Raw genomic sequence first — 71,062 nt, forward strand, 5'->3', positions numbered from 1 at the left:
GTAATGGTTATGATCGGTTCTTGGGTGCTGATGAAGTGGTGGGTTTCCACAGGTATTTCGTGGCAATGCTCTTAGGTTTTGATGGCTTGTGTAGCTTGGTTGAGTTAGAAGGAGTCAGTCCTGATGGTTCAATTTTGTGCAAAGGGGATTCGTAGAGTTCTTAATAATTTCTACCACGGTTAGAGATGTATATTTTCTACTGGCACGAGGAGCATAGGATGTATAGTGATTTTCTCCTAGATGGGATCAAATGGAAAAGTTCTTGGCTGGTTGAGTACGTAGTTGCTTGTAGCTCGGAGTGGATTATGAAGTTCTCATATTTATCATAGGGTGGTATGGTATATGAGGTATGTTGTGTAGGATTGAGATTTGCATGTGTAAGGTCACGGTTCAGTTCTGAGGGGAAGGTCATAAATTCTTGAGCAGCATGGACAGTTTCTGATGACTAGATAAATGATATTACTAACTGGTATGGATTGGTGAGAGTATAAATTTTAGAAAGGGCGATGGGTTTGAGTTGAGAATACTTCATTAGTATTGCGGCGCTCTCTTGTTGGATCGACTGCTGATATTCGAGTCGCTTGGTGGCACAGAAGGATTTTAAGGGTACCTCTCGTGGGATGATTGTGTATTAGAGGTGTGTTGTACATTCGGACGGTGGAGTTAGGATCGCATATGGTGATTCGCGTGCTTTATGGATTTGGAGATTGGGGGTTCTCGTAAACAGGTTAGGTCGTGGTTGTGGACCGCGTATATCGGTCTTGTGTGGTAACTAATGGAGTTTGGAGACCCGAGTTGTGACGACCCGGCCAGTTGTCTCATGAGTTACCGCTCTGTTTCCCCCATTTCTGCTTCTTTATGTTTTGTTATCCGTGTTTCATGTGATCAAGTTGAATAGTTTGCGTTCGGAGTGGTTTTGGCAAGAAATGAGACACTTAGTCTCTTTTAAGAAGGTTTAAGTTGGAAAAGACAACCGTATGTTGACTTATGTGTTAGAGGGCTCGGATGTGAATTCCAATGGTTCGGTTAGCTTCGAGAGGTGATTTGTGACTTAGGAGTGTGATCGGAACTGGTTTTGGAGGTCCGGTGTAGAATTAGGCTTGAATTGGCGAAGTTAGTATTTTGGGGAATTCCGGTTGATAGGTGAGAATTTGATCCGAGGTAGGAATGGAATTCCGAGAGTTGTTGTAGCTTCGTTATGTCATTTGGGATGTGTGTGCAAAATTTCAGGTCATTCGAACATGGTTTGGTTGGGTTTTTGATCGAAAGTGTATTTTGGAAGTTTTTAGAAAACTTAGGCTTGAATTCGATGAATTTTGAGTAATTTGATGTTGTTTAAGGTGTTTTGATGATTGGAGCAAGTTTGAATGAGGTTTTAGGATGTGTTGGTGCTTTTGGTTGAGGTCCCGGGGGCCTCGGGTGAGTTTCGGGCGGTCAATCGGACCATTTTCTAAGTTTAAAAGTTGCAGATTTTTCATTTAGGTGTTGCAGAGAAGTTACTCTTCGCGTTCGTGTAAAGAGCCTCGCGTTCGCGAAGGAGGAATTGGGAGGCAGGTGATTTGCTCTTCGTGTTCGCGTCTGAGGGTCCGCGTTCGCGGAAGGCCATATGGTTGTGCTTCGCGTTCGCACAAGGCCTCTCACGTTCGCGTATAAGGAATAGGGGTCCAGTCTATATTGGTATTCGCGTTCGCATGAGTGATGTCGCGTTCGCGAAGGAGAGGAAGGCTGAAGCATCGCGTTTGCGAGTTGAGTCTCGCGTTCGCATAGGGTTAATTTTGGAAACTTAAAAGATGTGCTTCGCGTTCGCGAGGCAGTGGTCGCGAGGCAGTGGTCGCGAACGCGATGAAGGAATTCCAGAACTGGGCAGAAAGTTTATAAACATTTCATCCGCGATTTTTAGTCATTTTTCCTCCATAGCTGAGCATTTTGAGATCTTTTTGAAGGTGATTAAAGAGGTATTCAAGGAGAATTGATTGGAGGTAAGATTTTTGAACCTAAAACGTGATTTTATTGTGAAATCTACCTAGAAATTCATGGAACTTAAGCTAAAATGGAAGAAACTAGGGCTTGGGATTTTGAAATTTGATTTAGGGATTTGAAGAACCATTTGAGGTCGGATTTGAGAGCTTTTGGTATGTATGAACTCGTGAGGAGATAAGGAACCCGTTGATGTAAAAATTTCTGAGTTTCAAAAAGTGGGCCCGGGGCTCGGGTTTTGCTAATTTCGGGATTTTCGATATTTTTCGATTGTTTTCGCTTGGGCTTTGTTCCCTTAGCATATTGTGACGTATTCGTTCTGATTTTGGATAGATTTGATGCGCGTGGAGGCCGATTTGAGGGGCAAGGGCATCCCGAGCTAGAGATTTAGCCGGTTCGAGGTGAGTAATGATTGTAAATGACGTCCTGAGGGTTTGAAACTCCGGATTGCACATTGTAGTGTTATATTGAGGTGACTTGCACGCCGGATAGCGAGCGTGGGGTAGAGCACCGTTGGGGATTTTTGACTTGGTCCGTCCTGATTGATAAATTTACCGCGTATTTGACTGAAACTTACTTATTATTATCATGATTTGGATTGATCGTCATATTTGGGCTTCTTGCCAATTATCTGAATCCTTCGGGGATTTTTATCACTATTTCCTCACTGTTTGACTTATTACTTAAACTCAGTCGTGATGTTTTTGACTGTTTTACTACTCAGCCATTTTTACTCGATTTTGAGACTTAAATGATATTTTAAATGATGTTTGGGCTGAGAACTACTGTTTTACTGATGCCCGAGGGGCTTATGTGATCTTTGGACTGAGTATGGCCGAGGGCCAGATGTGAGGATACATTGATACTGTTATGAGGCCGAGGGCCTAGATTTGATACCACGAGATGGATTGATATAGCGCTTGGGCCGTAAGGGGCCCCTCCGGAGTCTGCACACCCCCAGTGAGCGCGGGTACCCATTGTGATCTGAGAGTGAGCCCGAGGGGCTGATATTGTTCTGAGAGAGAGAGCCCGAGGGGTTGGTACTATTCTATGTGTTTACTTTCTTTATCTGTCTGTGCATTAATTGCTTAACTGTTGTAGAGGTATTTCATTATGTTTTCATTGGGTTACTGCTTTATATTACTTGTTTAACTGTTGCAATATAGATTACCTTGTGTTCACGTGATTTCTTATTCTCAACCATTATTTATGCTTATTACTCACTGGGTCGGAGTACTCACATTACTCCCTGCACCATGTGTGCAGATTCAGGCATAGCAGGTCCCGCTCCCGAGTGTTGACTCATCCCAGCTCAGGCGGATCTTCGAGGAGACTTTAGGTAGCTACTGGCATTCGCAGCCTGGAGCTCCTCTCTATCTATATCTTTGCTTTCCATTTCCGTACTGAGACTCTGTAGTTATTTTTGAGAGATTTGTTATCTTAGACGCTCGTGACTTGTGACACCCCGGTTTGGGCTGTGTCGGGATGGTTTTCCCTTATTGTTATTTATGTTTCCGCGAATTTATTACTATTTAATCATACTTTAAACTGTTTTACGATCATTAATGGTATTAAAAGGTGTATTGTATTGGTCTGGCTGGCCTTGTCTTCACGAGAGGCGCCATCACGACCGGGTTCGGGGTTAGGGTAGTGACAAGTTGGTATCAAAGCCTAGGTTACTAGGTCTCACGAGTCATGAGTGGGTTTAGTAGAGTCTCGTGGATCGGTACGGAGACGTCTGTACTTATCCTTGAGAGGCTGCAGAACCTTTTAGGAAAAACTTCATATTCTTGAAATTCTTGTCATGCGAACTTGTTGATCCAAAACTAAACTTCTGTTATTCTACTCTCTCACAGATGGTGAGGACGCGAGCTACCGGACGAGGTGGACGACCACCAATGCCACCCACTGAGGCCACCAGAGGCCGTGGACGCGGTCATGGTCGTGGCAGAGGCAGAGTAGCGAGGGCAGCACTTGTTGATCTACCAGTTGCCCCAGCTCCGGATCAGACCCCAGCAGCACCAGTACAGGCACCAGTTGTGCCCATCGTGATTCCGGGCCTTCAGGAGGCCTTGGCACAGATCTTATCAGTTTGCACTGGCCTAGCTCAAGCAGTTTCAGCCACCACAGCAGCAGCTACTTCACAGGCCGGGGGAGGCAATCAGACCCATGTTGCTCGCACCCCTGAGCAAGTAGTGCAGGGACTACAGACGCTGGGGGCACCTCCAACCCAGCCGGTTGCACCAGCACAGGAGTTCATGGTCCCAGTTATGCCGGATGATGAGCAGCGTTGTCTTGAAAGGTCTGGTAGACTCCAACCTCCGTCATTCAGTGGTGCTGAGGGCGAGGATGCCCAGGGTTTTCTGGATAAGTGTCAACGGATGCTCCGTACAACAGGGATTCTTGAGTCTAGTGGTGTGGCATTCACCACCTTTCAGTTCTCGGGGCCTGCCTTCACTTGGTGGGAGGATTTTAAGAGGCGTAGGCCTATCGGTGCAGCACCCCTTTCCTGGCAGCAGTTCTCCGCTCTCTTCTTGGAGAAGTACATGCCACAGTCCCGCAGAGAAGAGCTGCGTAGATAGTTCGAGTGGTTGAGACGGGGGGATATGATAGTGTCCCAGTATGAGAGGAGGTTTTCTGAGTTGGCTCGTCATGCCATCTGGATGGTTCTGTCAGACCGTGAGAGGATCAGGAGATCTGTTGATGGCCTTAATTATCATCTCCGTATTCTTATGACTAGAGAAAGAGTGACGGGTGCTACGTTCGAGGAGGTGGTTGATATAGCTCGTGAGATTGAGACGGTTCGTCGTCAGGAGCGAGAGGAGAGGGAGGCCTAGAGGCCTCGAGGATCCGGCAGTTTTAGTGGTGCTCCTTCGAGGGGCCAGTTCCAGCATGGTAGAGGCCATTCTTTCAGGCCCGCTCAGTCAGCCCGCCCAGAGTATCGCGGGGCATCTTCAGGTCGTGGTCATCATGGGGCTCAGCAGGGCCAGCCATCACTCAGCGCCCTCCCAGCTTAGAGTTCATCTCGTGCCCCATCAGTTCAGGGTTCTTCTGCGCCGAGTGCATCTTCTAGTCACTCCGGTGCGAGAGGTTCCCTTCAGTCCCTTTCTCCAGCACCTGGGAGTTGTTTTTAGTGCGGAGAGTTTGGGTATATGTGGAGGCAGTGTCCTCGCCGTGTTGCTAGCTTATCTCAGCAGAGGGGTTAGCCCTCGACTTCTGCTCTAGTTACTTCACCACCCGCCCAGTCAGATAGGGGTAGAGGTCAGGGAGCCAGGGGCCGCCCCAGAGGGGGAGGTCGATCAGGCGGTGGACAGGCTCGCTTCTATGCTATTCCAGGCAGGCCAGATGCTATTGCTTCGGATGCTGTCATTACAAGTATTGTTTCAGTCTTCCATAGAGATGCCTCTGTATTATTTGACCACGGTTCCACCTTTTCTTATATGTCCTCGTATTTTGCTCATTATTTGGGTACACCCCGGGAGTCTCTTGCTTCACATGTTTATGTATCTACCTCGGTGGTGATACTGTTGTTGTAGACCGTGTGTACCGGTCATGTGTAGTGACTATTAGGGGTCTGGAGACCCGAGTAGATCTATTGCTATTGAGTATGGTGGATTTTGATGTCATTTTGGGCATGGACTGGTTATCTCCGTGTCATGCTATTCTAGACTGTCATGCTAAGACAGTCACTTTGTCTATGCCGGGTGTACCGCGGATCGAGTGGCGTGGTGTGACTGATTATGTTCCTAGTAGAGTGATCTCTTTCTTGAAGGCCCAGCATATGGTTGGGAAGGGTTGCCTTTCATATCTAGCGTTTGTGGGGGATATTGGAGCTGAGACTCCTAGCATTGATTCTGTGCCAGTTGTGAAGGATTTTCCCGATGTATTTCCTGCAGACCTGCCGGGTATGCCACCGAACAGGGATATTGATTTTGGTATTGACCTGGTGCCGGGCACTTAGCCCATCTCTATTCCGCCGTATCGTATGGCACCAGCAGAGTTGAAGGGGTTGAAGGAGCAGCTTCAGGAGCTCCAAGATAAGGGGTTCATTCGGCCGAGTGTGTCACCTTGGGGTGCGCCGGTTCTGTTTGTGAAGAAGAAGGATGGCACAAAGAGAATGTGCATTGATTATATACAATTGAACAAATTAACAATTAAGAACAAGTATCCTCTGCCTCGCATTGATGATTTATTCGACCAGCTTCAGGGAGCGAGGGTGTTCTCCAAGATTGACCTCCGTTCGAGTTATCGCCAGCTGAAGATCAGAGATTCAGATATTCTTAAGATAGCCTTCAGGACCAGATATGGTCATTATGAGTTCCTGGTTATGTCTTTTGGGCTGACCAATGCTCCAGCAGTGTTCATGCATTTGATGAATAGTGTATTTCGACCTTATCTGGATTCCTTCGTTATAGTATTCATTGATGATATTCTGGTGTACTCGTGTAGTCACGAGGAGCATGCGGAGCATTTGCGAGTTGTATTGCAGAGATTGAGAGAGGAGAAGCTTTATGCAAAATTCTCCAAGTGTGAGTTTTGGCTCAGTTCAGTGGCTTTCTCGGGGCATATGGTGTCCAGCGAGGGTATTAAGGTTGATCCAAAGAAGATAGAGGCGGTTCAGAGTTGGCCTAGACCGTCCTCAGCCACAAAGATTCGTAGTTTTCTTGGTTTGGCAGGCTATTATCGCCGGTTTATTCAGGGATTCTCATCTATCGCATCGCCCTTGACCAAGTTGACTCAGAAGGGTGATTCATTTGTATGGTCGGACGAGTGTAAGGAGAGCTTTCAGAAGCTCAAGACAGCTTTGACCATAGCTCCAGTATTGGTTTTGCCATCAGCTTCAGGTTCATATACCGTGTATTGTCATGCTTTGAGAGTTGGGATTGGTTGTATTTTGATGCAGGAGGGTAGAGTTATTGCTTATGCTTCTCGTCAGTTAAAGCCCCATGAGAAGAACTACCATGTTCATGATATGGAGTTGGCTGCTATAGTTCATGCATTGAAGATTTGGAGGCATTACTTGTATGGTGTATCTTGTGAGGTATTCACTGATCATCGTAGTCTTTAGCATTTGTTCAAGCAAAAGGATCTTAATTTGAGGCAGCGGAGATGGTTGGAGTTGCTTAAGGATGATGATATCACTATATTGTACCATCCGGGAAAGGCCAATGTAGTGGCTGATGCTTTGAGCCAAAAGGTAGTGAGTATGGGGAGTTTGGCGTATATTCCAGTTGGCGAGAGGCCTCTTGCGGTTGATGTTCAGTCTTTGGCCAATCGGTTTGTGAGGTTGGATATTTCTGAGCCAGTCGGGTATTGGCTTGTATAGTATCTCGGTCTTCTTTATATGACTGCATCAGAGAGCGCCAGTATGATGATCCGCATTTGCTTGTCCTTAGGGACAGAGTTCAGCATGATGATGCTAGAGATGTGACCGTTGGTAATGATGGAGTGTTGAGGATGCAGGGCCGGATTTGTGTGCCCAATATGGATGGGCTTCGGGAGCTGATATTGGAGGAGGCCCATAGTTCGCGGTATTCCATTCATCCGGGTGTCGCGAAGATGTATCAGGATCTTAGACAGCATTATTGGTGGCGGAGAATGAAGAAAGATATTGTGGTTTTGTAGCTCGGTGTCTCAATTGTCAGCAGGTGAAATATGAGCATCAGAGACCGGGTGGCTTATTTCAGCGGATGGTTATTCCTGAGTGGAAGTGGGAGAGGATCGCTATGGATTTTGTTGTTGGACTTCCTCGAACTTTGAAGAAGTTCGATGTTGTTTGGGTGATTGTAGACAGGCTGACAAAGTCCGCGCACTTCATTCCTGTGTGTACTACCTATTCTTCAGAGCGGTTGGCAGGGATTTATATCCAGGAGATTGTTCGGTTGCATGGTGTTCCAATTTCTATCATTTTAGATAGAGGTACTCAGTTTACTTTGCAGTTTTGGAGAGCCGTGCAGAGAGAGTTGGGTACTCAGGTGGAGTTGAGCACAGCATTTCATCCTCAGATGGACGGGCAGTCCGAGCGTACTATTCAGATATTGGAGGACATGTTGCATGCTTGTGTTATTGATTTCGAAGGTTTATGGGATGAGTTCCTACCGCTTGCAGAGTTTGCTTACAACAATAGCTACCAGTCGAGTATTCAGATGGCTCCATATAAGGAATGGGGAGGTGGCTTATATGCTTGCTTTGCCACCCAGCTTATCGAGTGTGCATCTGGTATTTCATGTTTCTATGCTCCGGAAGTATATTGGGGATCCGTCTCATGTTTTAGACTTCAGCACGGTTCAGTTGGATGAAGATTTGACCTATGATGTGGAGCTAGTGGCTAATTTGGGTCGTCAGGTTCGAAAGTTGAGATCAAAGGATATAGCTTCACTGAAAGTGCAGTGGAGAGGTCGGCCCATGGAGGAGGCTACTTGGGAGACCGAGCGGGAGATGCGGAGCAGATATCCTCACCTATTTGAGGATTCAGGTATGTTTCTTAACTCGTTCGAGGACGAACGTTTATTTAAGTTGGGGAGGATGTGACGACCCGGCCAGTCGTCTCATGAGTTACTGCTCCGTTTCCCCCATTTTTGCTTCTTTATGTTTTGCTATCCGTGTTTCATGTGATCAAGTTGAATAGTTTGCATTCGGAGTGGTTTTGGCAAGAAATGAGACACTTAGTCTCTTTTAAGAAGGTTTAAGTTGGAAAAGTCAGTCGGATGTTGACTTATGTATTAGAGGGCTCGGATGTGAATTCCAATGGTTCGTTTAGCTTCGGGAGGTGATTTGTGACTTAGGAGTGTGATCGGAACTGGTTTTGGAGGTCCGGTGTAGAATTAGGCTTGAATTGGCGAAGTTAGTATTTTGGCGAATTCCGGTTGATAGGTGAGAATTTGGTCCGAGGGTCGGAATGGAATTTCGAGAGTTGTTATAGCTTCGTTATGTCATTTGGAATGTGTGTGCAAAATTTCAGGTCATTCGGACGTGGTTTGGTTGGGTATTTTATCGAAAGCGTATTTCGGAAGTTTTTAGAAAACTTAGGCTTGAATTCGATGGATTTTGGGTAATTTGATGTTGTTTGAGGTGTTTTGATGATTGGAGCAAGTTTGAATGAGGTTTTAGGATGTGTTGGTGCTTTTGGTTAAGGTCCCGGGGGCCTCGAGTGACTTTCGGATGGTCAATCGGACCATTTTCTAAGTTTAAAAGTTGTAGATTTTTCATTTCAGGTGTTGCGGAGAAGTTACTCTTCGCGTTCGCGTAAAGAGCCTCGCGTTCGCGAAGGAGGAATTGGGAGGCAGGTGATTTTCTCTTCGCGTTCGCGGAAGGCCAGATGGTTGTGCTTCGCGTTCGCACAAGGCCTCTCGCGTTCGCGTATAAGGAATAGGGGTCCAGTCTATATTGGTCTTCGCGTTCGCATGAGTGATGTCGCGTTCGCGTAGGAGAGGAAGGCTGAAGCATCGCGTTCGCGGGTTGAGTCTCGCGTTCGCATGAGTGATGTCGCGTTCGCGTAGGAGAGGAAGGCTGAAGCATCGCGTTCGCGAGTTGAGTCTCACGTTCGCATAGGGTTAATTTTGGAAACTTAAAAGATGTGCTTCGCGTTCACGAGGCAGTGGTCGCGAACGCGATGAAGGAATTCCAGAACTGGGCAGAAAGTTTATAAACATTTCATCCGCGATTTTTAGTCATTTTTCCTCCATATCTGAGCATTTTGAGAGCTTTTTGAAAGTGATTAAAGAGGGATTCAAGGAGAATTGATTAGAGGTAAGATTTTTGAACCTAAAACGTGATTTTATTGTGAAATCTACCTAGAAATTCAAGGAACTTAAGCTAAAATGGAAGAAACTAGGGCTTGGGATTTTGAATTTTGATTTAGGGATTTGAAGGACCATTTGAGGTCGGATTTGAGAGCTTTTGGTATGTATGAACTCGTGAGGAGATAAGAAACCCGTTGATGTAAAAAATTTTGAGTTTCGAGAAGTGGGTCCGGGGCTCGGGTTTTGCTAATTTCGGGATTTTTGATATTTTTCTATTATTTTCGCTTGTGCTTTGTTCCCTTAGCATATTGTGACGTATTCATTCTGATTTTGGATAGATTCGACGCGCGTGGAGGCCGATTCGAGGGGCAAGGGTGTCGCGAGCTAGAGATTTAGCCGGTTCGAGGTGAGTAATGATTGTAAATGACGTTCTGAGGGTTTGAAACCCCGGATTGCACATCGTAGTGCTATATTGAGGTGACTTGCACACCAGATAGCGAGCGTGGGGTAGAGCACCGTTGGGGATTTGTGACTTGGTCCATCCCGATTGATAAATTTACCGCGTATTTAACTGAAACTTACTTGTTATTATCATGATTTGGATTGATCGTCATATTTTGGCTTCTTGCCAATTATCTGAACCCTTCGGGGATTTTTATCACTATTTCCTTACTGTTTTGACTTATTACTTAAACTCAGTCGTGATGTTTTTCACTGTTTTACTACTCAGCCATTTTTACTCGATTTTAAGACTTAAATGATGTTTGGGCTGAGAACTATTGTTTTACTGATGCCCGAGGGGCTTATGTGATTTTTGGACTGAGTATGGTCGAGGGCCAGATGTGAGGATACATTGATACTGTTATGAGGCCGAGGGCTTGGATTTGATGCCACGAGATGGCTTGATATATCGCTTGGGCCGTAAGGGGTCCCTCCGGAGTCTGCATACCCCCAGTGAGCGCGGGTACCCATTTTGATCTGAGAGTGAGCCCGAGGGGCTGATATTGTTCTGAGAGAGAGAGCCCGAGGGGCTGATACTGTTCTATGTGTTTACTTTCTTTATCTGTCTGTGCATTAATTGCTTAACTGTTGTGGAGGTATTTCATTCTGTTTTTATTGGGTTACTGCTTTATATTACTTGTTTAACTGTTGCAATATAGATTACCTTGTGTTCACGTGATTTCTTATTCTCAGCCATTATTTATGCTTATTACTCACTGGGTCGGAGTACTCACATTACTCCATGCACCGTGTGTGCAGATTCAGGCATAGCAGGTCCCGCTCCCGAGTGTTGACTCGTCCCAGCTCAGGCGGATCTTCGAGGAGACTTTAGGTAGCTACTGGCGTTCGCAGCCTGGAGCACCTCTCTATCTATATCTTTACTTTCCATTTCAGTACTAAGACTCTGTAGTTATTTTTGAGAGATTTGTTATCTTAGACGCTCGTGACTTGTGACACCCCGGTTTGGGCTGTGTTGGGATGGTTTCCCCTTATTGTTATTTATGTTTCCGTAAATTTATTACTATTTAATCATACTTTAAACTGTTTGACGATCATTAATGGTATTAAAAGGTGTATTGTATTGGTCATGCTGGCTTTGTCTTCACGAGAGGCGCCATCACGACCGGGTTCAGGGTTAGGGTCGTGACATGAGTGGATCCTTGTTGCTTGGTGTGTTAAATTTTTTGATGTGATATTGGGTATAGACTGGTTGTCTCAGTGTCGTGTTATTCTGGACTGTTGCGCTAAGACGGAGGCGTTGGCTATGCCCGGATGCCACGGATTGAGTGGCAAGGCTCGACGGATTATGTTTCCAGTAGGGTGATTTCATTTTTCGAAGACCTAGCGGATGGCTGGGAAGGGTTGTCTTTCTTATTTGGCCTTCGTGATGGATTTCAGTGCAGAGACTCCTACCATTGATTCAGTTCCGGTGGTGAGGGATTTTCCATATGTGTTTCCTATTGTCGGGCATGTTGCCGGACAGGGTTGTTGATTTCGGTATGGATTTGGTGCCGGGCACCGTATCGTATGGCACCGACGGAGTTAAAAAAGTTGAATGAGCAGCTTCAGGAACTCCTTGATAATGGGTTCATTGGTAGGCCAATATGGATGTGTGTTCTACATCGAGTCGGCTTGGTTGACTCCGAGTTGTATTGTTGAGGGATGTGTTGACTCGATTGTTGGTGAGCTTATTAGTGATCTGGGGAAATCTATGAGTTACCTTTCCGTGTCGCGAGGCGTTATTGGTTGGTTATAGGCACATGTGGTGCGGTTTTATTGGGGTCTCTCAGTGGAATTCGAGCGGGAAGAGAATTGGGTATTACTCGGCGGATGGCGTTTCGGTTGTGTCCTTTCGGGTCTGTTTAATGTTATGTCAATTGCTTCGTCGTGGTTATGATGATTTGCTTTGGTTCTAGACATCAAATTGTGCGTGGTTATCGATTTTGAGCATAATGGCTTGAGGTGTTTCATGTGGACCAGTGTTTGGATAGGGTCGCGCATTGCAGCAAAGTTTGTGGAGGTATGACCCTTCGAGTTAGATTCATGTATTCTGTTTCTACTATGTGTGACAGATTCCTAACATTGTGTGTGGTGGTACTGGTGAGCTTGCGGTACAACTCTCTCATTTGAGTCATTTTTTATGATTTGAGTACGTTCGGATTGTTGCTTGTTGGTGCGCGGATTGCACGAGTTGTGGCTGTAGATTGTATTGATGTGTCTTGTCCCCAGAGTAGTTGTGTTGGATAAGATGAGATCGTTGGGATCTAGAATAAATACAAACGGATTCAGTTTCAGCGTGTTGGAGGGATAATATTGATGTTCGGCTTAGAAATTGGCTATGGTCCTTGCTAAAGGAGAAGTGGCTTCACGAATGGCTGATATGAAGAGTGGTTATGACTTCTTATGTGTTTCATTTATCAATGGCAGTATACGGAAGTTTTGGAATGAGGCTCTATTTGACAAAAGGCTTATTATCGAAATTCGGATGTTTTGAGTAATTGCTGTGATTAGAAGTTATCGCTACAAGTGTTTGAGTTATGCGGTATGTCATGTAATTACACCTGAGGTTGCAGGTATGGGTTATTACAGCTTGTTCGGGCTTATTCAGAGCATAAATGTGAGATTCTAATCTTGTAAATGATTTCAAAAGTGGAAATGTGGTTCTAAGGTTTATGGGCTAGGTTAATTATGAAATTTCAGTTACATTGTGTTATCGGACCTATATGAGATAGGGTGACGTGGGATCACCCCCGGGTATCTTCATAGTAAGGTTATACAGCGACTTGTTGGCTTTTGGAACAACTATGGGCACGTTCGAGGACGAATGTATGTTTAAGTGGGAGAGGATGTAACGACCCGACCGGTCATTTTGAGCTTTTGCACTTCGCTCGCCAGTTCTCGGGCATGTCTAGCCCAGTATTATGCATTATGACTTATGTAAATCGTTGGTTTTGGTTTCAGGGTAATCGGAATAAATTTGGAAGAACAGTTCTCAGTTTGAAGCTTGAAATTTGAAAGGTTTGACCAAGTTTCGACTTGTTGGTATATGATCTCGGATCGGGATTTTTATAATTTGGTTAGCTCCGTTAGGTGATTTGGGACTTAGGAGTGTGATCGAAATGTGTTTTGGAGGTCCGGAGTAGATTTAGGCTTGAATTGGCGAAATTGAGTTTTTGGCGTTTCCCGGTTGATGGGTGAGATTTTGATATAGGGGTCGGAATGGAATTCCGGAAGTTGCAGTAGCTTCGTTATGTCATTTGGGATGTGCGTGCAAAATTTCAGATCATTTGGACGTGGTTTGGTTGGGTTTTTGATCAAAAGCGAAATGCAGAAGAATTTAGAACCTTAGGCTTGAATTCGATGAGTTTTGGTGATTTTGATGTTATTTGAGGTGTTTTGAAGATTGGTACAAGTTTGAATAAGGTTATGGGATATGTTTGTGCTTCTGGTTGAGGTCCCGGGGGCCTCGAGGTGATTTCGGATGGTTGACGGGGAGTTTGAGGAATTGTTGCAGCTGCAGATTGTGCTGCTTCTGGTATTTCCGCACCAGCGGATTGGGGACCGTAGGTGCGGCGCCGCATATGCGAAAGATGGGCCGCAGAAGTGGCAAGAGGTGCATTTGTCAGGAAACCGCAGAAGCGGCTAGGACGGCCGCATCTGCGATGTCGCAGATGCGGGTGTGGAACCGCAGATGCGGATAATGGGAAGCTTAAGTGTTTCCGCAGAAGCGGATCAAGAACCGCAAATGCGGTACCGCAGATGCGGAAATGTCTGAACAGAACATATAAGTTATTTCCTTCGCGATTTTCAGAGGGTTTCTTCACTTTTAACATGAATTTTGGAGCTTTGGGCGATTTTGAAGAGAGAAATCAAGGAGACATCATTGAGGTAAGGTTTTGGATTATGAAAACTCGTTTTTATGGTGTTAATGCATGGATTAGAGCTGTAATTAAAGGTAAAGCTGAGAACTAGGGCTTAGAACCTAGGCCTTGATTGAGTTTTGAAGTACCATTTGTGTCGGATTTTGGAACTTTTTATATGTATGAACTTGTGGGGAGATAAGGAATCTAATGATGTTAATTTTATCGAATTCCGAGACGTGGGCCCGGGGGCCGAGTTTTGGATAATTTCGGATTTTGTGATATTTTTCGATTATTTTCGAGTGGGATTCGTCCCTTTAGCATAAATTAATGGTTACGTTCTGATTTTGGTAGATTCGGAGCATCCGAAGATCTATTCGAAGGGCAAAGGCATTGCGAGCTAAACTTCGGGCCGGATTGAGGTGAGTAATGATTTTAAATGTCGTCCTGAGGGTATGAAACCCCGGATTACACAGCGTTAGGCTATGTTGAGGTGACGCACACGCTAGATGATGAGCGTGGGGTTGTGCACCGTTGGGGATTGTGACTTAGTCCATCCCGAATGACTATTTTACTGCGTATTTGACAGTTAATTGTTTAATATTATTATATTTTGGGCTAAATGCCATATGTGAGCTTCATGTCAACTGTTTGAACCCTTAAGGGATTTTAAATGATATTTTCCTCACTGTTTGATTTCATACTGGTGCCCAGTCATGCTATATTTTCACTATTTTCAAAACTCAGCTATGTTATTCTGTTTTAAAAACATTAAATGATATTTTTAAAGATATTTTGAGCTGAGCTTCATGTTTTACTAATGCCCGAGGGGCTTATGAGATTCTGACTGAGTAAGGCCGAGGGCCTGTGTTGTGAGGATACTTTGGGTCGGGCTGCACGCCGCAGCAGTGATATATTGATTATACTAATGAGGCCAAGGGCCTGAGATTGTACGCCACGAGGTGGCTTGAGATTGATATGAGGCCGAGAGCCTATTTATGACGCCACGAGATGGCTTGATATTGCGCTTGGGCCGTAAGGGGCCCCTCCCGGACTCTGTACACCCCCAATGAGCGTGGGTACCCACTGTGATATGAGATATAGCCCGAGGAGCTGGTATTGTTCTATGATATTGCCCGAGGGGCTGATTCTGTTGTTACTGTGCCCGAGGGGCAGTTATTACCTGTTTACCTTTTAGTTGTTTTCCTGTATATTTTTTAACTGTTTAAAGGATGTTTATGAGTTTTCCCTGCTTAATTATACCTACTGATTTTTGTTATGCCTCTTTTAGCTTAATGTTGTGCCTTACGTGATTTTATATCGCTCAGTCTTTATTTATTTTTATTACTCACTGAGTTGGAGTACTCACTTTACTCCCTGCACCCCTGTGTGCAGATTCGGGCGCTACAGGTCCTGCTCCTGAGGGTTGATAGTTCCAGCAGGTCTTCGGAGATTTACTAGCTGCTTGGCGATTCGCAGCCAGTGCATTCTCCCTCTATCTTAGTTCTTTTTGATTCAGTTATGTAGTAGCGGATTAGACTTCAGACTTCTAGTATTGTTTTAGATGCTCATGACTGGTGACACCCCGATGTCGGGCTGTGTTGGTTTTTAATTCCGCAACTTATACTGTTATTTTGGGATTTTATTTCTATTAAAGACTTGGTATTTATTATTTTAACTGCTTAAAGTGAATTGGAAGTGTGTCGGCTGGCCTTGTCTTCACGAGAGGCGACATCAAGACCGGGCTTGGGTTTAGGGTCGTGACATAAAGATAATCATTATTGAGATATAATAAAATCTAAGATGTTGAAATTTTAAAAAGAAATATTTTTTGAAAGATAACAACATACCAAATAAGAGTTCATGTCGTAGTAAAAGTGTCACGTCGTAACCAAAGAATCGTTTATATTGTGTCAACCTTTATGCTTTGCCATAAATACGAGTTATTATTTCGGTTTGTGGCTATTTTTAGGTTCCAATGACACCAATGAGAATGATGCAAAAATAAAATTATTACTACGAGATTTGAGAAAATTGTTAGTCTTTTTTCATGTAGTGTGTCTTAATTAATATCTAAAGAATATCCATAATTATCTAGAAGGTTTAAATTTTAAGGTTATTTACATATAATTCAAATAACTTAGATATTTAACATTGTTAATGTCAAATATCAAAATAGAGTCATATGAAGAAAAAAAGTCACTGGCTAAAGAATTTTTAGATAGCCGACTAAAATGAATTTTGAATTAAGGATAATATTATTATAAAAGTAATAATTAATGAAAAATAAAATTTTAGAAACTGACATTTTAAAATAAAATTATTTTTGAAAGAAATCAACACACCAAATAAGAGTTCAAGTAATAGTAAAAGAGTCAAGTCGTATCCAAAGAGTCCTTCATAGTCTCAACCTTTGATTGTTTGCTTCCTGACTATTTTTAGGATCCAATAACACCAGCGAGAATGGTACCAAAAAAGAAAAATTGAATTATAACTAGGAGATTTGAGAAATGGTTAATCTTTTTCATGTAGTATTTCTTAATTAATATCCAATTATTATCTATATTTATCGAGAAGGTTTAAATTTTAAGATTATTTATATATAATCCAATTAACGCAAATATTAACATGATTAGTGTCCGCACATCAGCGCGGGTGCTAATATTAGTTTTGATAAAGAAAAACAAGTTGACTTTGCAATTCAAATTTCTTTTCCTTTAATGATAAGATGCAATTGATTTGATTTTCTATTTCCATTTTGATATATGCAAATAGAATATTTTTGACATAAAAGTCTCGTAAAGAGCATTTATTTTGGTTAGTGGGAAATTTCTCAAATGGTTAATTATTCGAACTAAGGTTGATTATTTGAAGGGTAACATAGTTTTTTGCTGTGTGATCACTCCATATATAGGTCGAACATGAATTAAATGTAGATTCTTGTAATAGGTATAATGTCACGATCCAAAATCCACTAAGGGTCGTGATGGCGCCGGGCATCACTGTCAGATAAGCCAACACCAAGAAGTTAATTAAATTTCCATTTTAGTATTTATTGAAATCATTTCTTTTATGCATTAAACAATAAATAATAAAATTCACTGAAATAAAATGATGTCTTTAACAAACTTAATATTGAATAATCCCATAATCATCCCAGAACCCGGTGTCACAAGTGCATGAGCTAATTCTAGGAAATCAAATGAAGTACAATAATTGTCCGGAATACAAATTGGATAAAAGGTAAATACTATATACTGAAATAGACTATGCCGGCTGCGGGTCGCCTCGAGAGATGCAGCTCACCTAAGTCTCTGTATCATCCCTGCTACTACGCTCATTAGGCCGCTAGAGGTACATGTGCCTGTGCAACAAAAATGCACAGCAAGTGTAGCATGAGTACAAAACAATGTGTACTCAGTAAGTATCCCGTCTAATCTCGAAGAAGTAGAGACGAGAGATCGACTTCGACACTTACTAGTGGTCCAATAATAGTATACCAATAATATAGTAAATCGAGGATTTTCATAAAAAGGGCTGTAAGTCAATAGCATGAGGCAAATAAATAATTCTTTCGATTATAGGAAATTCCCAAATCGAGGAGAAAGAAGATGAGGTTTCCAAGTATTTAACTTGCAATATGTGGAAATCACTTACCTTGACATGGATGATGAAGATGGAGCTCCAAAATCGCTCATAGGCCATCTCCCATGGAGGAAATGAGATGAAATGAGCTAAACGCATTTTTGCAAACTTATGGATTGTGATGACCCAAAGGGTCATCTTTTGTTTTAGAACCCGAATTCGGGTTCTGAGGCTTTGGAAACCTCATCTTCTTTCTCCTCGATTTGCTTGTGCAGTCCGGGTGCGTATCCGGAATGCTTTTATGTGAAATTTAAGAAAAATATTGAATTTGGCCTTTAAAATTGGTTAAAGTTGACTTCGGTCAATATTTTTGGTAAACGGACCCGGACCCGTAATTTGACGGTCCCGCAGGGTCCGTAGTAAAATATGGGACTTGGGCGTATGCCCGGAATCGAATTCCGAGGTCCTTAGCCCGAGAAAAGAATTTTTAAAGAAAATTATTTGCTGGAAAATATAAGGACTTTTGGAAATGAAATGGTGTGTGATCTTGATGGTATCGGGCCCGTATTTTGGTTCCAGAGCCCGGTACAGGTTTAAAAAAGTCGAATCTTTGAAATTTGGTAAGAATCGGAGTTGATTTGATATAAATCGGACCCTAGATTGAGAAAATAGAAATTTTGAACTATCTTATGAATTTCATGAATTTGAGGTTAAATTCGTAGTTGTTGATGTTATTTTGATGATTGGATAGGCCACGGAGTGAGTTTGGACTTAGAAAATTCCTGTTGCAGCTGGTATTTTTGTTGCAGGCTCTGATTTCGCAATTGCGAGGTCAGGCTTCGCAAATGCGAGCCTAACAGGCTTGGCAATTGCGAGGGCTTTATCGCAATTGCGAAGAAGCCCAGGCCAGCACTTGTTCACATTTGCGAACACCTCTTCGCAATTGCGAAGTCATCAGGGAGGGGCCAGTCATCGCAATTGTGAAGCTCCTGTCGCAATTACGACATCTGCACCTGAACAAAACATCATTTAGACGGGATTTTCACTTCATTCTTCAAAATTTTGAACCCTAAGCATCCCTAGGCGATTTTTCAAAGACTCAAGCTTCTCCAAATCATAGGTAAGTGATTTATAACTCATCTTCTTCAATCTAATTCATCTTTTTATATGATTTCACTTTAAAATCTAGGATTTTTCATGGGAAATTGGGTGTTCTTGGGTAGAAATTAGGATTTTCGAATTTTAGGGATTTGGACCTCAAATTGAGGTCGGATTTCAAAACCAATTGCATATTTGAGTTCGTGGGTGAATGGGTAATCGAGTTTTGGTTCGAACTTCGAGTTTTGACCAAGCGAGCCCGGGGTCGGTTTTTGATTTTTTGGGAAAATCTATATTCATGCATTAGAATTGGTTTATTTAGCATTTATTGATGTTATTAAGTACATTATGATTAGATACAAGCGGATTGGAAGTGGAACCGTGAGGTAAACTGGTAATTGAGGCTTGATTTTGCCCGTGGAATTGAGGTAAGTGCTTGGTCTAACCTTAGCTTGAGGGAATAGGTGTTGTTGTCTTATCTGCTACGTGTTAGTATTGAGTCCGACGTATAGGCATGGTGACGAGTATCTATACGTTGATGTTGAGCATGGAAGTGAGTCTTATATGGTGACCGTTATGTCTCTTATCATGTATTGTTCATGCTTAAAATGAGGTTTCTCTATGTTGAGCAAGTTTTATGATATTGTTGAGTATTTGATCATTGATGAGTATTGACTCAAGTTGAGACTTATTTCATAGAATTAACTGTTGAAACGAGATTGGTTATAGTTGATTCCCTTGCCGGGATATTATTGTTTCTATTATTGATTCCCTTGCCGGGATGTTATTGTTTCTATTCTTGATTCCTTTGCCGGGATGTATTGTTTCTATTGTTTGGGTGAGGAAGAGTATAAAGCACGAAGGGTGATGTCATGCCGATATTGTGAGTGAGTGTTAATGCACGAAGGGTGATGTCGTGCCGATATTGAGTGTTAATGCACGAAGGGTGATTCCATGCCATGATTTGAGAGTTAATGCACGAAGGGTGATGTCGTGCCATGATTGTGAGAGTTAATGCACGAAGGGTGATGCCGTGCCGTTTCTGTTATTTCTTATGGTGAGGATGAGAGTAAGAGCACGAAGGGTGATGTCGTGCACGTTTTACTGTTTCATTATCCCTGTTGATACAAATATGGTGTTCATATTGCTTCTCTGTTGAATTACTATTAGAATTTGACATCCCCCGCAGCATGTTTCCCCTTCCCATCTTTATCTGTTATTTTATGTTATTATTGTTCTGATCGTATATGATTTAACTGCACAGGTTATATGGTTGTCGTGTCCTAGCCTCGTCATTACTTCGCCGAGGTTAGGCTCGACACTTACCAGTACATGGGGTCGGTTGTACTGATACTGCACTCTGCACTTTTTGTGCAGATTTCGGTGCCGGACCTTGTGAGTAGATTCGAGGTTGCTGCCTTCAGTCCAGGGAGACCAAGGTAGATCTATTGGCGTTCGCAGAGCCTGAAGTCCCCTTCCCTGTTTTAGTTTCTTATGTCTCTTCTATTTCGAGAACAGTTATACTTCTTTCAGACTTGTATTTGTAGTAAATCTTAGCCGTTCGTGAATTGTGACACCAGATCAGTTGGGGTAGTTATGTATTAGAATTTTTGGATTGCTATATCACTTCCGCATTTCCTAATTATTTTATTTTAGTTATTATCTGTTCCTGTTTGCGTTAATAATAATAATGGTAAAACTATAACTGTTGGCTTGCCTAGCTTTCACGAGTAGGGGCCATCACGACTCCCGAAGGTGGAAAATCTGGGTCGTGACATACACTGCCCAGGCGATCCTTCTTCGCGTTCGCGAGCCCCCCATCGCGTTCGCGATGAACAAAATTCTCAAAAGTCATTTCCAAACTCTTCTCAGACAGCCTCTAGTATAATGGCCATAATTTTTTGTATGAAACTCCAAATGACAAATGGTTTAATGTTCAGAAAACTAGACACCAAGTTCTACAACTTTCATGTTTTGGTCATCTCCCAATTCCTTATAGATTTTGAGATATAAGCTGCCAAAGTCAGCCCTGTGCAACACAAATTTCTTCTTCATCTTCCCGGATACCCTGTAGTGTACCAGCCATAACATTTTGTACACAAATCCAAATGCTAAATGGTTTACCTTTATGAAAACTAGACACAAAGAGATCCAACTTTCATTTTTGGATCATCTCCAAATTCCTTATACATTGTGAGATATGAGCCTCCGAAGTCAGACCTGCGTAACAGAGATTTTCTTCTTCGCGAACACGAGAACATCTTCGCAAACGCGAAGAACAAAATCCTTGAAGCCAAATCCTTCTTCGCGAACGCGAGAAGATCCTCGCGAACGCAAAGAACAACACCAGACACCAGCATCAGCTATAGCAAAACAGCCCGAAATGATCCGAAACCACCTCGAAACACACTCGAGTCCCCCGGGACCCCATCTAATCACACCAACCAGTCTCATAACATAACACGGACCTGCTCGAGGCCTCAAATCACATCAAACAACGCTAAAATCATGAATCGCACTCCAATTCAAGCTTAATGAACTTTAGAATTTCAAACTTCTACATTCAATGCCGAAACCTATGAAATCACGTCCGATTGACCTCAAATTTTGCACACAAGCCATATTCGACATTGCGGACCTACTCCAACTTCCGGAATCAGAATCCGACCCCGATATCAAAAAGTCCACTTCCGGTCAAACTTCTCAAAAACCTTCAAATTTTTAACTTTCGCCAAATGACTCCAAAATGACCTACGGACCTCCAAATCCAGTTCCGATCGCGCTCCCAATACCAAAATCACCATACGGAGCTACTCCCAGACTCGGAATCCCAAACGGACATCGATAACACTGAAATGCGCTTCAACCCAAACTTATGAAATTCTTCCAAAATGCTAACTTCCATAATAGGCGCCGAAACGTTCCCGGATCATCCAAAACCCGATCCGGACATACGCCCAAGTCCAAAATCATCATACGAACCTGCAGGAACCTTCAAATCCCGATTCCGAGGTCGTTTACTTAAAAATCCGATCCTTGTCAATTCCTCCAACTTAAAGCTTCTGAAATGCGAATTCTCTTTCCAAATCAGCTCCGAACTTCCCGGAATTCAATTCCGACCATGCGTAAAAGTCATAATACCTGATGTGAAGCTGCTCATGGCCTCAAACCACCGAACGACGAGCTAGAGCTCAAAACGACCGATCGGGTCGTTACATAAAATTGAGGATTTATGCGCTACATGAGTAGTCTTTACTTAGGGTGTGTTTGGTATGATGGAAAATATTTTCCGAAAAATGTTTTCCCATTTTTTACTGTTTGGTAGCACAAAATAGTTTGGAAATTATTTTCGTATATATCACATTTTCCTAAAATTAGAGGAAAATGATTTCCCTAGAAAAAGTTAGGAAAACATTTTCCAAAAACTCTACCTACTCTCACATCTAACCCCAACCCCATCCCCCAACTTCAATTTTCTATTTTTTTTTTCGTTTTTCTGCGCAACCCACTCACCCAACCCCGTTAACACCCCCCTCCCCCTAATTTTTTTTTTTACTTTTTCTTTTTGTATTTTCAATTTTCTTTTTTTTGTTTTCTCCTGCAAAAGATATTATTTTTATTTATATCTTCAGTTCTGATTTTTTTATTTTTCAATTTACAAGTTCGAAATTTTACGAGTTCCAAAGTTATGAGTTCAGATTATGTGTTTGAAAGTTTGCGGGTTTAGAAATTATAGAGTTTATGGGTTCGAAAGTTTAGCGGTTCAGAAGTTAATGAAATTTATGGGTTCGGAAGGTTGTTGGTTCGAAAATTTGTGGCTTCATGTTTATTGTGTCAAAATTATTTATGAATACTCTTGAGAAGTTATTTTCCTTAATTTGCGTGCCAAACACCGAAAAATGAGTAAGATTACTACTTGTTTTCCAAAAAAAATATTTTCTTGGAAAATATTTTTCACGGAAAATATTTTCCGTTATACCAAACACACCCTTAGATGAATAATTAATGATCATAAACAACAAGAACAATAACATAATATCCAGTATAATTCTGAAAGTGGGATTTGTGAGGTAGTGTATGCTAACGTTACGCCTACTTTATTGATGCAGAGAAGTTATTTGAAGACCATTGGCTCAAGGAATTAATGATCATATGTATTCTTCAATAATAACAATGGAATTAGAACGAAATAATAAATGATACAAATATTTTAGACCAAATTTATTTAGCTAAAGTGGTAGATAGAAATCAATTATTACCATTTTAACACTTAATCCTATCCATGTGTGACTTACTTATAATATCAATTTCATTATTATTTTATCAGCTATTTTTGATCAATTAAGTCAAAATGAGATTGATGTCACAAAACTCAATCTATGCAAAGAACATTTTGTCACGAATATTTTTGGAAAGAAAAATAAAAAAATTGTTGCAAACACAAATCTATGCTAAAATTAGAAAAGATCCCTTTTTCACTTTTGATTGATGTAAACTTTTGAAAGCTCTATATATGTGAAAAGAAGATCCCAATATCTTAATCAAAAGAAGTTAGTTTCTCAATGAACTCCTATCATCGGCTATGATTATCCCACGTAGCAACAATAAACGGTTCAGATCAAAGACCCCACCAATTTGAATTCAAATTTGGTAACGTTACATTACCGGAACCTTAGGTTCGGATCCCAACCTAAAGCATATGTAAATTATATTATAACTCCCCTTAAAATTTTTACTAACTTTAATCTTCTACATTTCTCTTAGCTCCAAAAAAAGCAAAAATTCTAACTTTAATTTCCAAAAAAATTCACTCTCATTTCTCCTTAAATTGTGACAATTTGTGGGGTACGTTAAATGTTGTAGCTACTGTTTAGTAATTTTTTTTGGAATTATATCCATTTGGGTGTGAAGGTTTTTAGAAGTCATACTACTCTTTAGGTAAATTTTTCTTGAATTTTTGTAAAGCTCAAAAATCTGAAGGGATCTAATATTTTAATCTTCTTTGTTATGTATAATCTTAATTTTCTTGAATTTTGTATGAAATTGTTTGTAGACAGAATCTTCTTGTGATTATATTCATTTGGACTAGAGGGTTTTAGGATTGATATATTTTTATGGGTAAAATGATTTCCTTGAAATGTGTTTAGACTTACTATTACATTTGATTTACATTTAAGGGGTTTGAATGATATGTGCTATTTTAACCTTATTTTTTTTTTTTTTTCTTCTGGATGATAGAGTTAAGGTTAGATCTTTAATGGAGGATTCAAGAAGAGGAAGGGGACATGAATACAACTTGGCTTGGAGGAAAGCTGAAGAAGCAGGTTTCATTTATTTCCTTTATTATATTCACTATCCATATAAAAAACTTCTAGCACTTTTAATTTTCTTTAATTATTCTTATTTTGTATAATATTGGCACGAGATGAGCTTATATCAGCAGCCACTGATGCTTGCATCAGGTAGGCTACCTACAACACACCCTCTTGGGGTGCGGCCCTTCCCCGGACCCTGCGTGAACGCGGGATGCTTTGCACGACGGGCTGCCCTTTTTTTATTAGCATGAGATAAGCTTATATGTAGTAACATGGTTAGTGAGGATTCATATAACCGACCCTAACTTGGTCGGAGTTGAAGCGTAGTTGTTGTAGTATTATATTCACTAACCATAGTGCTAATTGTTTGATTGATGTAGTAATATGACCCAAGAAAAATGGATTATAAGTACTATAATGAGGTTTAGTTTTGTGTATTATTTTCCCTTTTGGGGTAAATGAAGTTCATGCGGGGTTTCATTGTATATGTAGATTTGAGGCGATATCAAGCGACCCATTGGTTAGAATGTTTCGTCGGACCATTAGGTATATCAAGCCAGCCTTCTGAGAAAGAGTTTGTTTCTTGCTTGAGAAATGGTTTGGTTCTTTGCAATTTAATTAACAAAGTTCAACCAGGATCAGTTCCAAAGGTACATTACTATCTAGTATGCAAAAAAAGCAGCTCCTTATGCAACATTTGTTATTCGTTCGTTGTTGTTTTTTATGCTGGTGGTACTTGTTTTTAGGTTGTAGAAAACCACACGGCTTCGCATTCAATCATGTGGGATTCTCAGCCATTGCCAGCATATCAATTTTTTGAGAACATTAGGAACTTTTTGGTAGCTGTGGAAGATTTAAAGCTACCAGCATTTGAGGCATCGGTATTTGAAAGGGTAAAATTATAGCTAATTTCGTCTTCTTTTTAAGCTTTATAATGAAATGGAGGCTGGAAAGAGATACCAATTTCTCAATTCATTCTGTGCATTCCTAGGATAATATAGAGGCAGGTTCACTGACAAAGGTTGTGGATTGCATTTTGGAACTTAAAGCATATCATGAGTGGAAGCAAATGACTGGAGGCGTCGGATGTTATAAACCTCTAAGGTCTCCTCTCTTGACCCCTTCAAGGGGAAGGATTCAAACACGACAACCTATGACGATTAATTCTGATAGTTGCAGGCGATTGGAAATGTCTGCTGCCTGTCCAAAACAATCAGCAGCAGAGGATGAAATTCAGAAAATCGAAGGTCTTTAACTTCTTTGCATTCTTTTATGTCTGCATGCAAAGAAAAAAAAACATTTTCATGTTAAAGAATATCACCGCATATTTAACTATTGCAACAGCGTTGCAACTTCTGTTGAGTTTCTGCCAAATTTACTATTCTTGAGAGAGGATTTTGAGTTAGAAGTGCAATTAACTTTTTGAGCTATTAGTCTTGAAATGCTTTATAAGATATCAACCACACTTTTATAAGACTGATGAACAAACTTATCTTTTATTCTTATTTTGCAGTTAGTTTCCACTTTCTTTTAACATAGAAAATTCATGTTTACTCTGGTTTCTGTAACTGGTTTTAGGCATAATTGTCAAGGCTCTAGCTGAAAGATTGGTGGACATGAAGGAAAACATGGGCAATAACTTCTTTGCTTCTTTTCGCAATGGGAATGTGGTATGCATCATCCTAACTATTTGCTGCTTTTCTTAGAGTCAATGATCACTGACATATTTGATGATTTTCTTTCTCCAAAACAGAACCAAGTTGAATTGTTCAGCAGGATCTTGTCTAGTTGCTTCGAAGAACAACCTCGAAACAAGTTGCCAAAGGTAATTGGGCTCTGCTCGACATGAATATTTACCTTGTTTTCGTTACATCTCCTCCAAAAAAAAGTTTTATCCTACATCATCTCTATTTTCCACAAGCAGCTAATGGGAATATGTACCTATTGGACTAGTAAGATGAAAATGACATATTTTCGTGGATAGGTTCATTTTTTTTTGAAATATATCTTGAGCTAGGCTTCATATTGCATAATGTCTCTTCCCAAAAATGCTTGGCACTTACATTAAGCCTATTGGTCTTTAGAGATAAAGAGAAAGAAAAGGAGGTTGTTTATTTGACTATTGCATTCAAACATATGTTAATAACTCATGCATCCGAGCCAATTGTGTAGAAAGAGAGATTCTCATGGATGCATGAAACATAAGTAGAATATTACTTGGAATAATTCTTAATTGTTATTGTTGCGTTGCATGACCTCTCTACCTCAAGGTAGGGATAAGGTCTTCATACACACTACCGTCCCCAGACCCCACTTATGGGATTACACTGGGTTTATTGTTGTTGTTGTTGTTGTTGTTGTTGTTGTTGGTGGTGGTGGTGGTGGTGTATTGTTGCGCTGCTAAATTAATCAGTAAACTAATGTCAAATCTGGATATCATTTTCCTTCTGACTTGTCATTTTTAATACAATTTATCTATTTAAGTGATCTTGAGATAATATAACTTGTATTCCTCCACTTGCAGTTGAAAGCAGATCCTTTAAAAGAGTTGAACTGCTCAGAAGACAACTCCACATGCATACCCCTCCAAAATTTATCTAATCTTAGAAACCGCGAGGTAAGCTTACTTCACTTTTAAGCATTTTCCCCCATTTGTGAACCTGAAGCATTCAATTTGTCGATCTTGCAATTATCAGAGTACTTGTTAAGAATCTAAGTCTTTTATTTTTGAGTATGATGAGAAGAAATGAAAATCAAGTCATGGCCTATAGGAAAGAATTTTGTCGACCTTGCTATTATCAAACAACAAGCGTGTTTTACTTTTTTTACACAAGAATTTGTCAAGAAAATTTCACTATTGTAGTATCTAGAAACTATTTGAGAGAACAAAAGTCAATCTGAATTTAGTGTTAGTATCTACAGTTCCAGTCTAGTTAGAATCTGTAACTTCCATTAGTGTAAAGGTCAAATGATGAAATAAACAGGACCTTGAAGATAGAATTTAAATATATCAATGTCTATGCACATGGTTCATGTAGCGTCGTAGTTCAATTTCATGGTGACAGGTAAATCCTGGTTTTCAGTGTTGCAGAGCTTGCATAAAGAAGGGCACTTGCAACCACTGGACTCTAGTTACAATGCAAGAAAAGGAACTTTCAGTAAGTCTTTTTTTGAACTAAATATAAGTTTACTATTTACTTAAGTTTAAGGCTTCTATAGTAATTTCTCCTAGTAAGAATGTTAAAAGAATGTTTCACTTGGTTTCGTCCATGAGTATCAATGGCCACACGTGCTTCTCTGATCAGCATTGAAAAGAGTTGATCTCTTAAGATACTGAAGTAACATATATGATTTTAACCTCTTCCCACGAGTTTCAGAAAAAATTTGTCAGAAATATTGTGGTCCTTATGAATAACTGATTTCTAAATACATAACATGGCTGTGGATGGTGTAAGAGACGAACAAAGTCAAGCATGAATTGTGAAAGCCTTTAGGTACTTCAAGGTCTGCAAAATCTAACTTCAGTCGGTAAACAATGTGACTCCCCTCAAACAATTTTTGCGCTAGCATAGGTAGGTAGATGACCTAAAGTTGTATAATCTGTCGAAGACTGTGAGAGTACTAAATAGTGCCTTTGTTGTCTAAGAACTCATCCCATATTAGTGAAGTAAGTGAATTAGGTGTTAACATATTTCATTTCTATTCTTGTTAAGCTTAAGCGTGAGTGGTCTGCAAGCAAATTAGCTGTGATGCTTTGATTTTTCACAAGGTTCTTTCCGGTTCAACACTTGGCTTATTTGCTAAATACCTTCTTGTTTTGCTCATGAATGACTAATATTTTAAGCTGGCAGAATCTTAAGGTCCTGTTATCAAGCACGAAAAGAGAATTTGAAGATCTGCAGTCTCAGCTACAAAGTGATCTGAAGCAACTTGGTATGTATTCTGTAAAAAGAAACCTACATTCCATCTACTACAAGGTCACATGTTACATAATCAACAGTTGTTCCTATTATTTGAAAGCTAAATTGAGGTTTGATTTAACATGGTTTCAGGAGATCAAGTACTTGAGATGTCTAATGCTGCTCTTGGATATCACAAGGTTCTGAAAGAAAACACAACTTTGCATAACATGGTTCAGGACCTAAAAGGTGTTTCAACTATGATATCATCAACAAATGTACTAATGGCTTAATAACTTTTTATCAACAAATGTACTAATGGATATCACAAGGTTCTGAAAGAAAACAGAACTTTGCATAACATGGTTCAGGACCTAAAAGGTGTTTCAACTATGATATCATCAACAAATGTACTAATGGCTTAATAACTTTTTATCTCTCTTTTTATGATGGGAGAAAAGTCTCTCAAAGAATATCAAGTGAAAGTAAAAGGCTGAATTGCTATCCCTATAAGTACCTGTTAGAACCAAGTTTTGTTCCACAGAAGCTCTCTAATCTTGCTGTATTTATCTATTGTTTAGGGAATATTCGAGTTTACTGCAGAATAAGGCCTGCTTTCAGTGCAGAAGCAAAAACTGCCATAGATTTCATAGGAGAAGACGGTTCTTTGGTTGTAATTGACCCACTAAAATCCTGGAAAGATGGGAGGAAAATTTTTCAGTTCAACCGTGTTTTCGGTCCAACTGCCACTCAGGGTAATGGATACTGTTACATAGTACAGTTGAAGATACATCTTCCATTTTCTTTTTCTAATATTGTTTCTTGTAACAATACTTACAGTTGAAGATACTGTTACATAGTACAGTTGAAGATACATCTTCCATTCTCTTTTTCTAATATTGTTTCTTGTAACAATACTTAATTTTACAGAAGATGTATTTCGAGACACTAAACCGCTTGTAAGATCTGTGATGGATGGTTACAATGTCTGCATATTTGCTTACGGTCAAACTGGATCAGGGAAAACATATACTATGGTGAGAGCCTTTAGATAAATAAATTCCTTGTATTCCTGTAAATTGCAATGCTGTTAGCTACTTTTGTCATCTGATACTTCTCTCTTGGCAGTCTGGCCCTGGAGGTGGATCATCAAATGAATTCGGAATCAACCAATTGGCTCTGAATGATCTATTCCTACTGTCTGATGAAAGGAAGGACATCATGAATTATAAGATCCATGTTCAAATGGTCGAGATATACAATGAACAAATTCATGATCTTCTTGCAAACGATCATTCACCTACCAAATATCCTTTCATTGATCATTCCCTGGTTTACTTCATTATTTCATCAGTTAAATTAGAGATAAATCAAAGCGGGAAAGTTAAATAAATGCATCCTTAACTGTTCATACTTTAGAAATTAGAACCTGCATGGGTGGCAATGGTTTGCCTCTGCCTGATGCTAGCATGCATCCAGTGAATTGTGCTGCAGATGTTATAAACCTGATGAAACTTGGTGACTTGAACCGTGCTGTTGGCTCTACTGCCATGAACAACCGCAGTAGCCGTTCACACAGGTGAGGCTAACTAAACAGCATTCAAGTTATTCTATTCCATTGAGTCAGAGTTAATAAACTTGTTTAAGTTTTATTTATGTTCACATGAAATACTTGCAGCGTGCTGACTGTACACGTGCATGGTGAAGATACATCTGGAAACATAATACACAGTTGCCTCCATTTGGTTGATCTTGCTGGCAGTGAACGAGTTGACAAGTCAGAAGTTACTGGAGATGGCCTCAAAGAGGCACAACATATAAATAAATCTCTCTCTTGCTTAGGCGATGTGATCACAGCATTGGCACAGAAGAATTCCCACATCCCTTATAGAAACAGCAAACTCACATTACTCTTGCAGAACTCTTTAGGTTTGTACAATAAATTATTCAATTAGCTCAAGATTTCGCGCTCCAGATATAGCAACTCACGTCACTGATATAGACAAGATTTAGTCAAATATGAATTTAGGCTTTGAAACATCATGTAGGAATGCTTTTGAGTTCTGAAATTACGACCATTTATAGTTTGACTAATGCTTTTTATGGTGTCTTTCAGGCGGACATGCAAAAACATTGATGTTTGCTCATGTTAGTCCTGAAGGGGATTCCTTTGGAGAAACAGTTAGTACTCTGAAGTTTGCACAGAGGGTTTCGAGTGTGGAACTTGGTGCAGCTCGTTTAAATAAAGAGAGCACCGAAGTTTTAGAACTCAAAGCTGAGGTAAAACACGTTCATTTTCATGATATTATATGGTTATAAGCATACAGTGGCTTAAAAGATGGGTTATAAGACAAAATAAACAAAAAAAATTATGGGCTTAGAGTGTTGGATTATCATTCATTACCTGTCAACTGCTCCAATTACTGTAGATTGAGACCCTCAAAAAGGCGTTGGCTAACAAGGAAACACAAACTCCGCAAATTAACAAACCAAAGGAAGCAGCAAGAACACCTTTCCAGAAGCCTAAAGCAATAGCTGAGAGACCCACTCCACGAGCTCGAAGATTAAGCATAGAGAATTGCACCACCATGAGGGTAGAAAAGGCCAATGCTGATGATGAAACGGGATCTAAAACCCCAGCTGCGAAAACTCGTTCGAGAAGATTAAGTTTAGAAGGGCCAAGATTAGCCAGTAAGAACCTTGAACGGATCAAATCATTAGAAACCACAAGCAAGCAAGATGATAAGCCAGAAGTTGTGTGCTTACAGAAATCTAGCGAGCTTCAAGAGGGAGATGATATCACAAAATTGTATGATCAAGTTGGTAATGGTAGCTGCATGGAGGCTCCTCACAGTCCAACTTCTGCTTTTAAACGCCAGCAGCCTCCTCGAAGCCCAACTGCTGGTTTTAAAATTCAGCAGGCTCCTCGGAGTCCAACTTCTGCCTATAAAAGACAGCAGCCTCCTCGAAGTCCAATTTCTGGTTTCAAAAGTCAGCAGGCTCCTCGGAGTCCAACTTCTTTTAAAAGCCAGCTGCCTCCTCGAAGTCCAACTTCTGGTTTCAAAAGTAAGCAGGCTCCTAGAAGTCCAACTTCTGCCTATAAAAGCCAGCAGCCTCCTTGGAGTCCAACTTCTGTTTTTAAGAGCTGCAATGCACCTAGGAGTCCAACAAGTGCTGCCATTAAAAGCCAGGGGGTGAAAACAACAGATAACAGGACAAGAATTCCTTCTCTTCAACTACCGAAAACACCCGAGCCACTGATAACCTCTATAGATGAGATCAAGGGAGGAATGCGAAGTGAGCGTACAATTTCATCCGAATTCCAGACGCCTACTTTGATTAGCAGCACTCATGGAAAGGGATCTCAAATACGAAGATCACTTCGCACTATTGGGAAACTGATTAATGGCTCCGACAGAAAGTAAGTGATCCATTCCCTGGTTGCATTTTAGTTGTTTTTATGCATATAATCAATTCGTATGAGCATAGGAAGCTGTAGCTTTCAGGAAGTTCAACAGTGTGATTTTTGTTGCCTGAGAATTGTGTTTATTGACTTGTGAAATCTTACAGGAACCAACAGAAAAGGACTGAAGCAGCGCCACTATCACCTTTCAATTGCCAAAATGAGGTGAAGTCACCAATCGCTTCTAATGCACGGACACTAAGAAGACAATCCCTAACTGGCATTCCACCACCAACCATGTCGAGGAGATCTTCACTTGGAGGAGGGACCTTGCCTGATTCTTGTAAGCAAAATGAACACTATATCGCAGTTAGCAAACTATAATGACCAAATGTAGTATTTACAGAATCGTTGTTCATTTTATAGGTGCAAACGAAAGCAGAAATTCCAAGACTCCTCCATCACGCGCTTCATCCAAGTCGAGGTGGCTATAAGGAACAGTAAGTAGTTAACGTCAAGGAGCTAGCTGTAGGGATCAAGAAGTAGTGCTTTGGCTTTGGTATACTGAATACTGACTACTTCAGATTGAGCTAGGACAAACATTGATGACACGGTTATGCTGCAGATACTCGCTGCAAGTGTAGATGTAGTAAGGCTGTTAACATTGACATTTCTGTACAGACTACTGAGGCAGAAATTAGGAACTGGAGCCTGGAGGGGCCACAAAGATGCAAAATCTTTGTTATTTGAACCATGAATAAACTTATAGAAGCACATTGTTGTATACCAATCAAAAAACTAACATTTCAATGAAAGTTCTTTTCATCAATGCCTTCTTTAGATGTATACAAGTACAAAAATTCTTCCTTTACTACAAGTTTGCATGACCATCTGATTCTGCATTGGCTTGTGATGATAAACAACATTTAAGCAAGACATAAACTGCAATAAAGCCTGTATAAAAGCTCAAACATTTCAGCACAACCTAAATGCTGGTTAAGAATAAAGATTGCCTTTAAAAAGGTAGTTATGTTCATTTTTTTTGGATTGATTGATAACTCTAAAGACCTACAATCTTCTGAAATTACTGCAGACTTTAGCAAAAGATAGGATACAATGGAAATTCTTATGCTAGTTAGAAACGTAGAGACTTTCTAGTACTTAACATGGCAGTGAAAATTCATATAGACAATCCCAACTTGTTCGAGACTGAGATGTAGTAATTGTTGCCGTTAAATATAGATTTAGACATTATTTGGTTGCGAGGCGAGAAGTTTCATGGTGTGCCTCACACAACTGACATTACTTGTGTGAGGCATCTTTTAATCTCACAAATTTGTGGACTCATATCTTACACTTTTGGGTCCACAAAATATTGAGACACAAAATGAGCCTCACACAACCAATGTCAGTTGTGTGAGGCACAAATAAAAAAACTTCTCTTTTGATGGTAAAATATTTGTCAAATCCTTGAATTTAATGCTCTATAATTCCCAAGAAAGTTTAGATTATTTAGATTTTTTGTCTTTTGAAAGAATGGACATCATTCACTTAATACCCTTCATGTTTTAGACTTGCAGAACATTCAAGTTTATCTTGAACTAAATTTAAGGATCGAAAGTAGTACAATTCTTACAGGGATGTCATTCACAACAAAAAAAATACAACTAAAAACAGCAACAAATTAGTAGCCAAATATTCCAGAATAGCTTCTGAAATATCTACATGAGAAATTTGCTCTCTACTAAGCCACAATATTAGCCAGATTCCACCATATTCCAAGTTTCCAATACCAAAATTACAGACCAGTTGCCTATTCCAACCACCAAGAATCTTTGGCCATTACCAGCAAGAGTCACCAGAATGTCAAACGCAATACCAGCCATCTCTAACGCTGTGGCAATGCAGGGGTATATGACATAACCAGGTAGACAGTACTAAATACATGCAAACAGCAACGTTCAGAGCTTTGTTCTTGAGACCCCTGTCCATATGAGCTTAAATCGCCACGTGCAATTTCTCCGGCACAATAAGTTCCTGAGAAGGTAACCCCGGGGAAGTTCTCCAAGAAAGGTGAGCCGTCTACATTAGGTTCACCAAAAAATAACTTGCCACGGCCACAACAAGCAAACATAATACCACCAAAAACAGACTTCTTATGCATATCTAAGCCATTGCCATTAGTATGATCATCACTTTGGTAGTTAAGATCTTGCTTCAAATGTCTGAAGCTGTTTGATACATGGTTGCAAGAAACACGTGCCAAACCAGATTTTGCCTGGTAAAACCGAAAGGAGTCTCCACTTCTGATACCAACACCATGGACATATAGATACTCCTCATCACCTCTGCAAATTATTACAATTAGTTATAGAAGTGAAGAGGACAAGGAAAAGCGTACAAGGCTCTCAGCATAATGATTTCAACAAGATACTAAAACGCTTTTCCATGTTAGCAGAAACAAACTTAAGTAACAGGCACAACTCTCTCGAGGAACTATGGAAACTTTTTGGAGAATAACCTCCACCGGCATGCTTCTTTGCATATTCTTAACCTCAGGAAGCCAAAAAGGTTGTTTATATAGACTATAGAGAGCAGAACATGACAAAATGAGGAACATTCAAACACCATATGTGAAGACCAAAAAAGCATAATCAAGCGTGATGGTGCATTAATCACCTTAAAACCTCATGGAATTCATGCATATTTATCCAGCTTGGCTTTTCCTGCCCAATAGAGCATTTCCTTCTTTTTGTAACTCCAACATAGAGAGCTGGACAATTGATATGGCCACCGAGCTGGTGAAATCAAATCGTAGAAAAGAAACATCTCAAGTCAGAGAAGAGTGCGAAATTTTGTTCAGCGGGTTTCAGACACACACACGTGATGGAAGATGTATACTTGGAGAGCAAAATATTTCATCAGTTAGACAGCTTCCACGTTGTAAATAAGCATGGTTAAGTTCAAAAACATCTCAAACCCACAGGAAACCTTCACTTTCAGATTAGGCTTTATAGCAGATTACTAAACCATTAAGGAATAATACCCGATTTACAAAAACAAATTCACTACGGTTTGTTATCACATACCTTTTGTAAATTGTGCATGCGATGAAAGATATACTCACAATCATAATTCTGTAAAGTCTTTTGTAACCTTAATTTGCAATGCTCAGATTCATTGAATTTTACCATTAGAATTTGCAAATCAGCCAGACAGCATGATATCAACTCTAATCATCCAAATATGTCCATTCTGCCATAACGCATTTCGTTAAACTCATTGCGCACTCTTCCCTGCTATAGTGAGGCAAGAGTAACAGAGTTCTGACATTTGACAAATCCTCGTGTTTCTGAACTTAAATGCTTCACTACGGTGGAAGGAATCAAGGAAAAGAAAACAAGACGAGTTACACACACCACAAAACGTGGAAGTATTTGATAATTTACTTTATTGTGAATTACTTCCTTCAGAACTGGTTTAAATTTACTTCACAAGATGTACTACCTTACCTCATCATAAATCTGATCTAAAATAGTCTGACCATCCAGACTCTCGCGAACTGCTTCTCTTTTCGCGGTGAGCCAAGTGGAATAATCTTTAGGTCTCTCCCTAACAGAAACAGCTTTGTACACAGGTCCAATTGGTGAAATGCCAGTGGATAACATCACATGAAACTGAGTTTCCCCAACACCTGTTTACAGGTTCCCAGAAAATGATTGCCACAATAAACTCCCTGGAAATATAATATACTAAATTACCTAAAGATATGACAGTATAAGCAGAAGACAAGGAATCTAATACTTTTAACTAGATAAAAGTCTGATATATTTAACTATATTTACTCATATAACTGCAAAAGAAACATCAGCATAACTTTAAGAATTTATGATAATTTCAAAAATACTAAGGATATGTACTTATAACTTCATGCATAACTACAATGTTTACAGAGAACGAAATTTCATTTTAGAAAGCACATTGGATAACATAGCACCAGGTAAGATGCACTACACTCTACACGGTGCTCAAGCTATAAATAATCATAAAATTTCATACAAACTCAACATCTCGGGTTAGTTAAGCCTGTATATTCATCATCTGATGACTAAACTATCTATTAACACAACTGAGAAACCAAATAATACACATGCCCAATCTCTCTTTCTCTTTCACTCTCTATATCAGACTAGCATTGGTGGCCCGGTTCTTTCTGACCCGAATGCCTTATAAAACAGTGGTCTTGTTAATGAACAATCAGGATTATAATTTGAAACCGCAAAGTTTCAATTAAGATATAATTGCATACCAGAAGGCTTGCCTCTATCCGTTGAAAATAAAAGAGCAACAGCAGCTGAACTGGACGCTTTGTTATTAGAACGGTTAATTGCTGTATCACCTCGGTATAAAAACTGAGAACCTCCGTCACCCACAATGACAGTTTCAGTGGAAAAAGCATAATCTACAAACACAAAATGGCGCACAGAAAATATAACTTGTTTCTCACAGAATCAACATAAAGGTATATGTGAACAAATAAAATTTTGCATAAATGAAAATTATGAAGCTTACTCACCCAACTTTTCAAGGACAGGTTTGATGTCAGTGTCCTCGTCCTAGAACAACATTCAAATGATTCTTATTACAGTTATTGTAAAAAAAAAGAAGGTTGATCATAGATAGAAAAGCAAAAGCCCCAAGTGTCCCTCGAAGTTCGTGTTCCAGTTTTTTAAGCCCACTCACTCTAAAGTCTAAATTGATTAGTCTGGGCACTCATACAGAATCTGAATTACATGAGGATTAACTTTATCCCCTTCATCCACAATTTAAGGAATATTAGACATCATCACTTTGACAAGCAGAGGATATACTGCTTTGCAAGAAATAACAAAATAATAGGTTTAAACAGACTTACGACTTACAGAAAATAATAAAATCCCCATTGGTGATGCTGATCCGGAATGAGAGGATGAGTGTTCCCTGATACTAAGCACGAGATCATCAATCATGAGTACTTGATTTCCCTGAAATTTGTTCTCCCAAAGTTAGTGTAGCCCATTTTAAATCAAGTTAGCACAAATTCTCTAGTATATATAAACTATTCACCATCTTCAAGATTCCAAGTAGGCACTTCATATATTTGAAATGAGAATCAAACTAAAAAATGGAAGTTCACATTTCTCCCAATAAGGCAGAGATATTGTAAAAAAATGTTTGGATTGTACTGGAGTACAGAGTTACCTGAGTTTTTGATAATGGGATTAAATCAACTGTCAATCCTGGCAAGAAACCAACAGTTAGTAGAACACCCTGGTTCTCATTACCAAGATCCTCATGAGCCTCGTCATCTTCAAATGTGTCCCACTGAACCTGGGAAAACATCATTTCTCCGCTTCAATTTTTGTTAAAAAGAAGTAAGAATGCAATCCCAAGCAAATTCTATTCTGTAGCTACTAGATTCACCTCTTCAAACTCATTCGTGTAAGCATCTTTCCCAAAAATTCCTTGGGATATTGAAGTAATTACTGGAATTCGGGAGTCAAATCTACAAGTAATCTGCAGAGGAAAAAACCATCATAAGCAGCACATATAGCTTATTCCAGTGTACGACAATTCATACTTTGAATGAATGGTTTCATTAAGATCACTAGTGTAACAGAGTATAACATTTCAATTAAAACAACAAAAAAAGGACGCTTTCGTTCTGATTTTTCTCGTATATTCTAGTCTAAGTAGTGATTCCAAGATATCGAGTAGTTCACATAGGTCGAACCGAACCCTTGATAAAGGAAAGAGATGTTGTGTATGAATCACTCAATAACTATGCTAAGAAACTAGGAGATTTTTTTGTAGGTTATTCATTATAGATACTTTAACAAATTGTCTTTCTGAGCCGAGGGTCTATCAGAAACAGCCTCTCTGCCCTATTGGGTAGGGGTAAGGTCTGCGTACACATTACCCTCCCAGACCCCACTTGGTGGGATTTTACTGGGTAGTTGTTGTTGTTGTTATACTTTAACAAATTCTAATAACTATGTCAGTCTCTATGTAACTACTTGATATCTCCTAAAGGTCAAAAAATGGAACCAACAATCCCACAACTAACTTCAACAATTACAGGACTTAACTGATGTTTTATTACACTTCACTCTCCTAATCTTTTGCACATTAGCCCATACTTAACCCATTAGGTATCATATTTGGTTCGAATGCAACTATTAAGATAAAATTTCAAGTTATTATTATACTAAACTGAAAGTGGATCCAAGTTGATTTTTGAACAATTTGAATATCGTTTAGAACAAAATTGAGATCCTAAAATGTTCTTTTTATATAATAGAATAATACACTCTCTATCAAAGGGGAGCCTTGGAGCAACGATCAAGTTGTCTCTGTGTGACCTATAGGCCATGGGTTCGAGCCGTGGAATCAGCCACTGATGCATAGGCTGCCTACATCACACTTCTTGGGGTGCATCCCTTCCCCGGACCTTGCGTGAACGCGGGATGCTTTGTGCACACAACATTCTCCCTATCTCAAATTATGACACTTTTTAATTTGGTACAACAGCAACAACTAAAACTACTACTACTATTACTACCAGGGGTGTTCATTGTTCGATTTGGATCGGTTTTTTTCGAAACCAAACCAAGTCGGGTTTTCAAATATTGGAACGGAACCAAACCAATTAAGTCGTTTTTTATTGATTCGGTTTATGCCGGGTTTTTTTATTTTTCCGGTTATTTATCGGGCTTTTTCATAAATATGAGACATACACCACCAAACACATATTCCGGCGATTACATTTTCAATGTAACATTATCAAACCAATTGTTCTTTGAGAAATCTATCATTTACCAAGATATATTAATGATAATTGAATTAAATAGTGATGAATAATTTAAGGACTCAATTAAAAATAGATTATTTTTAACACGAAATAGATTCTTGTACTTAGCAAAAGAAAATTACCAATCAAACTAGAATGTAAAGGCAAGAAACTAGATTATTATAATAGCAAAGAACTAGATTAAAAGTACAAATGATTAACATGTACCATAACTTTGTATAAAAATATACATATATAGGTGTAATAATAAAATTTAAATAGCTACTTCTATAGTCGATTTGGTTCGGTTTTTTCGGTTATTTTTTTATCAAAACCAAAACCAAACCAAATTTAATCGATTTTTAAAATTCAAAACCAAAACCAAACCAAATAAAAAAATGTCGGTTTTTTTGGTCGGTTTGGTTCGATTTACGATTTGGTTCGGTTTTTCGGGTCTTTATGAATACCCCTAATTACTACTACTATGCCCAGTCCCAAACAAGTCGGGACGGCTATATGAATCTCACTAACCACGTTACTCCATTTAAACTCATATCATGCCAATATTATTCCAACTCTAAATAATTTGGTGACGTTCCAAAATGTGTGCCACCATTCTATTAATAACATAATCCTACACAACTTTCACAACTTCTAAGAGTTCAAGTTTACTTAGAGATCCAAATTCAGATTTCAATGTAAAGTTTTTTCTATCAAACTAACATTTCAACTATTACTTTAATATTTTCTCGTATTACTACTAATATAACAAAAAAAGTGAAATTGATATCTTAAAACTCTGAGTAGAAAAGTATTTAGAATCAGTAGAAAAGGTTTCCTTTTTGATGACTTATTTTGCAAACTTAAAATAAAAAAGTAAGATAGTTAATTCTATTTCAATTTGAATATTTAGCTAACATTCATTTCGATAAAGACCATTTAACAAACAGATTCACTGACCATGCCACAATTTCTAGGTACACGTAAATGCAAAATATATAGAGAGAGAGAGATCACACACCAGCCGGTGAGCTTCTTGCAAGTCAAAAGAAGGCCCAATGGAAGCAATGACAAACTGGGGTCTAATCGGCCTCGCTAAAACCTTTTCAACAACCTCATTCACAGCACCCTGCACCAAAAATTCAACTTCAACCCAATAAATTCGCACCAAAAATTCAACTTCAACCCAATAAATTCTTGTAATGAACTAAACAAAATACTCCATTTCATTCCCTGAAGTCTAACAAACTGTTTATCGGTCAAACGTAAGTGTATTCTTTCATCAGTTCTCATCTTGTGTTTCATATAATAATATCAAAATTCAAAATTTTAAGCATAAATTCTTCCTTCTGCCCAAAAAGAAAGGCGAGGCTTGGAGTAAAAGGGTCAATTTTTTGCTTTTTGTGTGTATTTAGACTCCCATTTCTTCAAATTTCTAAATAATTAACATATTAAAAAATTCTGTAAAAGATACTCCAGATCAACTCCCTCCGTCTCCATTTATATAGCACACTTTCCTTTTTAGTCAGTGCTAGAAAGAATGACACCTTTCTATATATAAAACCAATTCAATTTTTAACTTCTCAGATTACTTTAGACCACAAGTTTCAAAGTGATACTTTAGACCACAAGTTTCAAAGTGAGTCTAAGAAACGTTTTTCTTTTAATCACATAAATTGAATAGAGGGACTAATTGTTGTACTAGTTAAATTAAGAGAAACCTGAAGATTAGGGTTTCGGGAAAGAGAAGAGGAGAGATTTGGAAGAGAGAGGAGGCGAGTGATGATAAGGTTCCACGAACGGCTAACGCATGCTGCTGCTGCACATTCTACTGCTGGTAGCTTAGATAAAATGTTATGTAGAATGTCTTCTCCGATCATATCAATCGTCGCCGCCGCCATCTCCGCCTGTCTCTGCCTTGGTTTCGCCACCATTTTTCTGAGCTGAAATCCCACGTATTGGTTTTGTGTGTTGTCTCCGGTCTTTTTGCAGCTTTTAGGATGCTATTTAAGAAATAGCCGAAATGTAGTATTTAAAGTTTAGCCGCCTGTCTTCTTTCCTTTGGTTAAATGCTTAAAATTAACTTCTTTTCTTTTTGATTTGCACCGGGTGTCCGAGTCTCTAAGAGCCCCGACTAATCCCGGGGTGCACAGAACCTCGGCAAGGAGTTTCCCGCAAGTGCACCACGGTTAATTCAGGTTTTACCCAGTCCGATAACCCTCAAAAATTATTTGCACTCAGTGGGTTTCAAATGCTTAAAAATAACTTATCGAGTATATATACCTTTTATTCTTCTCATAGTTCAACTATAGAACTTGAGACCGTGCTGAGCCTCACAAGCTTCCTAGATTGAAAATTTGATGGAAAAGATCTAAAATTGGAATCATGACCAATCAAGCCACTACAACCGGGAATCTAGAGCGGGTTTGTAAGTTCAATTGAACTTATTGTTTTCAGCTTGACCTCTATATACATACATCAAAAGAAGAAGAAATTAACATGTATACATATAATTAGATATCGTTTATTTTGAACCCTTTCGACTATATATAATTAGATTTTTTTTTCCCTCTAAAAGCTATGCTCCTATGCATTTATATGTGATTCCTATTTAAATGGTACCATTTTATGGTTCGGGATTCTAATCTTTTTAAGTTAGTGATTCTCAATTAATAATTTCAATATATCAATGAATTTCTTAAGACAAGTTGGATTCGGCCAAACTCGTAACTACTCTAGCTCAGCCCCTGTTCCTACTGAAAACATCAACGAACATAATCCTTTACCCTTAAAACGGATAACAACTGAATTTACATGTGGTTTTATGGATATGTGAAATAATTCAATACAAGCGATTAATGATGTTAGATTAAGCAAATAAATGACCAAACCAATTATAAGAATGAGTCCGAGCTTGGTTAACGGCTTAACGAGGAACGTGCCTTCGATTTCGAACTAACACTTATGAAGAACTTATGAACAAGAACAAGAACTTTGAATAGCTTTCAGAAACAGAAGTGTATTGCCTTGATATGCGTGTTACAGTATGTCTAATGAGTAATAAGCTTCCCCTTTACATAGTAGGGGAGTTTTACCCAAGGTACAATTCTAACAAAGGTAAAAATCTTTCTTTTTGCTAATCACTGATTTTCTGCCGATACGGGCCGTGATTCGCGCTGTGATATCCGGTTAGGCACGGACATTATGGCCCTTTGTTAATCGTGTGCGGTTGTTTGATAAAGTTTTTCGAGGTCTTGGGACACGAACCGGACCAGGAGGTCGTACTTCGAGCGCACGTGGCGCAGATTCTCGAAGGGCCGATGTGAGGCCCGTTCTCATGGTAAGACCTCTTTTTGAATAGCCAATACCACGTTTCTATCTTTTATTAAACTAAGTCCTCTTCCCTTTTGTTATTGCATGTTTGCCAAAGACCATCGAACTTAGGCCTTTTGAAGGGGGCGAGGATGTTTCCTCGTCCGTTGATTCCTCCGTTGCTGTCACGGAGCAAAAGAAGAAAAGGAAGAGAAAACCTTCGGGCTCCGAGGTAAAGAGACCAAAGAAAAGGTCGGCCCATAAGCCAAGGAGGGGCTCCAGTTCCTGAGTGCTGGATTTTAACTCTCTTCTCCGGCTTAGGGACGAGCCGGAGGATGAACCTATTTTTTTTACCCATGGGACGACTTATCCCGGAGAACCGGAGGCATCTAAGGGGGAGACTCGTGAGATCGACCCCCTTCCAACTCAAAAGATCGATGTGGAACCCGGGGTGAGACTTCTTAAGATGCCGGCTCTGCTCCAAAGGAAGCACCCGATATAATTGAGATCTCCGGGATGCCCTCCTACACTGAGTCCATGCTCAAGGAGGCCTAAGCGAGAAAGGAGAAGTCCAATTACCGGGTAAGCCATCATTACTTTCCATCGATCTATCGTTATTCGCGTTTGATATTTCTCACATTTTTTGCCTTTTGCAGGCCTCGGTACTTCATTACGAGAGTTTTCTCTGGTACCAGGTTGAGGTCAATCAGCTTGAGCTCGAGATCAAGGAGCTTGCCCAGAAAAGGGACATGTACAAGCTTCTCAACGAGCAGCAAGAAGGGGTCCCTAAGAACCTCCAAGCCGAGCTGGATGCAGCTCAGAAAGAAGCATCGGCCTTAAGGCAGGAGCATGCCGATTTGGTGGAAAAGGTAAAGGTTTTTTAAGTTAGAAATGAGGGTCCGGTCGCAGTAGCTAACAACAATACCTCGCAGCTCCAGCAGAAGATCGACCAACTCCGAAAGAAGATGGACGAGATCCAAGTAATGGCTGACGGGTGGAAAAACAAGATGGACCTGCTGGCCTTGAAGAAGAAGATCGCCCAGGACAAGCTGTCTTCGATGGAAGTTCAGCTTTGGGTGGCGAAAGCAAAGGCTGATACACGGGCTCAGGAAAATGAGGATCTCTGGACACAATTGGGCTCGGCCATCGCTTATTAGGATGCCCTTGGTAAGGAGCTTGAAATAACGAGGTCCAGGTTGGAGATAACCTCAGCCGATGTTGACGAGATAGTGGCCAAATACAAGGCCGATGTCAAAGCAGTCGTGGCCCGCCTGAAGGCCACTGCTGTGTATGTGAGGCGGCTATCCCGAAGGGAGACCCTCGAAGAAATACATGCCCAAGGCTTCGACCTATCTACCGAGATCGAGGAGGCAAAAAGACTTGAGGCCGCGAAGAAGCTAGCTGAACCCCAAGGTGAAGAGGGCTCTGAGGGCTCCAAAGAATCTAAAGGCCCCGATGGTTCTGGTGACGAGTCGGGCTCCGGCGAAGATTAGGCGTAAATGCCTTAGGACTTTTTTTCCAGATTTTGTATTTGGTACATATTTCTTGTTAAGCCCATTTTTGTTGGGCCTTTGTAAAGATACTCCGGAATGTAAAACTTTCTCCTTTGGAAATTTTCAAGTCTCTATTATCTTAGCATCTTTTTATAATTGCCAAGATTTCTAGTTTCTTAGCACAGATTTTTGTTTAGAACTTGTGAAAACTCAGAGTGGCCGCAAGTTTCCCCAAGATGCTTGCTTAAATGTTTTTAGACTATGCCTTTGCCGAGGATAACCTTTGAACAGGTTTAGAATTTTGTTGAAGGCTTTATGTTTTTATTACGGGCTTCGGAAGTCTCAGAACCATTTTTAGGGTGGCCGTAGCCTTTTAGGTTTAGGCACTGCCTAATAGGTTTTGTGCCTCCGGGTTTCTATAACCCGAGCGCCCGAATTTATTTCATACGAGAGTCCCCGAGTGGGGGTAGCCCTTTGGGCTCGGATAAGGGTGGCCCTTGGGCTCGATAGTATCCGGGTAGGAATAGCCCTTAGGCTCGATACTTTTAAGAAGCAAAGGTGTTTAATAGCAAGGTAGAAACTTCCTTTCATTTCTGTATGAAGTTTGAAAGTGTGTAAAAGCTTGTATTATGGCTAGGGTGGCCTAAGCGGGCACAGTTCACTTTGATCGTTTGGCCTGTACAATAAATCCTAACCATCGAGCCTAAACTGTTCACGCACAAAGTTTCCTTCCTTGATTGCTAAGAAGCTTGACCCGGTGGTGATGGCCCCCCAGTATTCGAGGTCGATCTTGAGAGGGCTCGGCTACTATTGACAAGACCATTAACTCCGATTAGAAACCGATCTTCAATTAAAGTTAGCTCGATTTACTGTTGCCTCGTTAAAAACCTTGCCGGAAGACCTAATAGTCACATTCTCCTTTGGTTGTTGCCTGCAAGTGTTAGTTCGATTCGTAATATTTAAAAAGGTGAATGAGGTCGTACCTTAGCAGTAGTACCGCTTTAAGTGCGTGTTCCAGTTGTTCGGTAGCTATGCACAATTTCTTGCTTCGAGTTTGTATGAACCCTTACCGGTAATCCCGATGACTGGATATGGTCCTTCCTAATTTGGTCCCAGCTTCCTCTCGTTCGGGTTCCGATTGTGCAGTGTTACTTTTTTTAACACCAAGTCCCCGATATTGAAGTATCAGAGGTTGGCTCTTCAGTTGTAATATCTTTCTATCTGTTGTTTCTGGGTGGCCAACTGGACTAGGGAGGCCTCGCGCCTTTCGTCCAATAGTTCTAGGATCGTGTTCATGGCCTCACCGTTTGATTCTTCGGTCGTATACGGAACCTGAGGCACGATTCTTCCACTTCAACTAGTATTAGTGCTTCGACATGGTAGACCAATGAAAAAGGAGTGGCCCCGGTACTAGATTTCGAGGTTGTACGGAATGCCCACAAGACTTTGGGCAGAATTTCCTTCCATTTTCCTTTGGCATCGGTCAACCTTTTTTTTTCAGGTTTTGAAGTATGGTCTTGTTTGTAGATTCTGTCTGTCCGTTCCCACTAGGGTGATAGGCGTTAACAAGATCTTTTTGATCTTATGGTCCTCGAGAAATTTGTTTACTTTGCTGCCGATGAACTGTCTCCCGTTATCACACACTATCTCGGCCGGTATCTGAAACTAGCATATTATATGGTCCCAAACGAAGTCGACGACTTATTTTTCCCGGACTTGCTCGAACGCTTGAGCTTCGAACCACTTAGAAAAATAGGCTGTCATAAACAGTATGAACTGAGCCGTACTGGGCGCCCAATGCAGGGAACCAACAATGTACATTCCCCATTTCATGAACGGTCAAGGTGACATGACCGAATGTAGTAGCTCCCCAGGTTGATGGATCATTGGTGCATGCCTCTGACAGCCGTCGAATCTCCATACATAGTCCTTACCATCCTTCTCCGTGTCGATCCAATAATAGTCGGCTCTGATTATCTTACGAACCAAAGATTATGCCCATGAATGACTTCCACAGGCGCCTTCGTGAACTTCCCTTAAAGCATATTCAGTGTCTCCTGGCCTCAAGCATATGGCGAGTGGGCCATCGAACGCTCTTCTGAACAGAGTACCTTCGGACAGGGTAAACTTGGCTGCCTTCGTGCGCACAGCTCTCGATTCTTTAGGATCCGAGGGCAACTTCCCAGTCTTCAAGTAGTCTATATACTTGTTTCTCCAGTCCCAAGTTAAACTTGTTGAGTTTATTTCGACATGGCCTTTTTCCACTACTGATTTCATGAGTTGAACGACCATTCCTGAGCTGAATTCATCTTCATCAACCGATGACCCCCGGTTAGCCAGAGTATCGGCTTCACTATTTTGATCCCGGGGTACGTGCTGTAGGGTCCATTCCTTGAAATGATGCAGCGTTACCTGTAATTTGTCTAAGTACCTTCGCATTCGTTCCTCTTTACTTCGTCCCAACGACTTGATTTACCACAAGGAAGGAGTCACACTTAGCTTCGACCACTTCGGCCCCCAGGCTTTTAGCCAATTCAAGACCCGTTATCATGGCCTCATAGTCGGCCTCATTGTTAGTCAATTTCATAGTTCTAATAGATTGCCTAACTATGTTGCCCGTAGGCGACTTCAACATGATGCGGAGTCCGGTCCCCTTTGCGTTCGAGGCACCATCCATAAAAAGGGTCTAGATTCCCGAGGAAGTCCCCGAGGTTAATAAAAATTCCTTTTCAACTTCAGGTATTAAGGTTGGCATAAAGTCGGCCACGAAGTCTGCCAAAATTTGGGATTTGATAGCAGTCCGAGGCCGATATTTGATACCGTACCGGCTAACTTCTACGGCCCATTTGGCCAACCGGCCCGAGATCTCGGGTTTTTGCATTATTTTCCTTAGTGGGTAAGAAGTTACGACGCATATGGGGTGGCATTGAAAATACGACTTTAACTTTCAGGAGGCGCTTAGCAAAGCGAGCGACAATTTTTCTAGGTGAGGGTACCTTGTTTCGGCCTCGTCTAGAGTTCTACTAACATAATATATAAGAAATTGCATACCTTCCTCTTCCTGAACTAAGACTCCATTTATCGCTATCTAGGATACCGCCAAGTATAGGTGCAGCTGCTCGTCCGCCTTCGGAATATGGAGCAAGGGTGGACTCGAAAGGTATCGTTTGAGTTCTTCCAAAGCTTGTTGGTACTACGGGGTCCACAAAAAGTTATTCTTCTTTTTCAATAATGAGAAGAACCAATGGCTCTTATCGGAGGACCTTGATATAAACCGGCCCAGGGCGACTATGCACCCAGTTAGCCTCTGAACGGCCTTGACATTGTCCACCACAGTGGTATCTTCTATAGCTTCGATTTCGGGATTGATCTCGATCCCTCGGTTGGACATCATGAATCCAAGGAACTTCCGAAATCCGACCCTAAATGCGCATTTCTCCGGGTTCAGCTTCATATTGTATCCCCTTCAATCACGTAGAACTTCATTTCCTGAATGGTCCCGACGGTGTTCACCAGCAGGGTTATCGCCCATTTAGTAGTTTCGTATGCCATGTTGAATCCGTTTAAAACCTGGACTGCAGGCGTTATTTGGTCCTACAGACCCAACTTCTCTACGACCCTCGATCTGATGATATTGGCTGAGCTACCTGGATCAATTAATACACGCTTAACTCGAGATTTATTTATGAGTACAGATATTACCAGTGCATCATAATGTGGTTGCACGATGCCTTCAGCATCCTCATCATTGAAAGTGATGGTCCCCTCCGGTATGTAATCTCGGGTTCGTTTTTCCCTTATAATGGATACCTTAGTGCGCTTTAGCATTGGCCCCTAGGGGACGTTGACTCCACCAATGATCATGTTGATGACGTGCTGAAGTTCTTCTTGCTCAGTCTATTTGTTGGATTCCCTATTCCTGAAGTGATTTTTAGCTCGATCGCTCAGAAATTCCCGGAGGTGCCCGTTGTTGAATAACCAGGCCACTTCTTCTCTTAGTTGTCGGCAGTCTTCGGTCCTGTGTAGGCCTGTTCATTTGCATCAAATATCCAAAATCCGAACCGATTCGTTCAATTTCAAATTTTGGATTTCGGATTGGATCGGATTTCGAATTGTGTTTATTAAAATTTTGGATTTCGGATTGGTATAATTTTAATACTATCCGATCCGATCCAAAATCCAAAATTATTAGGGCATGTATAAATACTAAAGTTTAATTTCGGATAGTTAGTACTTCTTTTATATTTTTCTCCAAGTTATTACCTTTACAATTTATGGATTTAACTATATTGACACCATAGTATTCTCATAATTGCAGAAACATGAATTTTTCTTACTGTATTGCCTCTTTTACAAAGAAAATATACATATCAGTTTGCAACTTTATGGCTTAATAATTCGATCCGAAATCCAAAAATTCGATCCGATCCAAATTTCAAAATCCGATCCGATCCGATATTAATTCGGATCAGATTCGGATTGCATTTTCTAGAATCCGAAATCTGAAATTCGATCTGAAATGTGCTAAACCTGATCTGATCCGATCCATGCACAACCCTAGTCCTGTGGCCGTGAGTGCCATGATACTTATACATCAGGTTGGGGTCTCTTTGGGCAGAATTAGACTGCAATGGTCGAGGCCACTTGGTATATTTAATGCGTGCGATAGAAGATACGATGCCGGCAGCATCAACACTGAAGTTGTATTCCGATAGTCTCGGTGCCTCCTTGGCTCTGTGTGGCCTGTCGAAACTGTTTTTACTTATGAGTCCCCGGCTATTATGGCCTCGAACTCTCCTTTTTTCATTCCTCGCAAAGTTACGTCTGGATCCGCTACCCCTTCGATCCCCGCTATACGGTTGGTACCGATCTCTGTTCGGTCTTGGTTCATGATTAATGACTCTTTTAGACATGTCATTAGTTTTGATGGGATACACGAACCTGGGGGGCCCCGAGCTGATCATCCTCGACTCTGATTTTCGATTGGTACCTGTTAAGGACGTCGGCCCAAGTCACCGCCGGGTACTCTATCAAATTCTGCTTCAGCTGCTGTGAGGCCAGGGAGCTTTAGGGATTGAGTCCTTGAGTCAATGCCTGAACGGCCCAATCGTCAGCAACATGTGGCAGGTCTATTCGTTCCATTTGAAACCTCGACACGAATTCCTTTAGCATCTCATTATCTCTCTATTTCACTTTAAAAAGGTCTAATTTTCTGGTCTCGACCTTGATGGCCCCAGTGTGAGCTTTTACAAAGGCATCAGCAAGCATAGCAAACGAATCAATGGAATTAGGGGGTAAGTTGTGATACCATATCATTGCTTCTTTCGATAAGATTTCTCCTAACCTTTTCAGCAAGACCGACTCAATTTCGTCATCTTCTAAGTTGTTTCCCTTGATGGAACACGTGTAGGAGGTCATGTGTTCATTTGGATTCGTGATCCCGTTATAATTTGGATTTTCGGGCATACGGAACATCTTCGGGATTGGCTTTGGTGTCGCGCTCGGAGGGAAAGGCTTTTGGACTAATTTCTTGGAATCCAGGTCTTTCAATATCGGAGGTGCTCCTGGGATTTGATCAACCCTGGAGTTATAGGTCTCCACTTTTTTTATTGTTGGCTTCGATCTTCTTTTCCCCCGATTCCACCCGCTTTGTCAGTTCCTCAAGCATCTTTATTATTCCGGAGTTGGTCCCAAGTTTAACTTCACCCGGCCTTTTCGTTGTTTGTTCATTTCTTCGAGTGTTTTCCCGGGATGATTCGGGCTCAACTCTGCTGGGGGCATGGCTTTGGTTCTGTAATTGGGCTGTCGTCGCCTGTTGAACTTGTAACATTTTGAAGATCACCCGTAAATTGATCTCATCGCCTTCCCGTCATGCGTACCCCGAGCTATCGATCGGGCTCCTCCGTGAACACTGTTCTTAGGGTTGGTAGGCAAGTTTACGTCGATGGCCACATGCGAGTTGGCATCTATTGGGTCCGCGACTGGAACTCCGTTGGAGTCAACAGGGGCACCTCGTTGCCGGGCACTATATTGTTGTTCTCGCCATGGTGGCCAGACTCAACATCAACGTTGAAGTGAGTTAATTGAGAGTTTGACATTCTTAAATTAAGATGAAATTAAAATCTCAAAAATCCAAGCGTAAAACAGAGTGCGTTATGGAAATTTGTATCAAATTACCACTATTATCCTTAGCCCCACGGTCGGCTCCAAATTGTTTACCCTTAAAATGGATAACAACTAAATTTATACGTGGTTTTAAGGATATGTGAAATAATTCAATACAAGTGATTAATGACGTTAGATTAAGCAAATAAAAGGCGTAATAAATGACCAAACAAATGATACGAATGAGTCCGAGCTCGGTTAACGGCTTAACGAGGAACCTGCCTTCGATTCCCAGCTAACACTTATGAAGGACTTATGAACAAGAACAAGAACTTTGAATAGCTTTCAGAAACAGAAGTATATTGCCTTGATATGCGTGTTACAGTGTGTCTAATAACTAATTCTAAGAAAGGTAAAAAAATTCTTTTTCGCTAATCACTGATTTTCTGCCGATACGGGCCGTGATTCGCGCTGTGATATCTGGTTAGGCACGGACATTATGGCCCTTTGTTAATCGTGTGCGGTTGTTTGATAAAAATTTTCGAGCCAGGAGGACGTGATCCCGATGGTTCCGAGGGAAGGTGTTTTGCTCGGGCCCTGATACGAGAGACTCCTCGCTCTGATTTTGATTCCTTACATTCACGATCCTGCTCCATTTGTCTCACCGGGAAACCGGAGTGTTCAATAGGCTCGGTTTTACCCGTATACAATCATCATTGGGAATTAGCCCAAACAATAAGGCGCAACATTTAGAAAACCTGCTGCAGAATTGTATAGTGTTGACTAGCAAAGCAATCAAAATCACATGCATCAATGGTCACAGTACTTAATAACTACGAAGCTGGATAAGTATCATTAGTTAAGAAAATGGAGTATATATTATGTATACACAGTGTAGTTAACAAAGTAGATAAGTGGTTCGAGTGCCAGCAAAGAAATGTTATAGCATACTTATATATCATGAAGCCTTGGGCATAGGTAATTCATTCGTCCGTCTAAGTATTGGTGGACAAACCTGCCTAATATTTGTGCCGGCAAGAGATAACGGTCATGCGATGGAATAGTCAAAATGCGAACAAGTGACCCTGACATCATCATTAATATTGCAAAAATATTAACATGTTATAGCATATTTTCATGTCTTATTATTCATGTTACTAATTTTGACACATTCATGAAGATGGAAAAGTATCGGTGATTAAGATAATAATATCAAGTACTGACAATTGAGTGTGTAGTTTAAGAAAGTAGTTTATTGGTCTTTGGGTCCCAATAAAGAAACTAGATACGTACCATTTCACTTTGAATCGTGAACAACTTAGAACTAGCCAAGTTATTTTTTACTTTTTGATAATGTTGGCGTTATATTCATCTATTATTTCCTATCAGCACAAAAACTTAAGACTAGCCAGTTTTACAGGGAGAACTACCAAGTTAATATACGAATATTGATCATTATACCAAGTTTACAAAAAATTGGCACACGCATATATAATTCGAGTTAAAGCAATAAATTTAGTTAAACCCATCATCAAAATGCGGTGTCGCCTTTGATCAGAGAACATATATACTATCGTGGAGCCGAAGAAGTCCCTGTTGGAAACACAAACTTCAGGTATATGGATTTTACTTGAAAATCGAAACTATAATATAAAGTTTTCAAGATGAGTGTCGCTATCGGAGCTTTTGCCCTAATAGTAAAAGCACAACACGTGATTGATATTTAATTGCAGAGTACAACAAGATTTATCAGTTAAAAAAAAGGCACTCAGTGCACAAAGCATCCCACATTCACGCAGGCCCGGGGAATGGCTGCACCCCCAAGGGATGTGATATAGGCAGCCTACGTACCCTGATCAGTGACTGATTCCACGGTTCAAACCAGCAACGTATAGGTCATACGAAGACAACTCTAACGTTGCTCAAAGATTTATCGGTACGTACCGAAAACATTACCATTGGGAAACACATAAAAAGTGGAACATCTCAAAAACCTGCAGCAGAATATGCAGTGTTGATCACTAGCAAAGCAATCGAAATCACATGCATTAACGGTCACAGCATTTAATGACGAGGGAGCTGGATAAGTATATCAGTGATCAAGATAATATATTATGTATTCAGTGTGTAGTTAAAAAAAAAAAAGTAAGTTTAGTGGTCTTTAAGTGCCAATAAAGAAACTAGTTACGTACCATTTTACTTGGAAGATATCGTGCAGACATAGCAAGTCCCTGACTCTACATGTTCATTAATGTAGAACAACTTAAGTGAGATTAGCAAGTTGTACATGGAAAATTGTTAGGGTCCTCTTATTTTACAATAAAGTAACGGTAATATTTGGATCAGCTTGCGCACACTTGGCGTTGTTCCACGCATATTTAGACTGTTCCACTAGATATCCTATCGCATCCTGCTTGCACAGTACGTGAAGCGTGGTAGGCCTGAGCATACTATAGGAAGGAAAGGGAACTCGGATGGTGTTTCCTATTAGTGAACGCCCTATGAAGTAGAGGAAAGTAAATGAATTCTTGAAAAAAGGAAAGTGTAATTCTGCTCACCAAAAACTTAAACAAGTGTACAAATGTCGCGTAGCACCGTCTCTTACGACGAATTGTCAAGCTATTACAATGCTGAAAAAGATGGTCATTAGAGAACAAACTTTTTCCTTATAATGGTGATGTTCGAACTGGCTGGCCACGCCTCAACTATTTCACTAAATACTTGTTATTTTCTACTAATATATGTATCGAGTAATCCTGCCGACCAAAGCTTAGGTAGAAATATAATCATGGAGAAGAAGAAGTACATGGGGGTAAGTGCACAAATAGTCATTCTCAAGGATGCTATTTAGATATTAGCCAGTATTTATTTTGTCCTGAAATTTTAAACTAAAAATCTTAACTTCAGGACATTTTTGTCCTGAAAAACTGAAATTCAGGACACACTGACTAATTCCTAAATAGTAATCCTTAGAGTGGCTACCTGGTATCATTTCTACATTATAAAAATTTAGTGGATTCAAAATGAATGTACAGTACAAAAAGATTTATTTTGTACTGGAAACATCACCATTGGGAAAGACAAATAAGGTGGAACATTTTAATAACTGCTGAAAATTGTAGTGTTGACTAGCAAAGCAATCGAATCACATGCATCAACGGTCATAGTATTTAATAAGATTCAAGTTGAATATATCTAAGTATTATTAGTTTAAGAAATTGTATCATGTGTAGTCAGTATATTTAAATAAAAGTAGGTTAGTGTTCTGTGAGTGCCAGCAAAGAAAATAGATGCAACTGTATGATTGCAATAATATAAAACCTAGGACTAATATTTTGCAGAAAAAATAATTGATAAATTATTAAAATGTTATTACAGAAGATGATCTAATGAGAACAGAAATACAATCATGTTAGCACTAGAAGTAATGTTAGAAACAAACTTCATAGGCATATGGAAAAGTCATTAGAAGGACAGATCCAAGATATGTGGGATATGGCTGCGATTTATTAGACATACATGTGTTTTAATTTTGTCAAAAAATACTTGGTTCGAGTCAAAAGCAATATGTGTAAAGAATTCTTTGAATTTCTATCATCTTGATGTTTACCATCAAGAAGTGTGATCAGATGGATATGATTCCTCCATCATTAACCAGGAGTTTTAGAGTCGAACCTTACGAATGGAGAAACTCTTTGAATTTCTATCATCTTGATGTTTACCATCAAGAAGTGTGATCAGATGGATATGATTCCTCCATCATTAACCAGGAGTTTCAGAGTCTAACCTTACGAAGAGAAACTCTTGATAGGGTACTTTCCCTTTTATTGAGCCTTATCCGCCGAGAATCCGGATTAGTGCCTTGTGCATCTAGAATCCGGATTAGTTGGCCAATAAGGTTTGGATACTGGATGGTTAAACAAAAAATGCAATGGACATGTTCAAGGACATAAATGCCATTAATAATATATGTACATTGTTTGACTCAAAATTTTTTTGATTCTTCTTTTAAGCAAATCAATCTAAGATGAAGGGGTAAATCTTAGCCGAAGATAATAAACTCTAGGATGATACCGGTAAAATAGAGAGAGAGAGAGATAATCAAGAGATAACAAGGAAGATAATAATGATGTATGTTCAAAAAACTGTCCCCTTTATAAGACTTGAATCCCTCTTATATATAGAGAGATTCTCCTTAGTCGTGGAAACGACGAATTAGGGACTACCTACTGCGCCAAATCCAACGCTACTACGATGATGTCACTCTTTCCACCTCTGGGTCGTATCCCTATGCCGACTCGTAGAGTTTAGGTCGCTGGTCATATTCGCTACAGACCATGGTCGATCAAATTCGGACCTATACAGTTAGTCCCTCCGCTCGTCGAGGTCGCAACGGGATGCGTCCTTGATGAGCGGACTTGATGCCCCCCTTTAGGAGGAATTTGACTCGCTGAGATATTACAACGTGATCAGTGAGAGGTGGTAGTCATATATGGCGGGAAACCTAAGAGTGCACGCTACCCTGGGTGACGTCAGCCTTCGTATGCGTCATTATTACGCGGATTTTCGAGGCAAAAAGACTAACGGTTCGGCGCTCGGTTCCCCGTGCTGATTTGAAACCTGCCGCCTCGATTCTGGCGCCACCCAATCCTATAAATAGATGAGGGGTTCAATTCCTTTGGAAAACTTTGGCCATTCTTGACAATTTTCCGGTCTTCTTCTTCTTCTGCTTTCATATCTTCTTCGTTCCCATTCCTGACCGGAAGTTCTCATTTCTTTCACTCCATTTTCATAATTTGCTCCCTTTAAGCCGAATCATGCCGAGATCTCGTCATGCTAACGAAGGGGTTCCTGAGGCCGCTCCGTCGAATGCAGCCCCTCTTTCTGACAGCGGAGAGGTGGAGGAAGAAGAGGGTGACAGCCCTCTTACGGTGGAGGCGCTACTACCGAGGCATCCCCTGTCTCGAAATGACTTCTCCAAGGATCCGCCTCCTACTCCGAACCCTGTGCTCTCTGAGACGGATCAGACTCACCTCGATGCCCTCCGCATAAAATACGGTATTCCCGCCCATGTGGAGATGACTTTGGCGGAAGGAGACTATGTCGACGTCCACAGGCCTGGGTACTGTGCCTTTTATGAATACCCTTCTATGATCGGCTACACCCTTCCTCTCTTTCCTCTAGCGGACGAGTTCTGCAGGTTTTATCATGTTTGCCCGGCTCAGCTTACGCCGTACACACTCAAGGTGCTTCTGCTGCTGGCTAAGTACGCGGAATTGGCAGAGTGCGGCGTCTCCGTTCATCATCTCCTGCATTTATTCTCACCTGGTTTCCTTAGGGGAACCATGGTGCACCTGAGGCTTCGTGGTACGAAAGGGCCGGTGGTCGGGACGGACGACCGGGCGAGCCGTAAATTTTGGCATAAGTACTTTTTCATCAAGACTGAGCATGTCGTCTCTAACCCTGCCGGATTCCCAGAGCGGTGGAATAAAGCTCGTAAGTATCGTAGTTCACTGAGTTCCCCCCGTCTTCTGCAATTATTGTAACTTATGGCCATTTGTATTGCAGCTATGGCTCGTCCGCCCCAGCCCGTCATCGATCTCAGGAACTGGGTCGCTGGCCTGCTGCCCCATGCGGAGGAGACTCGAACTTGGTCTGCCTTCGTGCAACGTTATGGCCCTAAGGCTTCCTCAGGTACATTTTCTGCCTTGTTTCTTGTTGGTCGTACGACTCCGCTTAACTGTATAATTCTCGGTGACGATAGGTCGGGGAGCTTCTAGGCGAAGGGCACTAGTCCCAGCTTTCAGGCGACCATTGCTACCACGGACACTCGCTATATCTTAAGTAAGTCGGTCCGGGAAGGTCGCCCTTTACTCCTTCAACAGGGGGAAGCGTCTAGGACCTCTACCGTGATAAAAGCGGTCTCGTTGGCACAGCCTCCGCGTCCCATCGACGAATCTTCTAATGTGACGAGTCGTTAGAGAGAAAAAGAAGGGGGTTGGAGCTGGGAAAGGGTGTGGCAACTGAGGCTGATGGAAGTGGCACATCTCGGACGGCTCCGGTGCCCGTTTTCATGGCTGATGCCATTAGGTCGGGGAGGTCACCCCGAGTGGAGAGAGTTGGACCGGGAGCCAGTTCAGCGCGCTCCGCTGAAGGGGGAGCGTCATCCAATGTCGGAGGAGCTCACGTGGAGGAGGGCAGATCGGGTTCTGATGTCGTACAGGAGGACGTGGATGAGTTTTTGGGTCGCCACACTCGTGTGGAAGTGAGGACGGATGGATCTGACCGTCATGTGATAATTCCGGGAAGTTATAACTTGCTGCTGAATAGCGAGCAGGTTGCGTCGGCTCTTGCCCCCTTATGTGCCGCTCCTGAAAAATGAGACGCTTGGGGCGATGAGTGACGCGGAGCTATCTCGGAAGGTTGCCGGTATGGCCTTGCAGGTAGGTTCTCCTTTCTTTTCTTTATGTCGTGTGGTTGGTATGGTAAAGGCGTATTTTTCTAATTCTGCTTTTCTTTGGTTAGACCCTCGTCTTGGAGGTGGAGAGAGATCTTCGCGACCGAAGGAGGACAGGCCTCTATAAGAAGATATCGTCGAGGTACCATCAGTACCGTGCTAAACATCGGGCGATGTCCGACATCTATCAACAGGATCCCGAGTTCCAGGTGTTCCGCGAGGGACTTAAGAAACGGGAGGGCCAATTGGAGCGTAGGATGGAGGAGCTGAAGGAGACGGACGAGGAGCTTCCGAGGGCTATCGCCCGTAACAGCGAACTGGAGGTCCTTCTTAAGGCGAGGGAAGACGAACTCGAACTGAGTCAAGGGGTAACGGCGGAGAATGCCGACCTGCAACTGAAGGTGGCCGGCTTGAATGCCGAGCTGAGTACTAAGACGATGGAGATCGACGGACTTATGGGCGAGTTAAATGCCAATGCGGATAAGTTGGCCGCTGCCATTTCCGAGACAGTCTCTTTGGAAGATGCCCTCCGCATATCCCGGTCAGAGCTTGCCGGGGAAAGGGAAGCCTCCGGTCGTCAAGTCGCGGAGTTTGAAAGGCGTATTGGGGAGTTAGAGGCGGAGTTGGCCGTCTTACGAGGGCAAATGGCTCCGCGGGGGGCAGAGGAAGCAGATCGTTATTCTCGGCCCTCCATATCTCTTCCTTCGGCTGGTCAGGGCTCTCCTCGTCGCTTATACGAGTTGTGGGTCTATGCGGAGGCTCGGCTCGATGTATATAGAGCTTTTCATGCCGAAGGCCGAGCGACGGAGGCGGAGGTTCAGGCAGTACATACCGAAGCACGTGCATCTCGCGAGTCATGTGGATACGACCCTGACACTCCCGATGGGGAGGGTGTCACTTCTGATGACGTGAACCGCCTTGACTCGGATTCATGGTATGAAGACGCCTACCCTGCTGGAGGCGACGTGTACTTTTAGTTTGTACATTCATTTTTGCTTGTAAATTTTTGGACGCGGGTCGTACCCGGGCCTGTTCGTAGGGACGAATGTACATAATATTTTTGTTTTAATATAAACTTCACTTTTGTCAATGTATGTTCGTCGTTTTTATCGCATACACTTCATTTTTATCGTATGACACTGTACCTGTTGGGACGTTGTTTCGATTACCGTTTAAACGATATCTCGTCGTGATTCGGACGAGTTCGAACTAATGTCGATGGCCTTGGCCATTGGGATGTTGTTTCGACTGTCGTCGAAGTAGTATCCCGTCGTGGTTATGTCGATGGCCTTGGCCATTGGGATGTTGTTTCAACTGTCGTCGAAGTAGTATCCCGTCGTGGTTCGAACGAGGTCGAACTAATATCGATGGCCTTGGCCATTGGGATGTTGTTTCGAGTGTTGTCGAAGTGGTATCCCATCGTGGTTCGAACGAGGTCGAACTAATGTCGACGGCCTTGGCCATTGGGATGTTGTTTCGACTGTCGTCGAAGTGGTATCCCGTCGTGGTTCGAACGAGGTCGAACTAATGTCGATGGCCTTGGCCATGGGGGTGTTGCTTCGTACGATGGAGATTAGATTTCGTGCGTACAATGGAGAGTGAATTTCGTTCATACAATGGAGAATGAATTCCTTTCATATAATGGAGAATGAATTCCGTTCATACAGTGGAGAATTAATTCTGTTAGTACAATGGAGAATGAATTCCTTTCATACAATGGAGAATGAATTCCGTTCATATAATGGAGAATGAATTCCGTTCGTACAATGGAGAATGAATTCCGTAAATTTCGTTCGTACAATGGAGAATGAATTCCGTAGTTTCTTCATTACTTTGACCCAGAGAGCGTGTCGATGGGCCGAAGTGATGAATAATGTTCCGATCCACAGGGTATCCCCTTTGCCGCCTCGTTAAAAACCTCCCTGAGAAAACCCGATTAGGACAAAACTAGGGTGAGGGAAAAAGAGTACGACTTAGGTGACACCTTTCAGAAGTGGAAGTGCTTGAGATGGGCGACGTTCCAGTTGTTTTGGAGTAGCTTCCCTCCATTGTTTCTAGTTGGAATGCTCCTTTGTTCGCCGCTGCTATGATTTTGTACGGTCTGTCCCAGTTTGTTCCTAACTTTCCCTCATTTGGGTCTTTTGATGCCAGTGTTTTGGCTTTGAGGACGTAGTCGCCAACTTTGAGTGATCTTACCTTGTCTTTTTTGTTGTAATATCTCTCTACTTGCTGCTTCTGGGCTATCATTCTCACATGGGCCATGTCTCTCCGTTCTTCAACTTCATCTAGGTCTTGTAACCTACTTTCGTCGTTATCCGCCCCGCTTATATGGGAGTATCTCAGGCTGGGTTCCCCGACCTCGACGGGTATGACTGCGTCGGTCCCGTAGACAAGTGAATAGGGCGTTTCTCCCGTGCTGGACTTCGGCGTAGTTCGGTATGCCCATAATACTTCAGGTAGTAGTTCGGGCCATAGCTCTTTAGCTTCCTCGAGCTTCTTTTTCAGTATGTTCAGTATCACTTTGTTGGAGGACTCGGCATGGCCGTTGGCAGCGGGATGATATGGCGTGGAGAGTATCCGCTTGATGTGCCATTTTTTGAAGAATTCAGTCGTTCTTTTTCCGACGAACTGGGGTCCGTTGTCGCAACTGATTTCTTTGGGGATACCAAAACGGCATATAATATTTTTCCATATGAAGGCGATGACCTCCTGTTCGCGTATCTAAGCATACGCACCTGTTTCCACCCATTTAGAGAAATAGTCAGTTAAAACCAAAAGAAAATGTACCTTTCCTCGTCCTGCTGGCAGAGGGCCGACTATGTCCATCCCCCATTTTATGAAAGGCCACGGCGAGGTGACGGAATGGAGGAGTTCCCCTGCTTGATGTATCATAGGGGCGTACTTTTGGCATTGCTCACATCTCCGGACATAGTCCGCGGCTTCTTTTTTCATAGTAGGCCAGTAATAACCGGCGCGAATGAGACATCGGACGAGGGCGCGATTCCCTGTATGGGCGCCACAGTGACCCTCGTGTACTTCCTCCAGTACTTTCCTTGTCTGGTGCGGTCCAAGACATTTGGCTAGGGGGCCGCCAAATATTCTCTTATAGAGGTCATGATTTACCAGGCTGTATCGAGCTGCCTGCAATTGGAGTTTCTTGGCTTCTTTTTTGTCTTGCGGGAGTGTTCCATCCTGTAAATAGGACACAATGCGGTTGCACCAGTCCCAAGTTAGGTTCAAAGAAAGTACCTCGACGTGATCTATGGCTGAGTGAAGGAGGGTGACCACGCTTTCCTTGTTAATATTTTTGGTGGCCGCAGCTAATTTGGCGAGGCCATCTGCTTCAATGTTTTGCGCCCTAGGGATCTGATCGAGGCGGCATTCGTCGAACTTCGGCAGTAGTTTATGGATTTCCGACTGATACCTCTGTAGTCTCTGCTCTTTGATTTAGAAAGTCCCAGTGACTTGATTTACAACGAGTTGAGAGTCGCAATGGAGGATGAGTCGTCGGGCGCCGTATTTGAGGGCTAACTTTAGACCTGCAATCACAGCCTCGTACTCGGCCTCGTTGTTAGTCATCTCTGGACATCGTATGGACTGGCGAATTACTTCGCCTATGGGGACCTCGAGGACGAATCCCAGTCCCGATCCTGAGGCGTTCGAAGCGCTGTCGGTGTAGAGGGTACATGAGGAAGCGCGAAGCGCTTCTTGTTCCGTCGCGGGCAATATTTCTGCGCTGAAGTCGGCGACGAAATCGGCGAGCACCTGCGACTTAATGGCAGTTCGCGATTGGTAAGTTATGTCGTGCTCGCTTAGTTCTATTGCCCATTTGGCGAGTCTACCCAAGAGCTCGGGTTTATGCAGGATGCTTCTCAGAGGGAAGGTTGTTATTACTTTTACGGGGTGACATTGAAAATATGGTCTAAGCTTGCGTGAAGCTACGACTAGTGCCAGAGCTAATTTTTCAAGGTGAGGGTACCTTGTTTCGGCATCTATTAATGTTTTGCTGATATTGTAAATAGGGGATTGCGTACCTTTATTTTCGCGGACCAGAACTGCACTGACAGCGACTTCGGATACTGCCAAATATACGAGCAGACACTCACCTGGGTCCGCTTTGACGAGCAGTGGCGGTGAGGATAGGTACGCTTTTAGCTTCCTCAGGGCGTCGATACATTCCTCGTTCCATTGCAGCCCGTGGTCTTTTCTTAATGCATTGAAGAATTTGTGACATCTGTCCGAGGATCGTGAAATGAACCTCGACAAGGCGGCTATTCGCCCTGTTAGTTTCTGTACCTGTTTTTTGCTGGTCAGCACCTCAGGTATTGTGTCGATGGCTTTGATTTGATCCGGGTTGACTTCGATCCCTCGTTGCGATACGAGAAAACCTAAGAATTTCCCCGAGGCCACGCCGAAGGCGCATTTTTTTGGGTTTAACTTCATCCCGTACCGCCTCAATATCTCGAAAGCTTCTTTCAAATGGCTAATGTGGTCCTCCTTCCTTGCCGACTTTACCAGCATATCGTCGATATAGACCTCCATTGTTTTGCCGAGCTGTTCCTTGAACATTTTGGTGAACTAACCTCTGGTAAATGGCCCTCGCATTCTTGAGTCCGAACGGCATCACTTTATAGCAGTAAGTTCCTTGGTGAGTGATGAAGGTCGTTTTTTCCTGATCTTCTTCGGCCATTAGAATTTGGTTGTAACCGGAGTAGGCGTCCAAGAAACTCAGCAGTTCGTGCCCTGCGGTCGCATCAATCAGTTGGTGAATATGGGGTAGTGGGAAGGAGTCTTTTGGGCATGCTTTGTTTAGATCGGTGAAGTCCACACACATTCGCTACTTCCCGTTCTTCTTTTTGACCATGACCACATTGGCGACCCACTGGGGGTATTTTGATTCTCTGATGGAACCGTTGGAGAGTAATTTATCTACCTCTTCGCTGACCGCTTCATTGATTGCGGCATTGAACTTTCTCCTTATCTGTCGTACCGGCGAGTAGAGTGGGTCGACATTCAGCCTATGAGTGGCGATGTCCTTCGGGATTCCCGGCATATCTGAGTGGGAAAAGGCAAACAAATCGGCGTTGTTAGTTAAAAATTCACGATACTTACCTGGCTCTGAGAGGTTGTGCCCAATGTAAGCCTTTTTTGTGTTGCCGGCGTCATCCAACTGGACTGGGTCGAGGTCCTCTATGGTTGCTTTACAGGCCTCTACGATGTCTGGGTCTCTGATGGCCTCAGTTGGCGGGTCGGGTTTAGTTCCCGACATAGCTGATTGTTATGCCTCCGCACTCGCACCTTTCAGTTGTTTGGTGTGTGCGCAATCTTGGGCGATCCGATAGCATTCCTGGGCGGTACGCGGCTCGCCTCTAATGCTGAATATTCCCCACGGGGTGGGAAATTTGATTACTTGATAGAAGCTTGAGGGGACGGCTCGCATGGCATGTATCCATGGGCGTCCTATGATGGCGTTATAGGCTGTTTCCTGGTTAATGACGTGGAATGTGGTTTCTAGTGTGACTCCCCCGGCTAAGACCGGCAGTGCTATTTCCCCGGATGTCCGCTCTACTGCATTGTTAAAACCCGTTAGTGTTATGCAACGCGGTATTATTTTATCCGCGAGCCTCATTTGCGTGAGAACTCTCGGATGAATAATACGAGCGCCGCTTCCGTCATCTACCATGATTCTTTTTACATCTGTATCAGCGATGCGTAATGTTATAACCAAAGCATCATAATGAGGGAAAGACAAACCGTCGGCATCTGACTTTTCGAAGATGATACTGTCTTCGAAGTCATTATACCGTTCGTGGGCGACCGACCGTTTGAATTTGTGCGTGGTGGTGAACTTCACATGGTTGATTACTGAATCGTCGCCACCGCCAATGATCATCTGTATGGTACGCGACGGTGATGGTGGCTTTGGAGGTCCTTGAGATGGGTCACGTCCTCTGGCGAAGTTGGCCCTTCCTTTATCGCTGAGCAGTTCTTTCAGATACCCCTGGTTCAGCATCCTGACCACTTCTTGTCGCAGGCCTATGCAATCTTCGGTCGTGTGTCCTCTTTCCTGATGGAATTCGCAGAGGACGTTTGACCTTCTCGCGCTTGGGTCCGATTTCATTTTTTGTGGCCATTGCACCTTCGTGCCTAACTTTTCCAGTGCGTACACTATCTCTGAAGGGGAAACACAAAAGTTATGAGCAGATAACAGTGGAGGCATACCTCTTTCGTTTCGAAGGGGTGCGGTGTGTCGTAGCATGGCATCCGTATGCCTTGGAGGAGGCGGATTAGATGTTCTAACATAAGGCTGATGCCTTTCTCGATTGAAACGTGGGGGTTGATCCCTTCACCCCTCGTTACGTCGATCTCTCCTCGCCTCGGTCTGTACTGACGTTGGTCGCTGAATCGGGCCATTCAGATCGTCCTCGTCTGCCCTTACCTCGGCGCAATAGGCGTTGTGAATTTCTTCCCATGTGGTGGGGGGTATTTCATGAGCCTGCTGAGCAACTTCTTGGTCGCTTTGGATCCGTTCCTGTTTAATCCGTTCTGAAAGGCTGCTACCGCCATTCCTTCGGACACGTTCGGTAGGCTCATTCTTACCCTGTTGAATCGGGCGAGGAAGTCCCGAAGTCCCTCACCTGCTGTTTGCCTGATTGCGAAAATATCGTTGACCCTGGCTTCAGCTTTCTTCGCTCATGCATGAGCGGTGGCGAATTTATCCCCCATTTCCTCGAATGTTGATATTGACCGTGCCGGTAGCTGTGAATACCATGTCAAGGCTCCTCCTGTCAGAGTTTCGCCAAACTTTTTCAGCAGTACGGATGGTACTTGTTCTTTTGACATATCGTTGCCTTTTACCGCAGTGACATAATGGATCAGATGATCCTCGGGTCCGTAGTTCCGTCGTATATCTTCAAGTATGATGGCATCTTGAAGGTTTTCGGAATGGGATGAGGAGCGGCTCCATCGCTATATGGTTGTTCAACGAATCAGCCCACATCGCGTTTTGGCAGCAGTTTGGGGGCGCCAGGTATTTTATCTACTCTTTCCTGGTGCTCCTTCATTTGGTCGCGAAGTGATTTATTTTCGTTTTCCATTTCTTCCATTTTCTTTAAGATGGCCATGAGTGCACCTTCACCTGCAATAGAGGAGGGGTGAGTGTTGCCCGTTTGTGCGATGCTTGGCTCATTGGTGTTAACTGCGAGTTCTGCAGTTGGTAACTCTTCGAAGTTTCCTTGAGGGGATTTTTCGAGCATGTTGTTCAGAGCGCTCGTCAAACATTCCTCTAGCAATTTTTTGACCGCCGGTGGTGTTTCTTTCACTGTAGACGTGGAAGCTTCTCTTTCGCGCAAGACCGTCAGGTCCTTGTGTGGAGACGGTGAGATTTCCCCCTCCGGTGTATCTCTTGGTGTTGTATTTTCGGTGTCCTCTCTACTAGCTTCGTTGAGGGAGTTTAAGAGGTTGTTTGAGACATCTGCTATCTTCTTCGGCCTTGCTTCTTTCTCCACCATGGTTAATTTTTTGTAGGATTTGAAGAACAGTAGTTGTTACTTTCTAGAACCTAGACGAGAACTATGATTTCAGATATGGAAATCCCCACAGACGGCGCCAAATTGTTTGACTCAAAAGATTTTTGATTCTTCTTTTAAGCAAATCAATCTAAGATAGAAGAGTAAATCTTAGCCGAAGATAATAAACTCTAGGATGATACCGGTAAAATAGAGAGAGAGAGAGAGAGAGATAATCAAGAGATAACAAGGAAGATAATAATGTTGTATGTTCAAAAAACTGTCCCCCTTTACAAGACTCGAATCCCTCTTATATGTAGAGAGATTCTCCTTAGTCGTGGAAACGACGAACTAGGGACTACCTACTGTGCCAAATCCAACGCTACTACGATGGCGTCACTCTTTCCACCTCTGGTTCGTATCCCTATGCCGACTCGTAGAGTTTAGGTCACTGGTCATATTCGCTACAGACCATGGTCGATCAAATTCGAACCTATACATACATATAGATATATTGACCTGAGCGTCTATCCAAAACAGCCTATCTACCCCCACAAAGATAGAGGTAAGGCATGTGTATATCTCAGCCTCCCCATACCCCACTTGTAAGATCACATGGGTATGTTTTTGTTGTACATATAGATATATTATCCACATAGTGAAAAATTCCGGAATTAAAAAAAAAAAAAAAAAAAAAAGTACCCTGCCAGCCAACAAACTTGGTAAGTGTACACAGTGAATTAAAACCACTATGCACTGCATGAGAACCACAAGTATATGCAAAATCTCAGAAAGCAAAGCATTTCTTTGTCTTAGAAAGTAGAAACCAAAGAACAACTTAACATTTGTCTGTGGATATGTCAACTATAGCACCCAATCAAGCAGAATTCCTTACTTCCAGCCATGGAACATGTAAGCATTCTGAAGTTTGTCCAATGTTGTCATCTGAAATTTATCCAATTTCGCTATCAAATAGGAGTCTATTGCAGGGATGAAAGTGAATGGTGAATATTTCCTTTCGCACTGGTTCTGTGTACATGTATCCAATTGCAGCTCGTAAATTGGCATGTTGCTAATCTAGAGATTCAAGATAGGTCGTTGTATAGCAATGACTTCGAACTGTTTTGGCAATCATAGTACAAAGCTGAGCAGAAATATTCCCTATCTTTTTTCTGGGTTCATTTAGATTTTTCTACATCACCCACTTTTTGCCTTTTTTATAGTCGTTTAGATAGTGGATTGTCACAGATGTAGAAAGGAATTGGGTAGACAACAGAAGAAAGTTGAAAGAGTAGATAGAAATACATTCATTGTGTAACACCCTCCACTTTTGGTTGTGCAGTTGTGTTTCTTTACTGTAAATATCCAAGATACATATCCTTCTGGAATTCTAATGTAATCTTCGGGTGATGCTTATTAGTTTATTATTCAATAAGATGTGTTTTTCTAGCCGAGTTCTGTTGCCTTATCAGTATCTCGACTGATTGAGTTTCTTTCTTGTACTGTGTACAGGTCGCCCCTGCTTGTATAGTTTTCGAAAAAGAATATTGGTGATAAAACAGCTCTGGTTGATTCTTTTGTTAGAGTTTGAATAAGTGTGGGTAAAAAGGATTTTTTTTGGTAACAGAACAAAGAAAAGGCAGTAAAGTTCTCATTTTAAAGCACACACGACATTTGAATTCTTTGTTGCGTGTGAACATAGTTACTTTGGTCATATTGATGACAGATTGAATCATAACACAACGTCCAGTTTGAATTGGAATTGAACTTTAAATAGTAAAAGTCAAATGGCTATATTTAGCAGATTGCTTGTCACTCACTTTGTTTTCATTTATTTGTCATGTTTCGTTATGTTTTAAATACCGGACAAGTAGGAAATGTACATAATACCAATTCAGATACTTGTGCACTTTTTTAGATGAGCAATAGAGCAACAGAATAGAGATAACAGCAGTAAGACACTAACTATGCAACATGAAACAGAAAGAGTTTATTTGCATCTAATCTAAATACATCTGGGAAAAGATTTTGGAGGGATGAATTCTAGTCTTTCTTCTAATCAAAATACATCAACAAAAAAAGCATGGTCTTTCCGTGAAAGTAAAATGAAATATTACCTAAATAATATTACTCCTTATTCAACACTTTGGGAACTTTGATGTAAGGCTCCTCAAAGCTTGGCACAGCAGAAATCAATGCTTCCCTATTGAGGATAATGTATACAAGAATCATTCATTTGCTACCATAGGGCCAAATAACATAAAAGAAAGTTGATGGAGGAAAACAACATTACCTATTCTCAAACTTTTCAGGTACGTCATCGCGCAAATTATCTCCCTCGGTATCTGTAGATCAAGAAAAAAATTGCCAAAACGAAATATTTCAATGTTGTATCAAATGCTTGTTGTTCAAAAGTATTGTGCTCTTACATGTTATTAATACACAAGTCAGAAAAGAAAATCAAACAAAACATTCTGATTGTTCAAGTCAAGAGACACCGAATTCCCAAGCAAATGATTTTGATTGATAGCCTAATTGTATCAACTTGACATTCTTACAAGATCCAGATGAAAAAAGAAGAACAGTAACCTTGACCGTTTAACCTATTGTTAGTCTACCCTAGCACGGCTAAAGCTTCTTCCAGGTATCCATTGCTAAGGCTACTCTGCAAAGGCTAACACTACTAAACTAGAACACAAGAGGAGAAAAAAGGGATGAGGTAGTTGCTGTTCTATTTTAATAGAATACAATCTGCAAGGAGATAAATTTCTTCATTGTTGGGTGTCAGATAGCTGACACTGAAGATCAGTCAATGAAATCTTTTAGCATGTCATATTTGGTGCACGGCCAACTCAAAAAAGCAAATATGGGGAAAGAAGTCTCTGTTATAGCCCAAGATGAGAAAGGCGGGCATTTTTATACTATTTTTTCTGATTTTAATGCCAAATGATGCAAGCGCTATTTTGAGAACCATATCACATTATCTTCAAGCAAAAAAAAAAAAAAAAAGTAGAATTTCAAAAGAAAGAAAAAATCAAAGATAAGTATTCAATTAAGTATCTTAAGTACCTGCCCTTACGGCTGGCTCTATACTCTGCAGATCAACAGCTTGAAGTTGTCCAAACCTGTTTCACCAACGAGGAAGGCACATCAAAACATGAAAAGTAGACAATGCACCATTGCAGAAAGTACCAAAAGTAAATAATGCAGGGGCGGAGCCAGCCCTTCGGTTAAGGATTTGGCCGAACCCAGTAGCTTGGGTCCAAACCTTGTATTTTTTTTTTAATGACCGAGAAATCCGTCTGGGGCCGATCCTTTGAACCAACCGCAGCCTTCGAAACTCGTCTGGGGTCCAAACTTGTATTTATCTTAAGAAATTTATTCAATATGTACAAATAATTAATTTAGAGTCCAATAACTTGAAAGGACTAGAATCCCGAACCCAAAAGCTTCAAATCCTGGATCCGCCTAATAATGTACCATCAATCCCCTCCCTCCCTCCCTCCTATTAGCTAGGACGGACAAATATCAAGTATCCACCAAATTCTTGGACTAATACGTTGCAAGCTTCAAAGGTTCTAACAATTTCAAGCTCGAGCACAACCGGGATTCTGACTTGAAATAAAAACTCTGAACGTTAGTTTTATAACTTGAAGTAAAATTTAGGTGATTAATTAGACGAGATTCATCAAACTGCTCCATTTCTCACCCCGCTCGCAAAGAGGGGAAGAGAAAAGACATATTTTAATAAAATTGAGCAGCAACTTTATGTTACTCAGTTTTATCTACCACTAGAGTTCTAAGATACAGGACTCTACTATCTTTAGCATAATTAACTCAGCTAAAATCATTGTTTTAAAAGGCGTATGCCACCAAAAATGCCCTGAGGCGATGGTGTGAAGTGAAAGTCTCAAGAGGCATACGCACAACAATTCGGGGAGTACGCCCGGGCGTTTGAGGAGCGTAACCACAATGAAATAAGTAAATAAGTAAATAGCACAATGAAATAAGTAAATACCACAATGAAATTAAAGCCGGGTAACCAACTCAATAAAATTTCTGTTCAAAGGGACTCAGTTGAATTAAGAGAAAGATATCAATTAACTGTTGCATTTCAAAAAAGTTTAACAAACATATCCCTCCTCTTAACCTTAATATCAATGAATCACCGGAAGAAAATTAATAAAGGCAACAACTTTTCAACCATTAGAACACCATCTTAATTCTTTTTTAATATTAAGTAATGACTTAGCAGCAAATATAGACACAAGAGAGAAAGGTAGATACCAATCTATAACTTGGCGAATTTTAGGAGCAAATTCTTCAACCTACAAAATAAGAAATTCAAAACCCAAGATAATTTTTTGTTTGTATAAAGAATACTTAAAGATGTAATGGGTAGTAGTTACTTGTTGAGGGGTGAGTGAAATTCGAGCAGTTTCAGCCAAACGAGGAACATCAGGAGGCTCTAAAACACTCGATTTCACAGAGTAGCTTCTTCGCTGCTTAATTGGAAGTGGTAATGAGGAAATGCCATTTTTGGTGAAACTGAAGAAAAAAGAATCAGTGGCTGGTTTCAGCAAATGCACAGCTTTGATGCTGCTTCCCATGGATAGATAGCGTGCGTTCGGTTTGATGAGGATGACGATGATACTGCATATATTTTGGACTTGATTTTGGGCTAGACTGTTATTGTTTGGACGACGATGATACTGCATATTCACATTTTGAGCCCATATTCACATTTTGCTAATTGAAAATTAGTCATAATAGTAATTAAAATTTAGCTATTTTTTTATTTAAAAATAAAATCTGAACAAAAATATCCTTAATAATTCGGAATAATTCTAGCATAATATGCTGGAGTTCGATGTTCTTTTTACGTATGAGATTCCAACATAATATGTTGTAGTTCCAACATAATATGCTGGAAGTTTATATGTAGGAGCTCCATAATCCAGTATATTATGATAGAATTTTTCGTGTTTCAGCTAGGGTAATTTTGTCCAAATTTTATCTCTACGTAAAATAATGGCTATTTTTCAATTACCAATTCGAGAAACTGGTTAGCCCATGCTATTTTGACATGTTTGGATCAGGTGAAGTATATAAATAGTGGTCAAAGTGGATAATCTTGAAGTTTTGTCCCCGCTTACCACCAGGGTAGAAATTCAACTTTAGCAAGTGTTGCCCCGTAAAAATTGCACGGGGCGCACTATTTGGTCGCCCCCATTTAACTTATACCCATTTTTTTTTTAAATTTTAACTTGTACCCACTTTTTAAACAACTTCAGCCACCTTTCTCCTCCTCCTTCTCCTCCTCAAAGTTATATCTGCCCTCAATCCGATAGGCCACTCCTTTCTGAAGCCGCTAATTGTGAAAATGTTCCAGTAATTAACATGGACGGTGGAGATAAAAACCTTTTAGTTCATCAATTTGGTATTTCCTTGGAGTCATACTAGCTTTTATCAGAAAGAGAAGAAACGACATGTTGAGTCATAGACGATATTCACTTTCAAACAATGTCTGATATTCAAATTCAAACAATGTCAAAAACGAAACCATCCCGGAATTCAATAGTTTGTTACTAGTTTCAGAAAAAGAGGAAATTTGAATTAAATTGCTAGCAAACATAAGAAATTCATTTTTTTTCCTCGGAGGGTTTGAAAGAGATGAGTTGTGATTGAAACTTGACAAAATACCAAATTTTGAAAACCTTTTAGTTCAGCTCTTCGCCAGTTACAAACAAAAACTTTGTCAGTTACAAAACAAAAACTTCAACTCCAGAGCTGAAGTTCGCCAGTTACAAAAACAAAACTGCAGCTCTAGAGCTGAAGTTCGCCAGTTACAAAACAAAAATTTCAGCAATTACAAACAAAAACTTCAGCAAATAGAGAACAAAACTTTAGCTACTATGCTTAAGTTCAGCAATTACAAACAAAAACTTCAACACACTTGGTTCAGCACACTTGCTACTTCAGTCCCCTCTACTAGAATGCTAAAGTTTTGCGTGATTACCTTTGCTACTTCAGCCCCGTATGCTGAAGTTAAGCGAAAAAGTGGGACTGCTTGCAATTTTTTTACAAAACGGACACAAGTTAAAACGTGACCCAAAAAGCGGATATAAATATAAATGCCCCTGTTGCCCCTTGCTTATTTCATGAGCAACATTCTTTGTTTTTGACCTTAAAATTCTGCCAAAGAACAAACGGGTATCAAAAATTAAAGACCATCCCTAAAAGTATCATATTTATGCGATTTTTTTGCTCGATCAGGTGGACTTTGTACTGGACTCAAGTTTAAAGGAGAGTCGACTTGGATTTGTATTGATTTTGTAAGAGTCCTTCTTAACTAAATTCCTCCAAAACAAAAAATAAAAAAGAATGTTGTGGTGTAAAATGAATAAATACCTCAAGATCTTCGCAAATACAAGGAAATTTTTATAAATGATATACGTTGATTTATGTTTTCCTTTTTTTAATTTATCTCTTGTATTTATTTTGTTAAATTCAAAAAATTTAAAATCGTCTCGTAAGTCATGTTCATTGACTAGAATAAAAAATATATTTTGAACAAGACATACCGTTAAAAAAAAAATAGAGGTAGAACATGCCTATTTCCTTACTAGACCCGCATGTGGTGTCTTAAGGGTAAGGGTGTTTAAGGGTTGACCCGGTTCCGGATCGGCCCAGACTGGTGGTAGCAGGGCTGGGTAGGGCTGGGTTTGGGGGTTGTGGGTTGGAATGTTTAATATTTTCATACCGGTTAACCGGACCGGTCAAACCCGATCAAGAAAAATTACTGTTGAACCGGTTAACCGGACCGGCCCAGACCGGTCCGGACCGGTTCAACGACTATTTTCTGATTTTTTTTTAAAAAAAACTCATTTGACCGTTGGCAACGGTCAATTTCCAATTTGACCGTTGCCCAACGGAATTTTGCAACAATAGCCCTTTTTGGGCAATTTTTTATTTATAAAAAACACTTTTATAATTACTAATTTAGCCCTTTGAAAAATTATAAATACATTCCCCCTCTTCTTCTACTACTAATTTAGCACTTTTATACTTACTAATCGAGCTCTCCGATTTCTACCGTATTAGATAGTCCCCGCGTTTCTTAGAATAAGATGATAAGAAACGATTTGAACCTCGATTTTTCCGAACCTCTTGTGATGATGTCATGCCCGTGATGCAGGCGTGCGGAGTGACCGAAACATCTGGTCAGTCCATTTTCCCAAAAACATTGAATGCATGCCAGTGTTGGTCAGCCACTAGTGTCGTCGAATCGTCGTTGCCCTTATATAAATATGAGGGGATTCCTCTAAGCAAAGAACTTTACTTCTTTCTTCACCCCTTTGCCATCTTCATCTCTTTCTCCAATCACCAATTTCCTCCGCCTCTTTAAGCGCCGGAAAATGCCAAGCTCTTGCCAGAAACACTACATCCTTGTGCAATCCGTATTATTTAGCTTACAACCATGGCCAAAACTTCCAAAACGGTCCCCAAGAAGGATAAAGCATCGTCTTCTTCCGCCTCCCGGCCGGCCAAACCGGTGGTGCCGCCGACACTTGAGGAAATCACCCCCCGGTAATTGCATTATTAAGAAAGACTTCAGTATCGAGAATCCTCCTGATGTCCCAGGCCGATGCGAGCACGCATCTCGATATATTAGCTTGATAACAAAGAAGCTTATCAAGGATGTAAAAAGGGATTGTTGCTAGGAGATAAGGTTGAGGTTCAGATCCCGAGCCCCAATGAAAACATTACTACCTATGTGGGGTTTTTTTGAGTGTTTACACTTACCCCTTCACACTAGGTCCCCTCGATCCGGTGGTGGTCAACTTTTGCAAAACATACGAAGTCACCGTCGGTCAGATTCACCCTTCCTTTTGGCGTATCGTGATCATGTTGCGATATTTTTCTGAAAAGGCCAAGGGTTTGGAATTCACCCTCAGCCACCTGGTTAGATTGTATC

The 71,062-nt window shown here is 41.2% G+C and overlaps 3 protein-coding genes across 7 annotated transcripts; 1 reads left to right on the top strand and 2 right to left on the bottom strand.

The window, feature by feature from the left end:
• Positions 1 to 23,490: 23,490 nt before the first annotated feature.
• Positions 23,491 to 32,251, top strand: LOC109205198 (kinesin-like protein KIN-14L). 5 transcript variants are annotated; one of them, XM_019367881.1, is made up of 21 exons: positions 23,491 to 23,608; positions 24,002 to 24,087; positions 24,571 to 24,728; positions 24,825 to 24,971; positions 25,070 to 25,182; positions 25,252 to 25,325; positions 25,657 to 25,748; positions 25,832 to 25,903; positions 26,603 to 26,695; positions 27,144 to 27,236; positions 27,930 to 28,011; positions 28,131 to 28,226; positions 28,559 to 28,732; positions 28,908 to 29,014; positions 29,106 to 29,284; positions 29,392 to 29,556; positions 29,656 to 29,906; positions 30,094 to 30,257; positions 30,407 to 31,398; positions 31,548 to 31,723; positions 31,807 to 32,251. In XM_019367881.1, the coding sequence occupies exons 2-21, from the start codon at positions 24,021 to 24,023 to the stop codon at positions 31,872 to 31,874; spliced, it is 3,363 nt and encodes a 1,120-aa protein (XP_019223426.1). In that variant the 5' UTR covers positions 23,491 to 23,608; positions 24,002 to 24,020; the 3' UTR covers positions 31,875 to 32,251. The 5 variants fall into 5 exon arrangements, with proteins under 5 accessions (XP_019223426.1, XP_019223427.1, XP_019223423.1 ...); XM_019367882.1 differs by having other exon boundaries at positions 25,258 to 25,325; XM_019367878.1 differs by having other exon boundaries at positions 23,491 to 23,701; positions 25,070 to 25,325.
• A 708-nt stretch (positions 32,252 to 32,959) lies between these two features.
• On the bottom strand, positions 32,960 to 40,206 carry LOC109205199 (F-box/LRR-repeat protein At5g63520). The gene is made up of 10 exons (XM_019367883.1): positions 39,931 to 40,206; positions 39,231 to 39,338; positions 36,844 to 36,936; positions 36,622 to 36,750; positions 36,303 to 36,404; positions 35,957 to 35,996; positions 35,690 to 35,842; positions 34,893 to 35,074; positions 34,060 to 34,178; positions 32,960 to 33,728 (listed from the first exon to the last, which is right to left on the bottom strand). The coding sequence occupies exons 1-10, from the start codon at positions 40,141 to 40,143 to the stop codon at positions 33,269 to 33,271; spliced, it is 1,599 nt and encodes a 532-aa protein (XP_019223428.1). The 5' UTR covers positions 40,144 to 40,206; the 3' UTR covers positions 32,960 to 33,268.
• Positions 40,207 to 65,025: 24,819 nt separating this feature from the next.
• LOC109205200 (glutamyl-tRNA(Gln) amidotransferase subunit C, chloroplastic/mitochondrial-like) lies at positions 65,026 to 67,792 on the bottom strand. Its single transcript, XM_019367884.1, has 5 exons — positions 67,494 to 67,792; positions 67,372 to 67,412; positions 66,154 to 66,209; positions 65,378 to 65,429; positions 65,026 to 65,287 (listed from the first exon to the last, which is right to left on the bottom strand). Exons 1-5 carry the CDS (start codon positions 67,692 to 67,694, stop codon positions 65,212 to 65,214), a joined length of 426 nt encoding a protein of 141 aa, XP_019223429.1. The 5' UTR covers positions 67,695 to 67,792; the 3' UTR covers positions 65,026 to 65,211.
• Between the last annotated feature and the right edge of the window lie 3,270 nt (positions 67,793 to 71,062).

The sequence above is a fragment of the Nicotiana attenuata genome, unplaced genomic scaffold (genome assembly GCF_001879085.1).
Source record: "Nicotiana attenuata strain UT unplaced genomic scaffold, NIATTr2, whole genome shotgun sequence".
NCBI lineage: Eukaryota > Viridiplantae > Streptophyta > Magnoliopsida > Solanales > Solanaceae > Nicotiana > Nicotiana attenuata.

What these genes read in the sequence shown, in the direction of transcription:
- LOC109205200 (XM_019367884.1), bottom strand. Translation starts at nt 67,694, where the DNA reads ATGGGAAGCAGCATCAAAGCTGTGCATTTGCTGAAACCAGCCACTGAT. An exon ending in AGAGCCAGCCGTAAGGGCAG is followed by an intron (nt 65,430 to 66,153) that starts GTACTTAAGATA and finishes CTTGATCTACAG; the next exon opens with ATACCGAGGGAGATAATTTG. An exon ending in CCTGAAAAGTTTGAGAATAG is followed by an intron (nt 65,288 to 65,377) that starts GTAATGTTGTTT and finishes TATCCTCAATAG; the next exon opens with GGAAGCATTGATTTCTGCTG.
- LOC109205198 (XM_019367878.1), top strand. Translation starts at nt 24,021, where the DNA reads ATGGAGGATTCAAGAAGAGGAAGGGGACATGAATACAACTTGGCTTGG. An exon ending in CGGTCCAACTGCCACTCAGG is followed by an intron (nt 28,733 to 28,907) that starts GTAATGGATACT and finishes TTAATTTTACAG; the next exon opens with AAGATGTATTTCGAGACACT. An exon ending in ATTAATGGCTCCGACAGAAA is followed by an intron (nt 31,399 to 31,547) that starts GTAAGTGATCCA and finishes GAAATCTTACAG; the next exon opens with GAACCAACAGAAAAGGACTG.
- LOC109205199 (XM_019367883.1), bottom strand. Translation starts at nt 40,143, where the DNA reads ATGGTGGCGAAACCAAGGCAGAGACAGGCGGAGATGGCGGCGGCGACG. An exon ending in ACCTGTCCTTGAAAAGTTGG is followed by an intron (nt 35,843 to 35,956) that starts GTGAGTAAGCTT and finishes TTGTGTTTGTAG; the next exon opens with ATTATGCTTTTTCCACTGAA. An exon ending in GAATTCCATGAGGTTTTAAG is followed by an intron (nt 33,729 to 34,059) that starts GTGATTAATGCA and finishes AATAATTTGCAG; the next exon opens with AGGTGATGAGGAGTATCTAT.